The 69,184-nt window shown below is 59.8% G+C and overlaps 2 protein-coding genes across 4 annotated transcripts; one reads left to right on the top strand and one right to left on the bottom strand.

Moving 5' to 3' along the window:
- Nucleotides 1-8,511: 8,511 nt before the first annotated feature.
- LOC100087745 (cytochrome P450 2J2) lies at nt 8,512-24,034 on the top strand. Of its 2 annotated transcripts, none has more exons than XM_029046822.2 (9): nt 8,512-8,598; nt 15,624-15,789; nt 16,938-17,087; nt 18,051-18,211; nt 19,047-19,223; nt 20,326-20,467; nt 21,794-21,981; nt 22,850-22,988; nt 23,775-24,034. In XM_029046822.2, the coding sequence occupies exons 2-9, from the start codon at nt 15,669-15,671 to the stop codon at nt 23,948-23,950; spliced, it is 1,254 nt and encodes a 417-aa protein (XP_028902655.1). In that variant the 5' UTR covers nt 8,512-8,598; nt 15,624-15,668; the 3' UTR covers nt 23,951-24,034. The 2 variants fall into 2 exon arrangements, with proteins under 2 accessions (XP_028902655.1, XP_028902654.1); XM_029046821.2 differs by lacking the exon at nt 8,512-8,598 and adding an exon at nt 11,482-11,926.
- Nucleotides 24,035-28,399: 4,365 nt separating this feature from the next.
- HOOK1 (hook microtubule tethering protein 1) lies at nt 28,400-59,610 on the bottom strand. 2 transcript variants are annotated; one of them, XM_029046454.2, is made up of 21 exons: nt 59,504-59,610; nt 57,722-57,794; nt 57,278-57,328; nt 52,972-53,104; nt 50,012-50,079; nt 49,326-49,391; nt 48,416-48,499; nt 46,425-46,591; nt 45,091-45,231; nt 42,796-42,997; nt 40,696-40,806; nt 39,786-39,873; nt 39,550-39,610; nt 38,132-38,272; nt 36,278-36,371; nt 34,001-34,035; nt 32,817-32,899; nt 31,575-31,675; nt 30,964-31,065; nt 29,903-29,971; nt 28,400-28,746 (listed from the first exon to the last, which is right to left on the bottom strand). In XM_029046454.2, the coding sequence occupies exons 1-21, from the start codon at nt 59,524-59,526 to the stop codon at nt 28,573-28,575; spliced, it is 2,067 nt and encodes a 688-aa protein (XP_028902287.1). In that variant the 5' UTR covers nt 59,527-59,610; the 3' UTR covers nt 28,400-28,572. The 2 variants fall into 2 exon arrangements, with proteins under 2 accessions (XP_028902287.1, XP_039770583.1); XM_039914649.1 differs by lacking the exons at nt 52,972-53,104; nt 57,278-57,328; nt 57,722-57,794; nt 59,504-59,610 and adding an exon at nt 50,163-50,266.
- Nucleotides 59,611-69,184: the final 9,574 nt, after the last annotated feature.

A 69,184-nucleotide genomic window follows, 5' to 3' on the forward strand; every position in this document is an offset into this window, starting at 1 on the left:
TGTGCTGGGTGCCTGCTGGGTGCAGAGTGCTTTCCTGGGGGCCTGCTGAGTGCAGAGCACTGTATTTTGTGCCTGCTCTAGGCAGAGCACTGTACTGAGCCCACATGAGCGATGAATAAGATTTCATAATAATGATTATAATAGTAATTGTGATATTTGTTCAGCATTTACTGCAGGGTAATGGTATTTGCTAAATGCTTATTATGTGCCAGGCACAGTCTAAGCACTGGGGTGGATCCAAGCAAATCGGTCTGGACACAGTCCCTGTCCCGCAGATGCCTCCCAGTCTCAATCCCCATTTTCCAGATGAGGGAACTGAGGCCCAGAGAAGTGAAGTGACTTGCCCAAGTTCACACAGCAGACAAGCGGCGGAACCGGGATTAGATTTATTGAGCAACTCCGGTGTTCAGAACCCGGCGCGAAAGTGCTTGGAGGAGTTAGTAGACATGATCTTTGCCTTCCACCAGCTCGGTCTGGTGGTGGGAGACCGACACGGAACTAAAGCACAAATGCCATAAAAACGAAAACAAAACCCGAACTACTTGGCTAGCGGCTGGGGCTGGGGCTGGGGAGGGTCTAGCAGTGGCTCAAACATGATTGTTTTGGGGTCTTCACACTGTCTGCCGCCCAAGGGCCATGGGGAGGACACCCACCAGATATCTAGTTTATGGGCCTCCCAAGCCACTCCTCCAGTGGTTTGTGGGGTTGGGTGGGAAACAGGCACCTGCTACTGAGAAAAAGCACAGTCTAGCAGAAAGAGCCCCGGCCTGGGAGCCGGAGGACCTGGGTTCTAATCCCGGCTCCTCCACTTGTCTGCTATGCAGTGTGGGGCAAGTCGCTTCACTCCTCCGGGCCTCAGTTGCCTCATCTGGAAAATGGGGATCGAGACCGTGAGCCCCACAAGGGACAGGGACTGAGTCCAACCCCATTTGCTTGTATCCACCCCGGCGCTCAGTAGAGTGTCTGAGGCATAGTAAACGCTTAATAAATACCACAATTATTATTACTGTTTCTTCCAATAATAATTGGAAGCTAATCATCTAGGGTCATTCCTGAATCACATTCTTTAGGAGGGTCAGACAATCACCTGATCGGTGATACCTTTAGACTGTCAGCTTGTTCTGGGCCGGGCAAGTAGCTGTTAATTCTTTCGTACTGTATTCTTCCAAGTGCTTAGTACAGTGGTCTGCCGATAGTAAGTGCTCAATAAATGCCATCGATTGATTGACTGACTGAGCACTTACACTGTGCAGAGCACTGTACCGAACATGGGGGGAGTAAAAGAGGCAAAACCGCCACGGATGTGGATGTCCAAGTTTGTTCCCGAGACCTGATGGGCCTTGGGTGTGCGCCCAAGGTGGCTTGTCTGTGGCTGGGAGGGAGGGAAGGAGAGAGGGCGGGAGAGAGATGGAGGAAAATAGAGGGAAAGAAGGAGAGAGGGAGGAAAGGAGGAGGGAAGGAAGGAGAGGAGGAGGGAGGAAGGAAAGAAGGGAAGGAAGGAGGGAGGGAGGGAAGGAGAAGAGGAGGGAGGGAAGGAGGGAGGAATGGGGAGGGAAGGAGGGACGGAGGAAGGAAGAAGGGAGTCAAGTGCTTAGTACAGTGCTCTGCACACGGTAAGTGCTCAATAAATATGATTAAATGAAAGGGGGAAAAGGAGGGAGGGAGGGAGGAAAGGAGAAGGGAAGGAGGGAGGGAAAGATGAAGGGAGGGAGGAAAGAAGGGAAGGAGAAAAGGAGGGAGAGAGGGAGGGAAGGAAGGAGGAGAAGGGAAGGAGGGAAGGAGGGAGGAAGGGAGAGAGGGAGAGATTGCTTTTCCCTCCGTGGTGTCTGGCCTGCAGATCTAGGAAACAGGAAGCGTCAACAAAGAGTTTCCAAACAAAAGACATCAATATTATTCCAGAAAGTCTAGATTGCCTGGGGCACAATATGGTTTTCGATGAACTAAGCGGCCTGTTTTCCTGTTCCCGGGAGCGTTTCGCCTGCGGGTGGTGAGGAGGAATGGGGCGGGTGGCGGGGGGGGGGGGGGGTCCCCAGCAGCGGGGAGGGGAGCGAGTCGAGCATCGTGACACAGAATGGGGGGGGGGGGGATCCTCTGAACTCAGGGCCCGACTCTTCTCTGCCTCAGTCTACCTGTGCGGATGGTGGGCCTCTCAGCATGGAGCCACCATCGTGATTTCTGCTAGAACACCAGGGTCGAGATGGGGGGGCTCAATGGGTCAGTCAGTTGGACAGTTATTGAGCAATTACTGTGTTCAGAGCACTTAAGAGAGTACAAAACAACAGACCCATTTCCCGCCCACAACGAGCTTACAGCCTAGAGGGGCAGACCGACCTTAATAGAGATAAATAAATGGCAGATATGGACATAAGCGGTGTGGGGCCGGGAGGGGGGATGAATAAAAGGAGCGAGTCAGGGTGACGCAGAGGGGAGCTTAGGGAGGTCCTCGTGGAGGAAATGGGCCTTCATTAAGGTTTCTAAGGAGTGGGTAAGTCATTTTCTGTCGGATATGAGGAAGGAGGGCTTTCCAGGCCAGAGGCAGGACGTGGGCGAGAAGTGGGTGGCGAAATAGATGAAATCGAGGTAGAGTGAGAAGGTTAGCATTAGAGGAGCAAAGTGCGCGGGCTGGGGTGTAGCAAGAGAGCGCTTGCTCTGGGCAGAGTTCTTGAAGCGCCTCATACTTCCAGGAAAGTTAATGCGGAAACCGTTGATTTGCTGGAGACGATGGATTAGGGGGTTAAGCGGTTGTAAAACTCCACGACTGAAGATTCTCAGCACCAACTGTTACCGATCGCTCGATCGATGGCATTTATTGAGCACTCACTCTATGCCGGGCCACCGTACTAAAGCACTTGAGGGAGTAAAATAGAGATTGTAGACCCCATGTCTACCCCGAAGGAGCTTCCAGTCTACTGTGTGCCGAGAGCTATACTGAGCGCTTGGGAGTCGAGTTAATAGAGACCGTAAGCTCGTTGGGATCCGGGAAGGCTTCTCCCAACTCTGTTATACTGTCCTGTCCCGGGACAACATAGTCCAGTGCTCTTCACACAGTAAGCGCTCAATAAATACGACTGATTGATGTGATCCGTCTCCCTTCTGCGTCGCCCTGACTTCCTTCATTCATCCCCCCTCCCATTGCCACAGCGCTGAGGTCCCTATCTGTGATTTATTTCTTTCTATGAACGATTGTCTCCCCCTCTAGACTGTAAGCTCGTTGTGGGCAGGGAATGGATCTGTTACACCGTCGTATTGGCCTCTCCCAACCTCGTAAGCACTCCATAAATACCACTGAACGAATGAATGAGTGAATGAATCCCTGCCCTCGAGGAGCTTCCCGTCTCCAGTGCGCAGAGTGTCATTCCGAGCGCTTGAGAGAGTCCAGAGGAGCAAGCGGATGAGGAGCAGAAGCTCAAGACTTGTTCTCTGCCCACGAGGAGCTTCCACTCTAAGGTCCCTCTTCGCCAAGTCAACCTCCCTTCCTCATCACCTATGCAATTGGACCTGCCTAATAATGATAATAGTAATAATAATAGATCACTGCGATACTTGTGAAGCACTTACTATGTGCCAAGCACCATGCTGAGTGCTGAGGTAGGCACAAGTTAATCAGGTCGGACCCAGTCCCTGTCCCACATAGGGCTCACAGCCTTTCTCCCCATTTTCATTCATTCATTCATTCAATAGTATTTATTGAGCACTTACTATGTGCAGAGCACTGTACTAAGCGCTTGGAAGGTACAAATCAGTAACAGATAGAGATACCTACAGTCTAATCGGGGGAATTTTCCGTTTTCCAGATAAGGGAACTGAGGCACAGAAGTGACTTGCCCAGGGTCACGCAGCAGACTTGCGGCGGAGCTGGGATTAGAACCCAGGTCCTAATTGCCACCGGGTGGACTGGTAAGGGCGAACGACTCCCGCGGGGGTGCAGCGCAGTCCCACCTTCCTCCGGGAAGACGTTGCTGTGGGCAGGGAATGTGTCTGTTTATTGCTGTATTGTACGCTCCCAAGCACTTAGTACAGTGTTCTGCACAGAGAAAGCACTTAATAAATACGATCGAATGAATGAATACAGTGCTTCTCACACAGTGAGTGCTCAATAAATGCAACCGAATGAAGACTGTCCCCAGAGGCTCCTGCTCCTCCAGTCCGGCCTGATCCCTGTCGGACAGAATTCCAGCGCTGACCGGAGTCAGGATTCCCGATCCCGGAAGCCGAGGCGGACTGTGGCGGACCCCCCGCCAGGCAGGACCCCCAGGGAGGCCCGGGCCGCCCACCGATCTTTCTTACCCGCCGTTAGCTTCGATTTTAGTTGCTGGATTTTCCATCTGTCACGCCAACATTCAGTGCTGTTCGTGCTTTGATTATCCAAACCAGCCTCCGGCCGCCAGTGTTTTATTCATCTGCTCCCTCTTTCGTTCGTTCGCCGCTATATCTTATATCTAAGAGTTAAGTGCTTACTATGTGCCAGGCACTGTACTAATCGCCGGAAAGTGCGCTTTGACTTCAGGCTGGTCACTTCACTGCTCTGGGCCTCAGTTTACTTATCCATAAAGTGGGAATTAAATACCCCTCGACTCTACTCCATAGACTGCAAACCGCCAGGGCAATCAATCATCAGTCAATGCCAGTCAGTTGGTCCGTCAGTCTGTCAGTCGTATTTATTGAGCGCTTACTATGTGCAGCGCACTGTATTATGCGCTTGGGAGATGACAATTTAACAATATAACAGACACATGCCCAGTCCACAGTGAGCTTACAGTCTAGAGTTTATTATGTGCTGAGCACAGTACTAAGCTTTTGGGAGAGTCCAAGAAACAGTGTGGCCTGGTGTATAGAGTACGGGCCTGGGAGCCAGAAGGACCTGGGTTCTAATTCCGGCTCCACCACATGTCTGCTAGGTGACCTTAGGCAAGTCACTCCGCTTCTCTGGGCCTCAGTTTCCTCATCTGTAAAACGGGGATTAAGAGTGTGAGCCCCATGTGGGACAGGGCCTGTGTCCAACCTGATTAATTCGTATCTACCCTAGGGCTTAGAACAGTGCTGGGCACATTAGTAAGGGCTTAACAAGTACCATAATGATAATAATAGTAATAATAATTACAACAGAATTAGAGAACGTATTCCCCTGTGGATCAAGGACCATGAGTGATCTGACTGAATCTACCCCAGCGCTTGGGACAGCGATTGGGCTTCGCGGTACAGTAGTCGGTGCTCAAAGGACACCACAAAAAGTAGTATTATTTTTATTATCGCTGTTATTGCTGTAATCAATTCGGAGGGAACTGTCCCTTCACCTCCCTTTTGAACGGGGTCCTGTCGGGCAAATGGGGGAGATGAGGGAGAAGAGGGGTCGGAAGGACCCAGGGTGGCTTCAGTCCATACAGAACACTTGTCCCAGCTGGGGACAAGTCGCTTCTCCCCTGGTTTCTTTGTGGAAAAAAAAGGAGAGTGAAAAAAAAATAAACCCGAATCCAGGAGCGCCTGGAAAAGCAACATGTGAAAGCCATATTCTCCAGAAAGCGCAAGAGCGATGGTTTTGAGGCCCCAAACAGCTGCATGTGGGAGCCAGTGGGAATAGCGGATCTGTGTGTGAATAATTTATATGTTTGGGCTGTGTAAAAAAAAAAAAACACCCCTCATTATCAGGATGGACGGAATTTCAGTCACCCGGCTATTTGCAATACATTAGTTAATTTTATGGCCTTGTTGTGAATCTTACAATATTTCATCTTCCTAATTCGGAATACTCATTCCGAGCCGTTCCAACTTTACAAATAATTCCTGTCGGAAAATAAGAGTTTTTCCATCTGTCGGGTCCGTTTTCCATCTGTTCCTGTAATCTCGCAGCAGTGCTGATCTGGTGTCGGAGGCTTCGTTTATTAATCCTGATTTAAGAAGGAATTTCCCCCCCAGATTGATTACATTTAGGGATTTTAAAAAAAAAAATGGGATTCAGATGGCATCAGGGTGTTGGGGAGGGAAGGTTCGTGAGACCCGGTTGCAACTCGGGGTTGGGGACGTCGTCTGGGGAGGAGCTGAGGGGGTTGGGAGGAGGTCAGGGTGCCGGGGGTGGGAGGAGGCTGGAGGAGGGGAGGCTGGGGAACGAGGGAGGGGAAGTCAGGGTGTCAGAGAAAAACACGGCACGGGGTACGGGGATGAGGGGAGGTTTAGATTCTAGGTGTGGGAGGAGGCCAAGGGGAAGAGGAGGCTGGAGGGTCGGGAAGGCCGGGAGGCCGGGGACTTGAAGAATCCGAGGAGATGGAGGACCAGAGGGAGGGGAGGCCAGGGTGGCGGGGGCGGAGGGAGGCGGGGGCCCTGTCCTCTCTCCCTCCCTCCACGCTCACGTCTCCTCCTGCCTTCGGGACATCTCTACTTGGATGTCCTCCTGCCCTCTCAAACTCAACATGTCCAAGACTGAGCTCCTTATCTTCCCTCCCAACCCCTGCCCTCTCCCTGACTTTCCCGTCACCGTGGATGGCACTATCATCCTTCCCGCCTCCCAAGCCCACAACCTCGGTGTCATCCTTGATTCCGCTCTCCCATTCACCCCACACATCCAATCCGTCACCGAATCCTGCCGGTCTCGCCTTCACGGCGTCGCCAGGATCCATCCGCTTCCTTTCCTCTCCACTCAGACGGCTACCACGTTAACGCAGCCACTCATCCTATCCTGACTGGATGACGGCATCAGCCTCCTTTCTGACCTCCCAACCTCCTGCCTCTCCCCCCTTCGGTCCATACTTGGCTCTGTTGCCCAGATTATCCTTCTACAGAAGCGTTCAGGGCACGTCACCCACTCCCTCCTCAAAAATCTCCGGGGATTGCCCATCCACCTCCGTATCAAACAAAAACTCCTCACTATTGACTCCAAAGTCGTCCATCCCCTTGCCCCCTTTTACCTCACCTCCCTTCTCTCCTTCTCAGGCCGCACGCTCCGCTCCCCTGCCGCCGCTCACCTCCTCACCGGCCCTCGTTCTCGCCCGTCCCGCCGTCGACCCCTGGCCCACGTCCTACCTCTGGCCTGGAACGCCCTCCTTCCTCAAATCCACCAAACAACCACACTTCCCCCCTTCAAATCCCTACTGAAGGCTCACCTCCTCCAAGAGGCCTCCCCAGACTAAGCCATCTTTTTCCTCAGCTCCCCCTCCCTTCCGCGTCACCTCGACTCGCTCCCTTTGCTCTTCCCCCCATCCCCGCCCCACAGCACTCACGTATATATGTATATATCTATAAAACCCGTCAAAGGGCAGGCACTGTCCCTATCTGTTACCGATTTGTACATTCCAAGCGCCTAGTACAGTGTTCTGCACATAGTGAGCACTCAATAAATACTATTGAATGAATGAATTCCGTTTATTTATATTGATGCCTGTTCATTTGTTTCGCTGTCTGCCTCCCCCACTAGACTATAAGCCCACTGTGAGCGGGGATTGTCTCTCTTTATTGCTGTGTTGTACTTCCCGAGCGCTTAGTAAAGTGCTCTGCACAAAGTAAGTGCTCAATAAATGCGACTGAATGGATGAATGTTTATTTAGGTGACCTTCCAGGGTAGCCATCCAGTTCGTCTCCACGGTCACAATCGCCCGGGTGTCCCGAGACCGTGACGGTCCAGGGGCCCAGACCCCAGGCCGGTGGCTCGTCCCCGGACTGGCAAGGCTTTGGGCAGCCGGTCAGCCCCTTCCTCCGCTCCCCCGCCTCGACCTAGCAGGCCCACTGCCTGCGCTAGTCCACGGCTCACTGCCCACGGGTGGCCTAATGACCGTCACAGAGCACGCTGACCCGGTGCCAGAGACGGCGGGCTCGGAGACGGGAGCCTGTAGCCGGTGGGAAAACCCAAGGCAGTTGGGGCACCAGATTGCCGTACCGGGTTTTTGGGGTTTTTTCTGGTATTTGTTAAGCGTTTACTATGTATCGGGCACTGTGCTAAGTGCTGGGGTAGATACGAGCTAATCAAGTCGGACACGGTCCGTGTCCCACATGGCGCTCACAGTCTTCATCCCCATCTTTTACAGATGAGGGACCTGAGGCCCAGAGAAGTGATATGACTCGCCCAAGGTCACACACAGCAGGCAAGAGGGAGAGCCGGGACTAGAACCCGGGTCCTTCTGACTCGCAGGTGTGGGCTCTAGCCACCAGGCCACGTTTTTTCTCGAGTCAGGGAGTGGAAAACATCCCGGAAACGGGGGGTGCGGCGACACCGGACTCAGGCCGGGGCTCTGCACGTGGGAAGCGCTCAATAAATACCACTGACCGATCGCCGGGGGGGTCCCGGCGCGGGGTGGGGGCGCCGCCTCCAGGTCCCGACGTGACGTTTCGGGTTTGGAAGGTCGGCCGGGGCCCGGGCCCGGGCCTGCCTGGGAACACGGCGGAGTTTGGCACGGGCCGTGTTTTGCAGAGAGAGGAGAGCGTGTGGTGAATGTGAATGGAATCAGGGGTGGCTTGGTGCCCGCCGCCTGGGGAAGACTGAGCTGTGGCTTCGGCAGGCCGGGGGGTTGGGGGGCGAGGCGGGGGGACGTGGACTGGGAGGACGCAGATGAGAAGGCCGAGGCTCGGACTCAGCTTAAGGACCGTCTCCTCCCCATTTTACGGAGCGGAAAGGTGAGGTAATTATTTTTTTTTTTTGGATCCAAGATCACCTGCACGTCCAGGGCTCAGCTGGGGTGAAAAACTGGATCTTGGGGGGCTGGACCAGCTAAGTTGACCACCCCTCCCGCCTCGGATATAATTCTATTTATTTATATTGATGCCTGTTTCCTTGTATTGCTGTCTGTCTCCCCTCTTTTAGACTGTGAGCCCGTTGTGGGCAGGGATTGTCTCCCTTCGTTGCTCTGCTGTAATAATAATAATGGCATTTGTTAAGTGCTTACTATGTGCCGGACACTGTTCTAAGCGCTAGGGTAGATCCAAGCAAATCAGAGTGGACACAGTCCCTGTCCCATGTTGTGCTCACAATCTCAATCCCCGTTTTCCAGATGAGGTCACCGAGGCCCAGAGAAGTGAAGTGACTAGCCCAAGGACACACAGCAGACGAGAGGCGGGGCTGGGATTAGAACCCACAACCGTGTACTTTCCAAGCGCCTGGTACAGTGCTGTGCACGCAGCGCTCAGTAAATACGATCGAACGAGTGAATGGAGGTGATCAGTGGATCGATTGACGGATCGCCTGAAACCTGCTGCCTCCCCCTTCCCCGCCCGCCCGCCCGTTTGCTCGTCGCACAGTGCTCCGGAGGGAACACCACCGGCGGGGGCCAGGGAGTGTGAGTGATTCTGGAGGAGCCAGTAGTACTAGAATCAACTCCTCCTCAAGCTTCTCAGACTAGAAGGTTCCAGGGTGGAGGTTTGGCCTTCCTTTCTGATGGGACCTTCTCTGCTCACGTGTAGCTAACTAATAATAATATAATGTTGGTATTTGTTAAGCGCTTACTATGTGCTGAGCACTGTTCTAAGCGCTGGGGTAGATACAGGGTCATCAGGTTGTCCCACGTGAGGCTCAGTCTTCATCCCCATTTTACAGATGAGGTCACTGAGGCACCGAGAAGTCAAGTGACTTGCCCAAAGTCACACAGCTGACAGGTGGCGGGGTCGGGATTAGAACCCACAACCGCTGACTCCCAAGCCCGGCCTCTTTCCACTGAGCCACGCTGCAACTACCCCTCTCTGCGTGGGCGGCTCCCCAACGATGATAATATTGACGGAGCCCTCCGTTAAGCACTTGCTATGGGCCAGGCATTCATTCCGTCGTATTTATTGAGCGCTTACTGTGCTCAGAGCACTGTGTTAAGTGCCGGGGAGAGGGCAGTACAACAATAAAAAAAATGAGAGAACAGAGACATGGAGACATGATGTGACTTGCCCCTGGTCCCACAGCGGGAAATGGCTGAGCTGGGATTAAAACTCAGGTTTAATTTCCATCAGACCGCACCGCCTCCCGGTGTGGAAATCACCTCAGAGATAATAATAATGTTGGTATTTGTTAAGCGCTTACTATGTGCCGAGCACTGTTCTAAGCACTGGGGGAGATACGGGGTAATCAGGTTGTGCCATGTGAGACTCACGGTCTTCATCCCCATTTTCCAGATGAGGTCACTGAGGCACAGAGAAGTGAAGTGACTCGCCCACAGTCACCCAGCTGACAGGTGGCAGAGCTGGGATTTGAACCCGTGACCTCTGACTCCCAAGCCAGGGCTCTTTCCACTGAGCCGCGCTGCTTCTCTGGTAATAATAACGTTGGTATTTGTTAAGTGCTTACTATGTGCGAAGCACCGTTCTAAGTGCTGGGGTAGAAACGGGGTAATCAGGTTGTCCCATGTGAGGCTCACAGTTAATCCCCATTTGACAGATGAGGTCACTGAGGCCCAGAGAAGGGAAGTGACTCACCCACGGTCACACAGCTGCCAAGTGGCAGAGCCGGAATTTGAACCCATGACCTCTGACTCCCAAGCCCGGGTTAGCCAGGGTTCTTTCCACTGAACCAGATCAACAGCAGGCCAGCTCCCAAAACTTCGGGAAAGCAGTCATCTTTTATCTATTTTTTTATGGTATTGGCTAAGCGATTACCGTGTGCCAGGCACTGTTCTGAGTACCGGGCTATTCGTTCATTCAATAGTATTTACTGAGCGCTGACTATGTGCAGAGCACTGTACTAAGCGCTTGGAGTGTACAAATCGGTAACAAATCAGGGCTAGACTCGAGCTCATCAGGTTGGACCCGGTCCCTACCCCGCACGACGCTCACATTTTCCGGATGAGGTAACCGAGGCCCGGAGAGGTGAACTCGTCCGAGGTCATACGGCAGACAAGCGGCAGAGCCAGAAGGTTTTGTTTCGTTGTCTGTCTCCCCCTTCTCGACTGTGAGCCCGTTGTCGGGTAGGGACGGCCTCCGTCCGTTGCCGAACTGTCCATTCCAAGCGCTTAGTCCAGTGCTCTGCACGCGGTAAGCGTTCGATAAATACGATCGAATGAGTGAATGAAAGTCCTTCTGACTCCCAGGCCTGGACTTTGTCCACTAAGCGCTGATGACGGCGAGCGGGGCACGATATGGGTTGGACTTGGTCCCTGGCCCTCGACAGGCTCACGCGGAGGAGGTTGTTGTCCTCTTACAAGCGCTTAGCACAGAGCTCTGCATATATTAAGCTCTCGGTAAATACCACTGATTGATTAATCGAGGAGAGGGAGGGACTGGGAGTCAACAGACCAGGGTCTCTGTTTATATTAATGTCCGTCTCCCCCCTCTAATCTGTGAGCTCCTTGTTGGGCGGAGAATGCATTCTGTACCCTCCCAAGCACTAAGTACAGCGTTTTTCACATAGTACGCGCTCGATAAATATGACTGAATGAACGAATCTGTTCCTGGCTGGGTGAACCCGAGCGGCCTGGGTCAGAGGCGCCGCGGGGGAGGGAAGCCCGGATGATGCCGTGTTCAGAGGATTTCTGGCCACGTGCCTGGCCCCGGGGGCGAGGCCGTGTCCACGTTCTCCGGAGGGCCGATGGGCTCGCCGGTTTCTCCGGAAGAGATCGGCCCCGGGAGAGTTTTCCGGAAGCGGGCGGGCCTCGGTAGACTTTCGTGATCCCCGCTCCTTGGACTCTCGGCCTCTGGTCGGCGTTTCGCCGCTGCCCGAACCTTGCCCCTTGTTCTCCCTCCCTCCTAATCCCGTCCCTCCCGTGGCAGCGGCGAAGGCCGACGACGGGACCCGTCGCCTGTGGAGAGAGTGTCGGCGATGTCTCCCCAGCTGGGATCGTTGGCCGTCTCCCTCTGGGGGGAAGCCACTTTTCGGAGCGTCTCGGTGTTCCTGATCGTCTTCCTGCTGCTCGTGGGTCTCAGGAAGAGACGGCGGCCCGAAGGCTACCCCCCGGGGCCCTTCAGTCTGCCCTTCGTGGGCAACGCCTTAAACATGGACTTCTCGCATCCTCTGGTCCACACCGAAAAGGTACCCGGTGTGGGGGGGACAGGGCCGTCTGGGCGGGAAACACCTGCTCCCGGGCTACCAGCCTGTTTCCACCGGGCCTCAAAGGCGGTGAAAAGTCTCCCTCTGCTGGTTCTTGTCACGGGCAGATGCTCCATAAATGTTTTGGGGGGTTAATTCCGATCATAATACCATCATAATAATAATTATTATGGTTCTCGTGAAGCACTTACTCCCTGCCAAGCACCGTTCTAAGCGCTGGGGTCGATATAAGCACTGACCTAATAACAGTGCTCTCGCGCACAGCTCTTTCCAAACGCCGTCGAGTCGTTTCCGACTCACGGCGACTTTGAGACGTTTCTCCAGAACGTCCTATGCTCCGCCACAACCCGTATCCTTCCTTTATCGTTGTTCCGGTTTCTATCCGTCTAGCCGCCGGTCTGCGTCTTCCGTGTTTTCCTTGGTATTTTCCCTAGCGTCAGTGGTCTTCGCCAGAGATTTAGTCCTCCTGATGATGCGTCCGAAATACGTTCACCCAAGTCGAGTCATTTGGCCTCCTAAAGACCACCGTCGGCTTAAATTTACTCCAGAGCCCGTTGGTCCGTTTCTTTTCCGGGCGGTCCACGGTATTCACAGAAGCCTTCGCCGAAACCACATTTCAAGAGAATCGATGCTCTTTCTATCCTGTTTTTTCACTGTCCCACGTTCAGATCCGTACGGTGTCACGGGGAACACCGCAGAGTTGCCGATTTGTATTTCTGTGGCAATAGTTACCTCAGCACTTTTCACGATCTTTTTCCGGGCTCTTCCTTCATAGCAAATCCTCCCAGCATCTCTCTTCGGAGTATGTCTTGACTGCACACAGTAAGCGCTCAATAAATACGATTGAACGAAAGGCGATCGAACAAAAGTCAACCGGGTTCGACATGGTCCCTTTCCCACAAAGGGCTCACCACCTAAGTACGGTGTTCTGTTAACCAGTGAATCGATCGATCGTATTTATCGATGGCTCACTGTGTGCAGAACACTAAACTGAGCGCTTGGGAGAGTATTAGAGAAGCAGCGTGGCTCAGTGGAAAGAGCACGGGCTTTGGAGTCAGAGGTCATGGGTTCGAATCCCGGCTCTGCCACTTGTCAGCTGGGTGACTGTGGGCAAGTCACTTCACTTCTCTCAGTTGCCTCAGTTCCCTCATCTGTAAAATGGGGATTGACTGTGAGCCCCACGTGGGACAACCTGATTCCCCTGTGTCTACCCCAGCGCTTAGAACAGTGCTCTGCACATAGTAAGCGCTTAACAAATACCAACATTATTATTATTGTTACATAACAGAGTTCGTAGACACGTTGCCCGCTCACGACGAGCTTACGGTCAAGGAGGGGAGAGAGACACTGACATAAAGAAATAATTCACGGTTCCGGATATAAGCGCTGTGCGGTGGAGGGAGTGGTGAATGAAGGGAACAGATCCGAGACCAAGACAAGGCAGAAGGAAGTGGGAGAAAAGGAAATGAGGGCTTAAGATTAAACTCTATGTGCTAAGCACTCCACTGGGTGCTGGGGTAGACACAAGCTGACCCGGTCGGACACAGCGCACGAGGCTCACAGTCTTAACCCCCGTTTTTCAGATGAGGGAACTGAGTAGGAGGATAGTGACTTGCCCAGGGTCCCACAGGAGACAAGTGGCAGAGCCAGGATTAGAACCCAGGTCTTCCTGACTCTATGGCCTGAGGCCTATCCCCTGGGCCACGGGGCTTGTGCCGATACCGTCCCGAGGTCTTGCTGGCGATAGGATGGGGGAAAGAAGCCCCTCCGCTTCTCCCCTCAGTCCCTGATCCTAGGAGTGTTGGTATTTGTTACGCGCTTACTACGTGCCTAGCGCCGTTCTAAGCGCTGGGCTAGACACAGGGGAATCGGGTCGTCCCACGTGGGGCTCACGGTCTTAATCCTCATTTTCCAGATGAGGTGACTGAGGCACCGAGAAGTGAAGCGACTTGCCCAAAGTCACACGGCTGACACGTGGCCGAGCCGGGGTTCGAACCCATTACCTCTGACTCCAGAGCCCGTGCTCTTTCCACTGAGCCACGCTGCTTCCTAACTGCCGGCCGGTCTCCCGGGCGGACTCGGGGATCGCCCCTCGGCTTAGGGGACTTTGGGTCATCGTGGGCACTGGGGGAGGGAGTGGCAGGAAGTGCCGTTGGCTCCCGCTCCTCCGTCCTGCCCCGGGGCAGGATCCAAGGTCCAGCGGACGAGATGTACATGGAAGAGGACAGCAGAGAGATGACTTTGCCCTGCGGCGTGGGCAGCCGGGAGCGGGTAGGCAGAAGGCCTTGAAACCGTGACGACGTCCAGGGGAGCGGGAAACCGACAGTCACTCCGGGCCCGAATTTGGCCAGTGATTGGGCCCCAGAGGATGCTGGGAGGGCCAGTCCGATCTCGGGGCTCAGCCTTAATATTTCCCTCCACATCCCCGGATTTTTCCCTCTCACACCCCAACGGTCCTGGAACCCCAGCAAAGATTTAGGGAGAAAAGTGGCCGAGGACAGTGGCGCCGGGCAGGGCCTGCAGACCCCCGTCTCTCCTACGACCTTACGGGAACGAGATCGCCTAGCGGCCGGTGTCCGTCCGCCCCGGGTCCTGGGTCCATCTTTGGTCACAGTCTCCCCCAGGTCCCATGGGGGTCTACAATAATAATGGAATTTATTAAGCGCTTCTTACGTGCCAAGCACGGTTCTAAGCGCCGGGGGGAGATCCGAGCTCATCAGGTCGTCCCTCGTGGGGCTCACGGTCTTCATCCCCATTTTAATAATAACGTTGGCATTTGTTCAGCGCTTACTATGGGCAGAGCACCGTTCTAAGCGCTGGGGTAGATACAGGGTAATCCCACGTGAGGCTCCCAGTCTTAAACCCCCTTCTACAGATGAGGGAACCGAGGCACAGAGAAGCGAAGTGACTCGCCGAGGGTCACACGGCAGACAGGTGACAGAGCCGGGATTAGAACCCACGTCCCCTGACTCCCACGCCCGGGTTCTTTCCACTGAGCCACGCTGCTTTTCTTGCCGCCGACCCCTCACCCACATCCTGCCTTTGGCCTGAGACTCCCTCCTTCTTCACACCCAACAGACGGTCACTCTCTCCACCTTCGGCGCCTTATTAAAGACAGATCACGTTTGTTGCTGGATTATGCTTTCCAAGCGCTCGGTACAGTGCTCTGCACACAGTAAGTGCTCAGTAAAAACGATTGAATGAATGAACATCACCTCCCAGAGGCCTTCCCTGACTAAGCCGTCATCTCCTCTTTCCCCCCGCCCTTCCGTGCCGCCCTTGGACTTGGATTTGTTCCTTTTCTTCTTTTCCAGAGCGCTTATATACACATCCGTCATTCGTCTCTGTTGCTATTTATTATTTATTGCTATCGTTTTTGTCTGTCTGTCTCCCCCGATTAGACTGTAAGCCCATCAATGGGCAGGGACTGTATCTGTTGCCGATTTGTCCATTCCGAGCGCTTAGTACAGTGCTCTGCACATAGTGAGCGCTCAGTAAATACTATTGAATGAAGTGACTGAATCTCTATTAATGTCCATCTCCTCACTTGGACTGTAAGCCCTTCGTGGGCGGGGAATGGGTCCGTTTATCACTATATCGTGCCTCCCGATCGCTTAGTATAGTGTTCTGCCCACAGAGGATACAATCGATCGACTGATTGTTGCCCCTTACGTTTCAGTTCGTGAGGAAATACGGGAACCTGTTCAGCTTGGATTTAGGAACGATGCCATTCGTGCTGGTCACGGGGATGAAGCAGATCAAAGAGGTCCTCGCCCGGCAGGATGAAAACCTGGACAATCGCCCCGTGTTTCCCATTCGAACCGAGATCTTCACTCAAGAGACCGGTGAGTGACTCCGAGGCCCCTCCCTGCGGGGGCCTGGGTGGACCTGAGACTTTCCTTCTGATGACCCAGCAGGGACCGTCCCTCACCCCGACTCTCCCCGTCTCGTTGCTGCCACGTTTTAATGGCACATGTAAGCAAAACGACCTCTTTGTGGTCTGATGCTCTGGTTCTGAATATTTAAAAAAATAAATAAATAAACGGTGGTATCTGTTCAGCGCTTCCTATGTGCCAAGCGCTGTTCTAAGCGCTGGGGGATACAAGGTGATCAGGTTGTCCCACGTGGGGCTCACCGTCTTCATCTCCATTTTCCAGATGAGGGAACCGAGGCACAGAGAAGTGAAGTGACTTGCCCCCAGCTGCCGAGTGGCGGAGCCGCGATTCGAACCCATGACCTCCGACTCCCAGGCCCGGGCCCTTCCCACTGAGCCACGCTCCTTCTCTGCTTCACTTCTCCGTGTCTCAGTTACCTCATCTACCAAATGGGGATTAAGACCGGGAGCCTCACGTGGGACAGCCTGATTACCTTGTATCTACCTCAGCGCTTAGAACAGTGCTCGGCACATAGCAAGTGCTAAACAAATACCATCATCACTAGTCTCCGGGCCTCCGTTCTCCCTCCTATTTAGGCTGTGAGCTCTAGGAGTCGGGACCCGGACAGGGATTGGGTCCAACCTACCTCACTTTTATCTGTCCCCGTGTTTACGACGGTGTTCGACGCAGAGTAAGCATTTACGAATCCTCTCAGGATCACACCGGAACCGTTTCCAGCCCTTTATCAGTCTCAATCGTGGGAGGGAGAGTCAAGCAGAGGCCCGTCCGTTCCATTCCTAGCTTGGCCAGTGGCTAGCGAGTGGAAGGCCGTCCTCCACGAGTCCAAACTCCCCTGCGCTGGGTACCAGCGGGAGGGGAGAGATAGAGGGTGGAGACTCAGGTTTGCTGCGCAGAAGAGGGCGATGGTAAAACATTCCCGGATTTTTCCCGAGAAAATCCCAAGGATCCACTACCCGAACGACCGCAGATGGAAGTGGGGCATCCCGGGAGAGATGGGTCCGCGGAGTCACTGCGGGTCGGAGACGACGGCGTCGGACAAGCACTTGAGAAATACCATTTTTTAAAAAGAATCACAAATAGCGGCTCTCTCCCCACAGGGCTCCTGATGTCCAACGGCCCAGTGTGGAAACGCCACCGGCGTTTCACGCTGATGACCCTGAGGAACCTGGGTTTAGGCAAGAGGAGCCTGCAGGAGCGGATCCAGGAGGAGGCCGCGTACCTCGTCCAAACGATGGAGGAGGAGGGAGGTGAGCGCGGGTCGCGACGGGACGCCGTCGGCTCCCGTCTCCTCGGCCGGGGCTGCGGGGCCTCCCCGGGGGGCTGAGGGATGCGGGCCCACCGGTGCCCTAGAGCGGAATCAGCGGGAAGCACAAAATGGAAAGCGCCTTCCAGAAAGGGCCTTTTTCGGGGTGCTGATCCTCGTGACAATGCTCCCGATCGCGGTATTTGCTCCCTCGCTCATTCATTCTCTTCAGATCTGACATTCGGTGACTCCCCCTCACTTCAAAACCTTCCTAAAGGCCCCTCTCCTCCAAGAGGCCTTCCCTGACTAAGCCCTCCTTTCCTCTTTTCCCACTCCCTTCTGAGTCACCCTGACTCGCTCCCTTTATAATAATGTTGGTATCTGGTAAGCGCTTACTATGTGCCGAGCACTGTTCTAAGCGCCGGGGGAGATACAGGGTCATCAGGTTGTCCCACTTGGGGCTCACAGTCTTAATCCCCATTTTACAGGTGAGGGGACTGAGGCACCGAGAAGTCGAGGGACTTGCCCAAAGTCACACAGCTGACGGGTGGCGGAGCCAGGATTAGGACCCACGACCTCCGACTCCTAAACCCGTGCCCTTTCCACTAAGCCACGCTGCTTCTCTAAATGAAGCTTTCTTTATTCATCCCCACTCTCAGCCCCTCGGCATTTACGTCCACATCTGCCATTCATTCATTTCTATTAGCTTCCGTCTCCCCGTCTAGACCGTAGACTCACGGTGGGCAGGGAACGTGTCTGTCGGCGTGCTATATTGTACTCTCCCGAGGGCTTAGCACAGTGCTCTGCACAGACTGGCTGACTCTGCCGCCCAAGGCGGGACACAGGCATTCCCGTGGGGCCAGCGGAACCGCCCTCCCCTCGGGTGATTATCCGGAAGTGGGAAATCGGATCGGCTCCTCCCCGCCCGCCCACCGCGGCCCCCCGTTTCCTCTCCCCGACTCTCCAGGAGAAGCTTTCGACCCCCACTTCAAGATCAACAGCGCCGTCTCCAACATCATCTGCACCGTCACCTTCGGCGAGCGCTTCGAGTACTCCGACCCGCGCTTCCAGGAGCTGCTGCATCTGCTAGACGCCGTCATCCTCCTGGAGGCCAATACCTGGGGCCAGGTGAGCGAGGGGAGGTGGGTCCGGGGAGCCCCCCGGCCGAGGGGGAAACGGCATCCCCCGGGAGAGGGAGGGGGACGGGTCAGCGGGCCCCTGACCCGGTCGGGAGACCCCGGGGCTCGAGCCGGGAGACCCAGGTCCCGAGCCCAGCTCCGCCCTGCCGTGTGACCTCGGGCCAGTCCCTTAGCCTCTCTGGGCCTCGGTTTGCTCCCCGCCCTCCCAGTTCACCATCGTCGTCGCCGTTATCATTATTATTAATGGTGTGGAAAGCTTACTGCAGCAGAGCACTGGACTGAGCACCCGAGGGAGTCCAGCCCCCCGCGTTGGCACATTCCCCGCCCACAGTGAGACGGTCTAGAGGGGGAGACGGACGTGAATACAATAATTGATTGTATTTATTTGTATTTATAATTTGTAATCTACAATATTGAATAATTTGTAATCTACACCTCATAGAGACGTACGTATAGGCCGGGAGCCCCGAGGGGAGCGGGGACGGTGTCCGATCCGATTACCCAAGCTCAGCCCAAAGATCGACAGTTGTCGGACACCAGAATAATAGGTAACTGAGGCCCAGAGAGGTGAAGCGCCTTGCCGAAGGTCACCCGGCAGACGAGAGGCAGGACGGGGATTGGAACCCATGATCTTCTGCCTCCCGGGCTACCGGGGCTGAGTACGGTGCCTGGCAAATAGTAAGCGCTTAACAAATACCGTAACTACTACGATCACAACGCCGTCCTGGCACTCACCCTTCCACCTCCCGGGAGAGGTCCCGGGGCGCCTTCTCACCCCGGGACACGGCGCCTATTCTCTTCTCGGCGCCTCTCGTTCTCGTCAGCTGTTCAACATGTTTCCGTCCGTCATGAGGAAGCTCCCCGGGCCCCACTGGGAGATTTTCAGAAAGTGGGCCAAGCTGAAGGCGTTCACGTCGGACGCGATCCGACGGCACCGGGAGGACCGGAACCCGGACGAGCCCAGGGATTTCATCGACGCTTACCTGGACGAGATGGACAAGGTGAGGAGGGAAGGCCGCTGGGGCGGAGGGGGGCCGCTAGACCCGGGGTGGTCCCGCCTCCCTTCCCGTCCCCCGACGCCAGTCGGTCCCTCGCCAGAGCAAGCCGTGGCGTCGGCTCGTCTCCCCCGCCGCGTGCGTAACGATGCCATAGATGCTTGGGCGAGCACCACGCGGACGACAGAACACGGGCTCCCTGCCTTCGGGGAGCTCACAATCTCACCATCGCCTAACCAGGAGGAGGAGCAGCGTGGCCTAGGGGAGAGAGCCCGGGCCTGGGAGTCAAATGACCTGAGTTCTAATCCCACTCCGCCCCCGGCCCCTTGGGCAAGACACTAAACCTCTCGGGGCTCAGTTTCCTCCTCTGTAAAATGGGGATCCGTGTGCCTACCCTCCCTCTTCCTCAGAGCGGGAGCCTAGTGCCTGTTGTGAGTAGGCAACGGCGTGGCTTAGTGGAAAGAGCCCGGGCTTGGCAATCGGAGATCCTGGGTTCTAATTCCCGCTCCGGCACTTGCCTGCCGGGTGACCTTCGGCAAGTCACTTCACTTCTCTGTGCCTCAGTTCCCTCAACTGTAAAATGGGGATTAAGACTGCGAGCCCCGTGGGAGACAACCTGCTTACCTTGTATCTTCCCCAGCACTTAGAACGGTGCTTGGCACATAGCAAGCGCTCAACAAATACCATTATTATTATTATTATTATTCCACCCTCGGGGGAGGCAGGCATAAATACACGTGCAGCTCGAGGACCGTAAGCCCTTCTCTGGACCGTAAACTCACTGTGGGCAGGGAATGTGTCCGTTCCTTGTTCTATCGTCCTCTCCCAAGCGCTTAGTACGGTGCTCGGCACACAGCGAGCGCTCAGTAAATACGATCGAATGAGGAGGCGGAACTGGCGGCGGGTCTCGGTGGGCCCACGTCTCCGCCCGGGTGTCGAGGGTGGGTACGGGTGGCCGGCGGGTGGGGGGGAAGGCTGCCGGGGGGAGGTGGGCCCGCGACCGCCGGGGAGGGGACTCCCGGGCGGGGGAGGTCACAGGCACCGGGGCTCGGAGGCGGGCGAGGTGACGATGCCCGGGTTCTCCGGCCCGCCGCCCCGCCCCGTCTAGGAGAAGGACGTGGCCGGCTCCTATTTGAACGAAGACAACCTGATCAGCAGCACGATGGACCTGTTCCTGGCCGGGACCGAGACCAGTTCCACGACCCTGCGCTGGGCCTTGCTCTACATGGCGCTGAACCCCGAAATCCAAGGTAGGGCCGCGGGGACGATTCCGGGGAAGGAAGGGGGCACGGTCCGCCTCGCTCCGGGACGGGCCTCTGATCCGGCTTTCGTCCGTCGGTCCGCTCCGGCGTGGAAGCTCTTTCCGGGGGCGAGGGGAGGCGCGGCGCGGCTCCCGCTCTCCGGTCCCCGGCCAAGACCCGTGGAGCGCGGGACCCGCGAGCGGCCGACGATGCAGCCCCGTGCCAACACTGGGCCGTGCCACCCCGCCTGGGCCGACGGCCGCCTTGGTGGCCGCCACCGAGTAGGGAATCGGCCGCCGGGCCCCTCCACCACCCGGGGATGCCCCGGGCGGCTCTTGCGGGCCAAACCGTCAGGCCTGTTGGCCCGGTCTCACCCGCCGGCACCCTCCTCTTTGGCTGTTTCTCTCCCCCGACTATGGGAGGACGTCGGTCAGGCCTGGGTAGTGGGAAGGGCGTATATATATACATATATATATCTATATAAAGGATTTCCTCTCTACATATACAGATCTTGATAAGTACATGCCAATCCTCTGTGCACAAAGAAAACACCCCTGAACTTTCACCTCTGGATTCTCGTGCGGCTTGAAAGGCCAATAAGGGTCACACAGTTTCAGCCGCATTGTGCACCCCCCTGCTTCCTCCCCATTACTGTTATTATTATTATTGAATCTGTTAAACGCTTCCTTTCAATCAAGCACTGCTCTCTGCGCTGGGGCTGATGTAAATCAATCCTTCTTGGACACCCTCGGGGCTCACGTTCTTAGTAGGGGGGAGAACAGGGACCAAATCCCCATTTTACAAATGAGGAGACAGAGGCACAGAGACTTGCCCGAGGTCACCCGGCAAGCCAGGATTAGAATCCAGATCATCTCTCAGGGCCAGGCTCTTGTCACTGGGCTATGCTGCCTTTTGGGGTCTGTCTTTTACTGATGTCTGCAGGGGCTGGTGTTTTTGTTTCTTCATTCTGTGACGTTCTCCCCTAGAACCTCTGGCCCAGAAGGGCCGCTCCCTGCTCCCCCGCTAAGCTCGTTATGGGCGGGAACATTTCCGTTCATTCTGTCCCAAGCACTTAGAACAGCGCTCTGCACATAGTAAGTGCTGGAAAAATACGACCGACCGTGCTCCATCTGTAGTATCTATTGAGCACTTCCTGAGTGCGGAGAACTCAAGTGAGCGCCGGGCAGAGGGCGACTGATCGGAGTCGGCGGACACGTCGGCCCGTCCTAACCGGCGTCCTCGAATTTAAGAGCCGGAGCCAAACCGGTGACAGACGCCCCGGTCCCCCCCGGCCCGCTCCCCCCCCCCCCCCCCCGGGGACCTCTCCTCCCGCAGAGACGGCGCAGGCCGAGATCGACGGCGTCGTCGGCCGGTCGCGGCCGCCCACGATGGACGACAGGGAGAGCATGCCCTACACCTGCGCCGTCATCAACGAGGTCCTGCGGATGGGCAACATCATCCCCCTGAACGTACCCAGGGAGACCGGGGCCCACGTCACCGTGGCCGGCTACCACCTGCCCAAGGTGAGCGCCGGCGGGGGTCTACCGAGCGCTCTCCGCCCGCGCGGGACACCGTACCGAACGCCTCGGAGAGGGAGACGCGAAAGGGTCGGGAGACGTGCTTCCCTGCCCACGTAGAACTTAGTCTATACGTGAGGGCCCGTTCTCCCTCCCCTGAATCCCATGCGGGACGGGCACCGTGCCCCAACCTAATTCCCTTGTACCTTCCCGGTGCTTCCGAGTGTTGGACACATCGTATTAATGATGATGGTGCTTGTTAAGCACTTGCTACGTGCCGAGCACCGTCCTAAGCCCTGGGGAAGATACAAGGCGCTCGGATTGTCCCACTTGGGGCTCGGACTTAATCCCCGCTTTACAGCTGAGGGAACTGAGGCACCGAGAAGCGAAGCGACTTGCCCAGAGTCCCTTTAAGCAGCCCGGGAGCCCGGGCCCTCTAGACCGGAAGCTGGTCGCGAGCGGGCAACGTCTGGGTCAGTCCATCGTATTTCCCGGTCGCTTCCTGTGTGCAGAGCGCCGCACTAAGCGCTTAGGAAAGCACAGTATAAAAACGGTACAGATCCACTCCCTGCCCACGGTGAGTTGACAGTCTAGAGGACCGTGGAGTCCGCGTGTCTGCCGGCTCTCCCGAGCGCTTAGTACAGCGCCCCGCACCTAGGAAGCGCTCGGTAAGTACCATCCGACTGACCGGCGAGGCGAGGCGAGCCGGTCCCGCAGCCCCGTCTCTCAGAGGAGGAAGCCGAGGCCCAGAGAGGTGCGGTGGCTGGGCCGGGGTCGCCCGGCAGGCCCGTGGGGGGAGGACGCGGGGTTCCCGGGACTCCCCCCCCCGGCAGCCTCCGGAGACGTCCCCCGGGTTCCCGGCTTGCTTTCCCAGGGGACCGTCGTCATGACCAATCTGATGGCCCTCCACCGGGACCCGGAGGAGTGGGAGACCCCCGACAGGTTCAATCCCCGGCACTTTCTGGACAACGGCAAGCTGAAGAAGAAGGAGTCCTTCCTGCCTTTTTCCACGGGTGAGGCCCGCCACCGGCTCCGCCGTGGGGCGGGGGAGCGGACAAGGGGGCGAGGGGCCGGGTCGGGGAGGAGGGGAGCCGGCCGGAGAGGACCGCCCCGGCCGAGCCAAGGTGGCGGAGCGTTCTCGGGAGGGCGGCGGTGGTCCTCGGCGGCGCCGGAGGGCAAGGTCTGCTCTCTAGACGCCTCCGCGGGGGTCCGAACGACCATGACGGTAGTCGGTAAGCGCTTGCTGTGTGTCAGGCGCTCTTCTAAGCGCTGGGGGAGATACGTGCTAATCAAGTCGTCCCGCCCGGGGCCCCCAGTCTTCATCCCCACGCCCAGAGAAGTGAAGCGACTGGCCCGAAGTCACACAGCCGATAAGCGGCGGAGCCGGGACGACGACCCACGGCCCCTGACTCCCGAGCCCGGGCTCTTCCCGCTTCTCTGGGATGCAGGAGCAGCACCGTCTAGCGGATAGAACGGGGGCCCGGGAGTCGGAAGGTCTTGGGTTCTAATCCTAACTCCACCAGTCTGCTGGGGGGGGGGGGGGGGCCTGGGGCAGGTCACCTCTTCGTTCCTCAGCGACCTCGTCTCTAAAATAGGGGTTAAGATTACGAGCCCCGCGCGGGACAGGGACCGCGTCCAACCCCGTCTGCTCGTAATGACTCCGGCGCTCAGTACGGTGCCCGGCACACAGTAAGCGCTGAACCGACGCCGTCGTCCTTATGCCCCGGGGCGGGGGCTGGGGACCGACCGGCCCGCGAGGACGGGGCCACCCTCCCCGCCCTCACACGTCCGTTTCCCAGGAAAGCGCATGTGTCCGGGAGAGCAGCTGGCCAGGACGGAACTGTTCATCTTCTTCACCTGCCTCCTCCGCAACTTCACCTTCCGAGCCCCCGAGGGCGTGACGCTCAGCCTCCGAGCCAGAAACGGGATCACGCTCTCCCCCTACCCCTACCGCATCCGCGCCGTTCCCCGCTAGGGCCGGGCTTCCCCGCGCTCCTCGCTCCTCTAAGCGCTGTGCGCCTTGCGTCTCGTGGGCGTTCAATAAAGGGCTCCGCCCCTCCCCCGTCTCGGTGATCGCCGTCGTCGAGGGTGGGGTCCGGGCCCAGGGCGCTCGACGGGTCGACGACGTGGGGCCGGGGTGGGGACGATGGATAAAGGAGACCCGGAGGCCCGCCCGTGACGAGTTTAGGAGGCCAGCGGGGAGGACTCGGGGCAGAGAGGGAGAGGGCAGGGCGCGCGACCGATTCCGCTTCGGAGGTTGGGCCCGTCGGTCAGTCGATGGCATTCATGGAGCCCTGGCCGCGTGCAGAGCGCTGTACCGAGCGCTTGGGAGAGTACGACAGACACATCCCCCGCCACGCCGAGCTCCCGGTCGCCGGCCCCCGCGTTGGGCACGCGCCGCCGGCCGGGCCGGTGACAGGAACCGCTCGCTGTGGGCAGAGCGTTGGGCGGGCCTCTCTCGCCACTGCCCATTTCCCCTCGGGGAAGCGGCACGGCCTAGTGGAAAGAGCGCGGGTCCGGGAGTCTGAGGACCCGGGTTCTAAACCCCACCTTTGCCACTCGCCTGCTGAGTGACCTTGGGCACCTCATTTAACCTCTCTGCGCCTCAGTTACCTCACCTGCAAAATGGGGATTAAGACTGTGAACCCCAGGTCGGGAGGCCCTGCGTCCAACCTGACGACCGTGGTATTCTTAAGCGCGGACGATGTGCCAGCCACCGTACTGAGCGCTGGGGTGGATGCGGGATAAGCAGTCCCCGTCCCAGGTGGGGCTCCCGGTCTTAATCTCCATTTCACAGATGAGGAAACTGAGGCCCAGAGAAGTGAAGTGGCTTGCCCGCGGTCACACAGCAGAAAAGTGGTAGAGCAGGCATCGGAACCCAGGTCCTTCGCACTCCCGGGCCTGTGTACTCTATCCACCTGGCCGCACTGCTTCTTATGTCGTAGCCTCTCAAGCGCTCAGGACACGCTCTGCGCCCCGCAAATACAAACTGACGGATTGACCAGAAGAAGCCGGGATGGAACACACGCTCTTTGGGGCTCTGGGGTTTTTTTTCCCACTGCCCCATCTGAGGCAAGCGTCGCCTCGGGCTCGTCTTTACCGCCTTCTCACCCCTCGCTTTCCCCCTCAACCTCTCCCCCGGGGGAGGTCCCCCCCATCCTTCGGGCGGGGGACGAGAAGCGGCGTGCCCTAATGGAGAAAACACGGACCCGGGAATCGGAAGGACCTGGGTCCGAATCCCAGTTCGGCCCCTTGTCCGTCTTGGGACCTCGGACCAGCCGCTTCACTTCTCCGGGCCTCAGTTCTCTCAGCTGGAAAATGGGGATTGAGATTGCGAGCCTCACGCGGGACACAAAACGGGGCCAACCTGACCGGCTTGTATCTACCCCGGCGCTTAGTACAGTGTCCGGCACATAGTAGGCGCTTAACGAATACCATAAACAAACGACAAAAAATGAGAGCGACGCCTCCTTCCAGGGAAACGAGAGACAGGAAGAGTGACCCGACCAACAGTCCTAGTTTAAACTTTATTTGACTATCAAAGAAAGTTTCCAGAGAAGTAAAATCACATCGTTAAAAAATTAGTGCATTTTTCTCCCCTTCTCGACGACACCGCCTCGATCGTGTACCTAGAGACGACCACCGCCTCCAGAGCGACCGTCCACCGGAACCGGAGCCCGGACGCCGGCCGGCTTCCTGGAGGTCGTCACTCCAACCGCATCTGTCACTTCTGACCACGACCTAACGTCTCGGCTTAGAAAAATAAATCGGTTATTGCTCACGTTGCGTTCCGAAGAGCGTGTCCACGCGGACGTCCACCCTGGAACACAGAGGACCTTCGCCCGAAACCTCTGGCGGAAAGAGACACCTCTGCAACATTCAGGAATCGCCGCTCTGACCTAATTTTTACGAGATGTGGATTAGGAATAAAAGCGCTCAGACCAAATCTGAGAACGTAGGTCGGGGCCTCTACGTACACACTCGCCCCGGGGGAGAGACGGGGCAGGAAACACCACTTTAGCCCACTGGACCAGCGTGGCTAACGCCATTTCTAGAATCCCTTCCCGCGGATACCTAACCGCGGAGGAGCCCGCCGCGGGTTACCTTATCGGGTCGCGTTTGACCCCGAGACGGACTGGAAAAACAGAGCTCCGATCGTTCTGATAATAATAATAATAATAAATAATGTTGGTATTTGTTAAGCGCTTACTAGGTGCCGAGCACCGTTCTAAGCGCTGGGGTAGACATAGGGGAATCAGGTCGTCCCACGTGGGGCTCACAGTCTTAATCCCCATTTTACAGATGAGGGAACCGAGGCACAGAGAAGTTAAGTGACTCGCCCACAGTCACACAGCCGACAAGTGGCAGAGCTGGGATTCGAACTCATGAGCCCTGACTCCAAAGCCCGTGCTCTTGCCACTGAGCCACGCTGCTTCTCAGTGTTCTCAGTGTTCTCCCCGTGGTCTATCACTCTGAGGTGATCCGAGTTAACTACCCCCGCCGGACACGGTGAGTTCTTCCACGTACATCCTGTGGGCACGCGCCCCCGGGGCCGAGGGGAGTGTGGGTCGGTGGACCCGGAGGACCGCAAATCTTAAGGTCAAGCTACGGGGTGACAGTCGCCCCCTTGCTCACCGGGGATGGGAAGCGTCCTCACACCCGGCTCTTTAGCCGCCATTTTATCGGAAGCGTGGCCTCCCAGGACCAGGCGCTCCGACGGTCTGGCGCGAAGAGGTCTTTCCCCGTAAAATGGATGCGACCGACGGATCGGGCCCCGGCCCGTCACCTGCCGTTACGCCGAGAATTTCTCGCTCAGGGACCGCGGTCCCGGGCGGGCCTTCCGGGAGCTTCCGCGAGGGACTCACCCGTGGACGAGGCCAGCACCCGATGGCTCGGTGGCTCTGACGGGATCGCGCTCGGCGCCTCCTTCCGAGAGACGCGGGCAGTCCGGGGGGACGGAGGCCCTGAGACTGACCTCACTAGAAGGGGGTCCCGATGGCCGAGGAAATCTTCTTCGTAACCAAAACACCCCCCACCGACGCCGTCCCCTCTCTGCCTGCCGACTAGAAGATTCCGGAACACTTCGCCCTTGGGCAACGGCATTTCGAGGTTTGTGCAAATGCGCCGTTCGGTTCCGGAGGGGGCTTCAAGCGAGCCAGGTTTTTAACCGAGATAGAAAATGCCGACCGACGGTCTCGTCGCTCGGGGATATAAATGACCGAGACCTAGGAGGTAGAATCGTCTCAGAAGCTCAGAGGTGCCCTGCGGGAGAGAAGCTGACGGGACAAAAATCTCCGAAAAGGAGGCGTGCGTTTACGTGCCGTCTGGGCAACCTCAACCGGATGTCTGCTTGATTAGTACTGTCGATGGAACCCAAACTCCGGCCTCACCGATAAAGATGGGTTCTGCCTGACCGCCCTTTGGTAAACTGGCGATCTCTCAGCAATACTGGGGGTCAAGAACAGACGAGGGAAGCTATCCACGTCAAGCAGAAGACCGGCGGAAGACCCCACAGAGCCTGAGAGACGGAGAAGGCTCTGGGTGAGAATCCCATGTCAGAAAACGAGAAGGAGAAACAAGTGGATTGGGAAAAATAGGCCTTCCCGCTCGACTCGATTCACTTCCTCGGGATTTAAAAAAAAAAAAAAAAATCTACATTATCTTAAATCAAGTAGAAAGCGATTTTGCTCCTTAAAACTACACACCGATTCCCCAAAGCATACCTCCGGCTAAAGCTTAGCAACTTTCCTGTAAAGAGACCTTCGGCTCTGGGGAACCCCCCGGGCCGGCACGTCAACGCGGAAACAGAAAAAAACCTAGGTGGCTTCCAACCCCTTCCTCACCGTTACCGTGCCCGACCCGGTTTCCCCTCCCGCCGGGCCTTCGGTCTTTGGTGTCCGCCTTGGGTCCGATTAGATTTTCCCAGTTGGTTTCTCCCCAAGGGAATCTGGTCGTTTCCAACACCTAAAGACCAAATGCCTTGTCGCCCAGGGAAAGGCGGACAATGATTCCGCGGACTAAACGGGGACCGGCCGAGAATACGATTCCACGGGTGGACTGGCGGTAGAAGGTGGGGGGTCGGGGGAAGACGGGACCCGGGACTTTTTGCTCACTACGCAACTCCCGCTCAAGCCGCCGCTTGGCCTTGAAGCCGATCCCCGCCCCCCCCCCCCCGCCCCCGCTGAAAGCCCGAGGGAAGGTCAGGTGGGCGGGGGACCCAGGGGCGACGCAGGAGCGGCGCGGATTTTCACCCCAACCACGTCCACGGGGCCACCGGAACATCACCGCTGTCGCTACCCAACGGCGGAATGAGGAGGAGTCATGGAAATCTCCGCAGCCGAGCGGCGGGTCCGGAGAAGGCCCTCCGGGCGCTACCCGTCCCGCCCGGGGAGGTGTGCTTTCGGACACATTTCGACGACGGGGATTTGCTTCCTTACGGGTCCTTTACTGCGTTTTACAAAACGTCCGACCGGATTCGTTTCCTCATCTTTTCGATCCGGGAAAGGGTCGGACGTCCGGCGTCCCAACTCCCCCGGGGACCCGGAAGCTGCCAAATCCGTAAGGGCACTTGGGAATCGGGGTCGGCCCTCCGGCGGTTTAATCCGAGGTGGCCGCGGGGGCTGGGCCGGGGTGGTTCCTCCTCGTGTTGGTGATGTGGCGCTGCTGAGCTAAGAAAGAGCGGGCGGGGGGCCCCGCGCCCGAGTCCTTGCCGGGCCCGGCGCCGTGGCCGGTCAGCCGGGATTCCATGCCCAACTTTTGGATGGCGAGACTCTGGATGAGACGCACAAAACGAAGAGACGCACACGGGCCACCCCGCCGTCAACCCCGGGAAGATCGGGCGGGGTCCCGCCCCCTTCGCCCCTCGCTCCCCGTCGGGGGGGCCAGGGCAGGCCTCGCTCCTGGAGTGTCGGCCGCCACTGACAATTAATAATGATGGTACTTGTTAGGTGCCTACCGGGTGCCGGGCACTGTGCTAAGCGCTGGGGGAGATACGAGCTAATCAGGTTGGACGCGGTCCCCGTCCCACGTGGGGCTCAAACTCTCCATCCCCCTTTCACGGAGGAGGGAACCGAGGCCCAGAGAAGCGAAGCGGCTTGGCCGAGGTCACACGGCAGACACGTGGCAGAGCCGGGATTAGAACCGGGACCTTCTGACTCCCATTCCGGGCTCCGGCCACCAAGCCAGGCCGCGGACAATCCAGGCCCAAGCCGTGGCCTCTTTCCTCTCTCTCCGACTCCACACCCTCCCCTCCCGGCGGATCAACTCCCGCCGGAAATCCCCACCGGGGCCAGGGAGGCGGTGCCCGCCGCCTTTTCCGCAGACCCGGTTTCATTCTCCTCTACCCGAATCTCTCCCACCAGGGGAGCAGAGAAACAGCGTGGCCCGGGGGGGGGGTGGAGCCCCGTCCCGGGGGGTCGGAGGGCCCCCGGGTTCTAATCCCGGCTCCGCCCCGTGACTGCCGCGTGACCTGGGGTGAATCGCTTCGCTTCTCCGTCCCTCGGTTCCCTCCTCCCGGGACACGGGGACGAAGGCTGGGAGCCCCACGTTGGGACGGGGACCGCGTCCAACCTGACCGGCTTGTATCTACCCCAGCGCTCAGTACGGTGCCCGGCGCTTGGTAAGCGCCTAAATGCCACTCAACAAGGAGACGGTAATCTACTGAGAGAGGACACGATGGATTCTGCTGCCACGGCCAGAAGGAACGGCCAAGTCCAGGAGCCTGGGGCCTGGGACCAAGCTGTCATTCTGGAACATCCGGCGGGAACCGCTGATCTTAAACCTTTCGGGATCACCCTCGGGAGGAGAGGCTGCGATCGTTTCCCGAGGCCCAAAGGCGGGAATTTTCCGATCTTCGTCAAGGGGATCTTCCAGAGGGCAATCAACTCCCGATCTCCTACGATATCTAATCGCCGCGGCTTCCACCTACCTTATTATACCAGGCAGACACGATAAGTTTTTCTTCATAATCACGAAATTTTGCAACTTTACATTCACCCTGAAGAGAGACAAGGACCAGTAACAGATGTACCTCTCTCGCCCCGAATACCGTGAGCGGTGGGTGTTGTCCTGCAGTAAAGACCGTTGTTAACCAGAGGCAGGACTCATGTTCTGATAATAATCACAGTAATCGTGGTATTTGTTAAGCGCTTACTATGTGCCGGGCACCGTGCCGGAGTGGAAACAAGGCGATCGGGTTAAAAACAGTCCCTGTCCCACACAGGGCTCACGTTTTTAATCTGCATTTCCCGGATGAGGAAACTGAGGCGCAGAGCGACTCGCCCAAGGTCAGGTGGCGGGGCCGGGATCAGAACCCACGACTCATGACCCGCTGGCTCCCAGGCCCGTGCTCTACCCGCTAGCCACGCTGCTTCTAAGTACTCACTAGGCGCCAGGCACTGTACTAAGCGCTGGGGTAGGCACAAGCTGACCAGGTGGGACACCGTCCATGCCCCACATGGGGCTCACCGTCTTAATCCCTATGTTACAGGCAGAGAGGCAAAGAGAAGTGACTCAGCCAAGGTCACTCGGCAGACGAGCGGCGGAGCCGGGATTAGAGCCCAGGTCCTCCTGACTCCCGGGCCGGGGCTCCATCCCCTAGGCCACGCCGCCTCCTGAAATGTTGGCCGTGGTGGACCGCTGTACAGAGAAGCAGCGTGGCTCAGCGGAAAGAGCCCGGGCTTGGGACTCGGAGGTCGTGGGTTCTAATCCCGGCTCCGCCGCCTGTCGGCTGTGTGACTTCGGGCAAGTCACTTCTCTGGGCCTCAGTCACCTCATCTGGAAAATGGGGATGAAGCCCGGGAGCCCCACGTGGGGCAACCTGATGACCTCGCATCTACCCCGGTGCTCGGAACAGCGCTTGGCACACGGTTAAGTGCTGAACAAACACCGACTTTTTTTTTTTTTTTTTTTTTTTTTTTTTTTTTTTTTTTCTGGGCCCGATTCCCGATTCGGAAGGGGACAACCGACCGAGGGGGACCCGACCCCCACCTCCAATATTTCGATTTTTCGGTCTTTGTCGGCCAGTTGCTTCCTCAGGAGCAGGATCTCTGCCGACGCTGGGTTGAGTTTAGGGTCCAGAGCTTTGATGACCTGCGCAGAGGAAATAACAACACGACACACGGTCAGGCTGTGACCCCGCTGCCGGGTAGTAGGTGGAAGTGATCCACCACGGGTGTTTACTGAGCACTTACTAGGTGCAGGGCACTGTGCTAAGCGCTTGAGAGGATACGACAGAACGGGATCAGCAGACGTGTTCCCCGCCCACATTGGGCTCGGGGGCTTGATCTGCATTTTACGGATTGAGGCCCAGAGAAGTGAAGTGACTTGTCCAAGGTCCCACAGCAGACAAGTGACGGAGCCAGGATCAGAACCCAGGTCCTTCTGACTCCCGGGCCCGGGTTCTGTCGACTAAGCCACACCCTTTCTCTGAGAGTTGGTCCCGGTTGTGTGGGGGCGGGGGGGGTGTCGCTGTTTTGGGACGGGTTTGGCTCCCCCGGGACATCCCGGGGGGGGGGGGGCGGTTCTCGGGCCCAGCACGGTGCTCTGCTCTGAGCACCGTGGCTCGGCCCAGGGCCTCCTGAGAACGAAACCCGACTCACGTTTCTGGCTTTCTCCAGGTACATTTTGTACCTCTCCTCCATCGCTTTCATGTCCTCGTCTTTCTTCTGGAGAGCCGCTTCCAGGTCTTCGATCTTTTGGGCTTTAAAAATAAAATCGCCCGCAGAAGGCCACGGTCAACTTCGGCCAGGCGGCTGATTCAGTCATATTTATTGAGCGCTTACCGTGTGCCGAGCACTTGGGAGGGTACAAAAGAACAATAAACGGACACATTCCCTGCCCGTAAAGAGCTTAAAGTCTAGAGGGGGAGACAGACACTAATATAAAGAAATCAAATCAAAGATATCATCCATTCATTCGATCCAGACACAGGGAACGAGAAGATTTCGGAATTCGGTCCGGCTTGTTCACTGAAAGGCGGCACCGAGCAGTTTATTTAATCATCTGTCTTTTCCAATGGCATCTGTTAAGCGTTCACTACGGGGCCGGCCACCGTACTAAGTGCTGGGCCAGATTTTGGTTTTTTCTTTTTAATAGTATCTGTTAACTGCTTGCTACCTATCACTGTCCTAAGTGCTGGGGTAGGAACAGATTGGGACGGACGCCATCCCTGCCCCGCGTGAGGCGCTGCCTGACGCGGGGAGAGCCCGGGCCCGGGAGTCGGAAGGGCCCGGGTTCTAATCCCGGCTCCGCCCCTCGTCTGCCGTGTGAGCTTGGGTGAATCCCCTCACTTCTCCGGGCCTCGGTTCCCTCGTCCCTCGCAGTCTTCATCCCCGTTTTCCAGACGAGGGAACCGAGGCCCCGGGAAGCGACCTACCCAAGGTCGCCCAGCAGGCACGTGGCGGAGCGGGGATCGGAACCCAAGGCCCGTGGACTCCCAGGCCCGGGCTCTACCCGCTCAAGCCGCTTCTCTTAGATCCTAAGTCCCCAGGGGACAGGGAACGGGTCTAATTCCCAGCTGGGTCTTGTCTTCCGGCGTTTACGACGGTGCCGGGCGATCAGTAAGAGCTCGACCAACCCGACTGCCGCAATAACGTTGGTATTTAAGCGCTTACTACGTGCAGAGCCCTGCCCTAAGCACTGGGGTCATCCGGCTGTCCCACGCGAGGCTCACAGTCTTCATCCCCATTTTCCAGATGAGGTCGCTGAGGCCCGGAGAAGTGAAGTGACTTGCCCGCCGTCACCCGGCTGCACAAGGGGCAGGGCCGGGATTCGAACCCATGACCTGTGACTCCCAAGCCCGGGCTCTCGCCACTGAGCCACGCCACCACAGAGCGACTCACCGCCGTGCTGTCCTTCCGGCTGCAGATCTTCGATGAGCTCCTGCTTTTTCTGCAACTCCTCCTGGACCTCAGTCAGCTTCTCCCTAGGGAGACGAGGCCCCGGGTGTCAAAGCTCGGCCTCACGGCTCCCAGTTTTACGCAACTCCTTTAGGAGACAACGATCCCGAGCCAACGGGAGGGGTTCTTTCTGTCGCCCTGAGGATCGCCTGCTCGCCTAAAAATGTCTTTAAATTGCGGAAGACCGGCTCCTGAGTGCGAATGAACACCCCCCACCCAGCCTCCCAGCCTCATTTTTTATTTAAAGTGCTTACTATGTGCCACGCGATGATTTAAGCACTGGGGGGGGGGGGGGGGGGGGGAACAAGCAAAGCCGGGGGCAGCCTCAATCCCCATTTCCCAGACGAGGGAACCGAGGCCCAGGAAAGCGAAGTGACTCGTCCAAGGTCACCCAGCAGACGGGTGGCGGAGCCGGGATTAGAAGCCAGGGCCTTCTGACTGTCAGGCCCGGGCTCTACCCACTAGGCCGCCCCGCCTCTCTACGACCCCTTCGTTCCCATTCTATGCCTTTGCACGTTGACTGTAAGCTCGCTGTGGGGAGGGAACGAGGCTGCCAACCCCGCCTCCCAAGCGCTCAGGACAGTGCCCGGCACCTAGTGAGCACTCAACAAATAGCACTGATCGATGACCAGAAAATGGAGTCGCGTCTCACGCCCGACTGCGGTCGGTGTTTAGGAGAAGGACCCGGAGTTTCCGGTAAGAAGGTTTCGAAGATCCGCTCTCCGAGGCCCAAACTACCCGACAGATGGGTCACGTTTCCTCTCGGGGGAACGACGTAAGTATTCAAAAAGTTACGCTGACCTGATCCAAGAACAGAACGACAAGTTTTTTCAAGCCTCTAAAGCATCGAGGTCAGGGTGACCATCTTCTGACTCTTTGGGGGGGTCGGGGGGAACGAATCGGGGGAGGGACTGGGTTGGAGGGAGCTATCGATCAAGAGTCGAACCGCCCGAAGCCCTCTCTGGAGGCCTCGTTTCCAAGTCGGAAACATCCCTTCCCATCCTTTAAACTGAGCGCATCTACCATTCACGGAAACAGGGAAATTGGGGGGGTCTGTGACCGCCGACTTCAAAAACGCTTTAATCCCCTTGTCTTTCTCAAAGGAAACGTGGATGGGTTTTACTTACATGTGAGCTTCTAATTTCTGCTTTAGCTTGCTGGACTAGGAAAGGACAAAAAACTCAACATTAATTTGCAGTTCACCCAATTCAATACTGAAAAAAGCCAACTGTGTATATCCCCGTAAGCCACTGGGGATCAAAACAGGGAGATACCGTTAACCGCAGCTCTATCGCCGTCATTACCGTTACTATTACTGTGACGGTGGCGATGGATAGCGATCGTGATGATGACCAGACGGAGTCGTTTCTACTTCGATACTAATAATTCGACTGTACCGCCGTTAATAACGTCAGATTTAACGGTCTCTGTTTCAGTGAGGTTAATGATAACGAGAGGGGTTACGATACTACCGAGGACTGTGGCATTCACTCAGCGCTTACTCCGTGCTAAGCACCAGGAGAGACTCGGAGGAGTTGGAATCGACTGAAAGGACGGCACAACGACCGGTGGCTATCTTCCGGTTTCACATTCCCGAGACTACAGCGAAAGCCCCGAGGGGTTGGGTCCCCAACACAGATCTGCACCGTGTCGGCTCCTCGGAGAAATCTGGCGACGGGGGCGTAGGAACGGAGCCGCTAGGAAGCGGCAGAGAGGGCACGGGGCGGGCGATGGCAACCGGGGGACGCGGCGGCTGGCGAGTCGGGAAGGTTGGCATCGCCCGGCCGGGGCCGGGCACGTAAAGCGGGCGGCTCCGCGCGCAGTAAACGCTCAGATCCACTGATTGCCCGGCGGCTGGGAATGGGCCTCGCGGGGTAGCGAGAGGCTACTGCGGTCAGCCTCCGCTGACCGCCTCCCCCCTTCCCTCGGCCACCCGATGCCAAGCCTCCCCGGCCCCCGGCAGCCTCCCCCGCTGTGGGCGCGTGTCCAATTTACCATCCTGCCACCTTTCCCCTGGTTCGGTCTTTGGCCCAGAGCAGACACCCGGTAGATGCAATTAATTAAAGAAGCAGGCGAAGGAAAAGAAGACGACGGTAAAACCAAAGAGGAAGAGAGGGAGAGGCCAGGGAGAAAAACCGAGGCGAGAGCCGCGATCGAGAAGAGCGACGGCCGCGGGTGGAAAAATCGTTTACGATCCCACGTGCCAGCAGCCGATGGGTTTCGCGTCTCCCGGTTTGGAAAGCCGAGGCTCGGCGAAGACGCCGGGGCCCGTTGGTGGCGGGGGGAGCGGGAGAGTGACCGACGCGGCCTGGCCTCCTCCCCTGCCCCCCGCCATCCGTTCGTTCATTCCGTCGTCTTTATCGAGCACTGACGGTGCTACGCCCTTGGGAGAGGACAACAGAACAACAGGATGGACACGTTCCCTACCCACAGCGGACCGACGGTCCAGAGGGGGAGACGGGGAGGAAGATAAATAAATGACAGAGACGGAGACGAGCGCCGTGGGGCCGGGGAGGGGGGACGAATAAGGGAGCGAGTCGGGGCGACGCGCAAGGGGGTGGGAAAGCAGAGACGGGGTGAGAAAGCGCACGAGGCCAACACGCACGTACGCCGGACGGAGCCCGGGAGGAGATACGAGACGATCGGGTCCCACGTGGGGCTCCCGGTCGAAGTAGGAGGAGGGCGGGGATTGAATCCCCGTTTTGCAGATGAGGGAACCGAGGCCCAGAGGAGTGAAGTGACTCGCCCCAGGTCACACGGCAGGTACGTGGTGGAGCCGGGACTAGACCCCGGGTCCTCCGACTCCCGGGCCCGCGCCGTTTCTCTGATGCCGCTCCATCGTTAAGCGCTCGCTACGTGCCAGGCGCTGTACTGAGCGCCGGAGTGGACACAAGCAAGTCGGGTCCCCGCCCCACGTGGGGCTCACGGGCCCCGACCCCGTTTTACAGATGAGGTCACGGAGGCCCGGAGGGGTGAAGTGACTCGGCCAAGGTCACACAGCAGAGAAGTGGCGGGGGCCGGGATCAGAACCCATGACCTCCGACTCCCGGGCCGACGCGCTGACCGCCCCGCCGCGCTGCTCCTCTCTCTCCCGCACACCCGCATCCACAAACACGGAAAAGCTCACCCTTCCCTCCCCGGCCCACGTCCGCCTCTGCTGCATCGCCCTCTCCCGAGCGTCTAGTCCAGTGCCGCGGCACGCAGCGGGCGCTGCGTAAATACCACCGACGGAGCGACCGAGCCCCGCCTCACTTTCCCCGTTCCGCGGCCGGGGATGCTCTCGGACCCGGCGCCCGGCGGATGCTCTCGGACCCGGCGCCCGGCGGATGCTCTCGGACCCCGGCCCAACCCGGGGGGGGGGGGGGGGTCCCCGTGGGCAGCGGGCCCGTTTTCAAGCGACTTACGCCTTCGTTTTCGGCCTTGGCCCCCTGATCCTGCAAGGCCTTCTGGAGGTCCTCCACCTGGCGCTGGAGCTCGCCGATGTGTTCCTCGCTCAGCCTGGAAGAGACGGCTGTCATGCCTCCGGGCGGGGGGGGGGGGGGGGGCGGCGGCCCCGGGTCTCGGGCCTCACGGGAAACGACTCCCGAACCATAATCGTCAGTCCCTCCGTTAGTCCCACGGGCCCGAGCACCGGGGTCGACGCGGGACGATCGGGTCGGGCGCGGCCCCCGGCCCGCGTGGGGCTCACGGTCACTCGAGCGCTTGCGGTGGGTGTGCGGAGCGCCGGATTGAGCGGCGGGGAGAGGGAGCGTGAGGGTGGGAAAAGGTCGGTTCCCGTTGTCCCTCCTCTTTAGGCGGCGAACCCCCCGGGGGACCCCATTATCGTGTGTCCACTCCTGCGCTTAGTACAGCGCGGAGCACGCAACGGATACCACAGATATTATTTTGCGGGCGGTTGGGGCCGGCTCGGGGCCCAGCCGCTTGCACGGGCCGCCGGCTGGCAAAGGGGAACCAGTCTCCGACAGAGGGACGGATGGGAACGGAAGGCACGTTTTCTTCCGGGGGTGCGAGGCGGACGCGTCATCACGGACGACGGGCCGCAGCCCCGGGGGAGAGTCGGGGCGGGGGAGAGCCGGCGAGGGCTCTGGACGGCCCCGCGCTAAGCGCCGGGGTAGATACAGGAAAAGCGGGGTCCCACCCGGCGCTCACGGCTCGAATCCCCATTTCAGGGATGAGGTCGCCGGCCCCAGGGCACTCGGCAGACAAGTGGCGGAGTTGGGATTCGGGCCCAGGTCCTCGGCCTCTCCGGCCCGGGCTGTTGGCACTAGGCCGCGCCCCGCCCCTCTGTCTCCCGGCGGCTGGCCCCGTCCCCGCTACGGTGACATCGCCGCCTCCGTGCTCCCCCGAGGCCCGGAGCCGAGGGGAGCCCGCGGCCCTTCCCTCCGCAGCCGCGACATCGAAGAGAGAATTTCCAACGGCGACTCCCGGCCCGCTTCTTCTCCTTGCCGAGCCGCCGGCCTCCGCGAGCAGCTGGGCCCCCGAGCGGGCCCCGGCCGCCAGACGAATAGCGATAAGAACTGTGGAATCCGTTCCCGCGGCAAGAGCCCGGGCTTGGGAGTCAGGGGTCACGGGTTCTGATCCCGGCGCCGCCGCTTGGCGGCTGCGTGGCCGGTCACTTCACTTCTCCGTGCCCCGGTTCCCTCATCCGGAAGACGGGGATGAGGACCCCGAGCCCCACGTGGGACAACCTGATCGCCCCGCATCCCGCCCAGCGCTTAGAACAGCGTAGAGAAGCAGCGTGGCTCAGTGGGAAGAGCCCGGGCTTGGGAGTCAGAGGTCACGGGTTCAGGTCCCGGCTCTGCTACTTGGCAGCTGTGGGACCTGTGGGCGTGTCACTTCTCTGGGCCTCAGTGATCTCATCTGGAAAACGGGGATGAAGCCTGTGAGCCTCACGCGGGGCAACCCGATTACCCTGTATCTCCCCCAGCGCTTAGAACGGTGCTCTGCACATAGTAAGTACTTATTACCAACATTATTAACAGTGCCTTGCAGGGAGCAGGCGCTTAACCAACACCGTCGTTATCATCATCACCTGATAATCGGGCCCCACATGGGGTTGGCTAAGTAGGAGGGGCAACAGGTGCCGAATCCTCATTCTGCAGGAGGGAACCGAGGCCCAGCGAAGTGAAACGAGGATGAGAACCCGGGTCCTAGGGCCGCACCGCGTCACCCTGGGGGGGGGGGGGGGCGGCCCCAGCGAGCGCCCGCCCGGGCTCGCTCCGGTGGCCCGGGAGGGGGAGGAGGGAGGGTCCCGTCACCTCTGTTCCGTTTCCAGCCGGTTGGTGCTGCGCTGCTTTCGCTCGAGCTGTTCTTGGAGCTGGGCGATGCGCTCGTTCTCGGAGCCCTCCTGCTGCAGGCGCAGCATCTTGTTCTCGTGCTGCAGCCGGATGAACATCTCCCTGGGGAGGAGGAGGAGCGTCGGGACGCTCGGGCCGAGCTCTCTTGTTAGGACGGTAACGGCGACGGGACTGGTGGTGCGCTCACCGCGTGCCAGGCGCCGTTCTAGGCGCTGGGTGGGATACCGGGTCATCTGATCGTCCCACCCGGGGCCCGCAGGCTCGACCTCTATTTTTACGGACGGGGAGAAATGAGGCCCGGAGAAGTGAAGTGACTCGCCCAAGGCCACGCAAGCAGACGGGTGGCGCGGCCAGGATTAGGACCCGGGACCCTCTGCCTCCCGGGCCCGGGCTCCACCCACTCCGCCGGGCCGCTCCTCAGCCCATCGAGTGTCATCGGCAGCCGTCGGGTTTGCGGGGAGAGGGAGGGGTTTACACCACACGACATTTTATTTTATTTCTCTCCTTCACGGCACTTATTTCAGCCTCCAGGTACCTAATAACGATAATCGCGGTGCCCGTTAAGCACTCACTTCGTGCCAAGCACTGTCCCAAGCGCCGAGGTGGCCGTACGTTAATCAGGTTGGACGCGGTCCCCGTCCCCCGTGGGGCTCCCAGTCCCCATCCCCGTTTTACGGATGAGGGAACCGAGGCCCAGAGGAAGGGAAGTGACTTGTCCGAGGTCACACAGCGGACGGGTGGTGGAGCCGGGATTAGAAGCCCAGGTTTTCCGAGTCCCGGGCCTGTGCTCGGTCCTCGAAGCCAGGCTGCTCCTCTACCTCAACCGTTCATTCAATCGTAGCTCGTAAGAGCTTACCGCGTGCGGAGCGCTGGGCTAAGCGCTGGGGCAAGCTCAACGCAACAGGAAATAGGGACGTTTCCTGCTCTACCTGGGCAAATCCCTTCACTTCTCTGGGCGGAGGGTCCCTCGTCGGCCCTTCTCGCGGACGAGAGGCGCGGCCTAACGGACGAGAACCCGGGCAGCGGAAGACCTTGGCTTCCAATCCTGGCTTTGTCACTTTATTTTGTGAGAAGCAGCGTGGCTCAGTGGAAAGAGCCCGGGCTTGGGAGTCAGAGGTCATGGGTTCGAATTCCGGCTCCGCCACCGGGCAGCTACGTGACCGTGGGCAAGTCACTTCACTTCTCTGGGCCTCAGTGACCTCATCTGGAAAATGGGGATCAAGTGCGAGCCTCACGTGGGCCAACCCGATGGCCCTGGATCTCCCCCGGGGCTTAGAACAGTGCTCGGCGCATAGTAGGCGCTTAACAAATACCAACAGTATTACGGAACGGGGGAGACAGAGGTCAAGAGAAAGAAAGAAAATCACTGAGGATCTTACCGGCACTCCACGGGCATCATCTCGGCGGCCAGGTTCCCTTGGCTGCCCGCGGCAGACGCCCCTGAAACCGACGGCACGGTTGAAGCCCAACTGTCCATTCCCCGCGCCTAGTCCAGTGCTCTGCACGTAGTAAGCGCTCGATAAATACTACCGAACGAATGAGCGAATGAAGCCCGGAGGGCTCCGCGGAGGAGGGGGACCCCCAAGGGGTCGTCCTTCCGCCCCGGTGCCTTTACCCGCCAGGTTCAGATGATTCTGTTGCATCTGCGAACAGCGGAGCTCCTCGTTTGTCTCCTTCAGGGTGTCCCGCTGGATGATCAGCCTCTAAGGAGGGAGGGAACCAATCCATCCATTAACCGGCGGTACTTACTGAGCGCTTACTACGCGCAGAGCTTTTTTTTTCGGAACGGTATTTGAGCGCTTACTACGGGCCAGATACTCTACTGAGCACCGGGGTAGATACGAGGTAATTAGGCTGGACGAAGCCCCTGTCCCCCCCGGGGCTCCCGATAATAACAATAATAATAATGATGATGCTGGTATTTGTTATACCAACATCATCATTATCATCATTTTCCCTCTTTATTCACCCCTCCCTCAGCCCCACAGCACTGATGTCCTCATCCCTAACTTATTCTTTTAATGATAATAATGTTGGCATCTGTTAAGCGCTCACTACGTGCAGAGCACCGGTCTAAGCGCCGGGGGAGATACGGGGTCATCGGGTCGTCCCGCGTGAGGCTCCCGGTCTCAATCCCCACTTTCCGGATGAGGGGACCGAGGCACGGAGAAGCGAAGCGGCTCGCCCACGGTCACCCGGCTGACGAGTGGCGGAGCCGGGAGTCGAACCCATGACCTCTGACCCCGAGGCCCGGGCTCCTTCCACCGAGCCACGCTGCTTTCTATCTTAAAGTCCGTCTCCCCCTCTAGACGGTGAGTTGGCGGCGGGCAGAGAACGCGCCCGCCGACTCCGTTCCCCTGTACTCTCCCGATGAGCCGGTCTCGACCCCGGCTCGGCGCCCACTGAGCGCTTAACGAACGCCGTCGTTATTAACGGCTATTTACCAGAGAGGCTGGCAAATAACGTTTAAGAGATGCCACAAGAAGAAAGCATTTCGGGGCGGTGCCCGGGGTCCCGGGGCCTACCTCCCTCTCTCTGAGCAGAGCTTCGTGCTTCTCTTCGAGTCTCCTCATCTCGAACGCCAACGTGTCGGCCCTTTTGGACTCGCCGGTGAGCTTGGCGTGGAGTTCCTGGATCTTGGGGGGGAGACGGGAGGGCAGGACGGGGCCGGGCCGGGCCGTCGGGGGGAGACGGGGAAGGAGGGGGGAGGACGCCCCGCCCTGACCGCCCCCCGCTCTCCCCCGACCCCCCCCCCCCCCCCGGTACGGTGCGAGCGCTCGATGAACACCGGCGACCGACCGGCGGCCGCTCTGGGGCGCCGGGGGGTTTGTCGTCTGTAAAATGGGGATCGAGACCGTGAGCCCCACGTGGGACGGCCTGTATCCACCCCCAGGGTTTAGGACGGTGCCTGGCACGTGGTAAGCGCTTCACAGACACCCTCACGACTGTTTGAGCTCAGGCCGGGAGGGCTGCGGGCCCGGGAGTCGGGAGTCCCGGGTTCCAATCCCGGCCCCGCCGCTCGCCCGCCGGGGGACCTGGGGCAGGTCACCCCGCCTCTCGGTGCCTCGGTCATCTCGTCCGTAAAACGGGGACCCGATCCCCGTCTTCCCTCCTAATTAGACCGTGAGCCCCATATGATAATGTTGGTATTGGTTAAGCGCTCGCTACGTGCACAGCGCTGTTCTAAGCGCTGGGGGGGGACAGGGCGATCAGGTTGTCCCGCGTGGGGCTCACGGTTTTAATCCCCATTTGACAGATGAGGGAACTGAGGCACAGAGAAGTGACCTGCCCGAAGTCACACGGCTGGCAGGCGGCGGAGCCGGGATTAGAACCCGTGCGGGGCGGGGGCTGCGCCCGACTTGATCGTCTTGTATCCGCCCCGGCAGACGTTCCTTCAGTCGTGTTAACCGAGCGCTCACTGTGGGCGGAGCGCTGTACCGAGCGCCCGGGAAAGTACGACACGACAATAAACGGTGACAATCCCTGCCCACAAGGAGATTACGGTCCGGAGCGTGGGGTCTTACGGTCACTGTGCTACAGTTCGGCACTTGCCAGCGCTGGGCACAGAGTGGGCGCTTAGCAGAAATCGCTATTTATCCTCTACCTGGCCAGGCGCCCGGTACGGCGCTCTGGAAGCTCGTCGAGGGCGGGGACCTCGCCTACCGCCTCTCTCGGACCGTCCTCCGGGTCCCCTTCCCGGCTCTGCCCCTGACCGTCCGTCGCCCGATCGTATCTACCGAGCGCTCGCCGCGTGCCCGGCGCTGTGCTGAGCGCCTGGGAGAGGACAGTACGACAATGCGGCAGACAGGGTCCCCGCCCGCAGCGCGCTCCGAGTCGAGAGGGGAAGCCGGACGTTAATGGAAATAAGACGATCGATGGCGGGCCGGGCCTCGACCTCCTCACCTGCCTTCATTCATTCAGTCGCATCTGCGAGCGTTTACGGTGTGCGGAGCGCTGTGCTAAGCGCCCGGGAGAGGGCAATATGACAATAGACAGGCACGCATTCCCTGCCCGCAACCATCTGGAGGGGGGAGACTGACGGGAATATACAGAAATGACAGATGTGGACACGATAACAAGGATGACGGCATTTATTAAGCGCTTCTAAGCGCTGGGGCAGATAAAGGTCATCGGGTCGTCCCCCGTGGGGCTCACGGTCTTCATCCCCATTTTCCAGACGAGGTCACCGAGGCCCAGAGAGGCGAAGCCACTGGCCCAGAGTCAGCCGGCTGCCGAGTGGCGGGATCGGAACCCACGACCTTCCGACTCCCGAGCCCGGGCTCTTTCCACCGAGCCGCGCCGCTCCTCACGAGCGCCCAGGGGCCGGGCGGGGGTGGCGACCGACGACGCGTACGTCTCTACGATTCTATTTATCTCGACGGCACCGGCGCCTGACTCACTCGGTTTGTTTCGCTGCCTCCCCCCTTTCGGGCGGCGAGCCCGTCGTGGGGCGGGGACGGTCTCTATCCGGTGCCCAGCTCTACACTCCCAGCGCTCGGTACAGTGCTCTGCACACAATAAAGACGACCGAATGAACGAAGGGAGCGAGTCAGAGCGAAGGTCCGTCCCCGCCCCCGCCCCGGGACCGGGCCGGCGAGGGGCGGGGAGCAGAGCGGACCCCTTACCTGCCTTTTGTGCGTTTCCAGTTGCGCGCGGGCGGCGTTGGCCTTCTTCAGCTCCTCCTCCAGGCTGACCATGTTCTGCATATACAGCATGTTTGTGTCCTGCAAGGTTTTCACCTGCTGGCGCAGGTCCTGCAGATCCCGCAGCTTCTCGCGATAAACCTCCACGGTCGACTCCAGCTTGCTGGCCTTGTCCGAACTCAGTCTGGGACGGCAGGAAGACGCTCTTACAAGGGGGGGGGAGAAGGCCCGACGCCTACGTCCGCGGCCGGCGGCCGTGCACGCTCGTGTCCGCCCGCGGCGGGGCCCGGGGCCCCGGGTCGTGGAGACGCGGCTCCTCGGGCACCCCCCACTCATCCGTTCATTCGTATTTACCGAGCGCCCGCCTAAGCGCTCGGGGGGGATGCGGCGCGACAACCGACGGGCACGCTCCCCGCCCGCGACGGGCCGACGGTCTACGCCGGCTCTTTCGGCGTGGTCCGCTCGGCCCGCCTGGCACCCGGACGAGGGCCGCCGCCCAAAAGCGCAGCGCGGGAGACGGATCGCTCGCCGCCACCGACGGAGGGCTCGCTGGGTCCGGAGCGCCGGACCGAGCGCCCGGGAGGGCACGAGCCGACGGCCTCGGTAGACGCGATCCCCGGGCGCGAGGAGCTTCCGGTCCGGAGGGGGAGACGGACGTTCAAATGAAGGACGGCGAGGGGAGAGGGCAGAGGGTGAGGATACGGGGGGCACGAGAGCCGTGGGGACGAAGGGGGGGGGGGGGGGCGACCGTCCAAGCGCTTCAGGGGTACGCGGGGGGAGATGGGGGCTTCGTCGGGGAAGGCCTCGTGGAGGACAGTGGATCTGGGAGGGCTCTGACGGTGGGGAGGGGAAGCGGTGGCGACTGTTTCATTTCTCTGTGCCTCGGTTCCCTCCTCTGCAAAATGGGGACGAAGACCGTGGGCCCCACGTCGGACAACCGGATTACTTTCATTCATCCCAAAGTACCGATCGAGCGCTCACTGTGTGCGGAACCCTGTGCTAAGCGCTCGGAATGGATCACTCGGCAACGGAGACCGGCCCTGCCCCTCGACGGGCTCACGGTCTAATCGGGGGAGACGGACAAAAACGAGACGACGGCATCACGGGAAATAGAATCAAGGGGATGGACGCTCATTAATAAAACGATGAGGAGCACAGCGCTGAGGAGACGGGGAGGAGCAGAGGGAAAGGGGGCTCAGCTGAGGGGAGGTGAAGGGGGAAGCTTAAAAGAGCGCTCGGCGCGTAGCGCGCGCTTAACCAATACCACCGCTGCTTTACTAGTTTTTATCTGACGGGACGGGAGAGGGGATCCCAGGCCAGCGGGAGGACGCGGGCGAGGGGCCGGCGGCGGGAAAGACGAGGTCGAGGTCCGGGGGGAAGGCCGGCAAGACCCACCTTGCGAGATCCGGGGCCTCGGGTCTCCCGAAAGCCCATTTCCAACCGCTTATCAGGCCCCTCGGTGACCTAACTGCGGATCTTAAAAAAAAGCCGCTCTCGGCAGGGCCGAGATCACGAGGGAGAAGAGCCCCGGGCTGGGAGCGGGCAGGGTACGTATCTGCTGACTGCGCTCTCTTGGACTCTCCCAAGGACCCGGTACGGAGCACCGCGCGCGGTACGTGTTCACTAAATACCACCGATGGACCCAAGGACTCGAGTGACGAGATGAAGCTTATCGCATTTACGGGAGATGGCTCAAAATGCAAACACGCCACCCGAAAGCTCGGTCGATCTTGTCCGGGCCCCCTCGCTAGCAGCGGAGAGAGCCCGGGTCTGGGAGCCGAGGGACCTGGGTTCCGATCCCGACTCCGCCACCGGCCTCCCGGGTGGCCTCGGGCCCCTCATCTGTGAAACGGGGACCGTGAGCCCCACGGGGGACGGGGCCGGCGTCCGACCCGATTCGCCTGTGCCCGCCCCAGCGCTTAGGACAGCGCCCGGCACCGAGTAAGGGCTTAACGGATGCCGTTCCTATCCTCCGGACCTCAGTCTCCTCCTCCGTGAAACGGGGGGGTTCGATACCCGTCGTAACCTCCCTCTGAGCCCGGAGGTCCCGTGTGGAACGCGGACCGCGTCGGTCTGATTATCAGGTGGCGCGCCCGGTGCTCAGTGGAGCGTCTGGCTCACAGTAAGCGCTTACAGAGTATCTCGGTTATCGTTCGGGACACGGACCGGGGAGAGATGGAGCGGGCGGGACCAAGTTAGCTCAGCGGGCCCCTGAAAAAGGACCCACCTCTCCTGAGAAGGGTCCCGCCCCGGGGCGACGAGACCACCGCGCCATACCTGAGAACGTCGATCTCATCCCTCAGGGCCCTCGTTTCCTCGGCGAAGCCGGTCAGTTCGTCATTCCGATGCTGAAACTCGATCAGCTGTTTCTCGAGATCTTCGCAGTGGAGACGATAGTCATCCTTGGCGGCTTCCAGTCTACCCTCCCCCCAAGAAACGGTGGAACCCTAAATTAGTTCGGCCCTGCCCGTTTTCGCTTCTGCGCCATTTAGGCGCTTAACAGCGCACGCCTTTCAGATTTACCTATTTTGACGGTACTGACGCCTGTCTACCCGTCTCGTTTTGCCGTCTCCCCCTTTTAGACGGCGAGCCCGTCGTTGGGCAGGGATGGGCTCTATCTGTTGCCCAACTGTACATTCCAAGCGCTTAGTACAGTGCTCTGCACAGAGTAAGCGCTCAATAAATACGATCGAATGAATGAATCGAACGAATAAGCCACCTCGAAACCAAAGATCAGAACCGAACCCGAAGACCTGCCTTGCAGCTCAGCTCCGACGCCCAGCGAGTGCTGGGACTCTAGGCTTTCCCGCCGGATCCCGGGGTAGTTTTGCTCTCTTTTGGAAATTCCCCTTTCAGGGCATCTGTTCGGTTTAATAACCGCCCCCCCCCCGTCCTAGGAATTTGGGATTTCGATCCGAATCTCCCAATTCCACCGAACCTGATTCTCAGACTCTGTGCCTTGGGGGGACGGGGGGACGGGGGGACGGGGACGGGGACTGCGTCCGACCTGATGACCGCCCCCCGCCGCCTATCCCAGCGCTCGGCATGGAGTCGGCACTTGATTCTCTAACTATTCTTGATTACTACTTATTGTCATCATCGGATTCGGTCGCGTTCATAAGCGACCGGACGGATCCATTTTCTCCAGATGGCCCTATCTTCTGTCACAACCCGTAATCTTGCTGACGGTTCTCCCGTTCTATCCATCTGGCTGCCGGTCCGCCTCCTCCACGTCTTCCCTGGCCTTTTCCTCCAACTGCTGTACTTCCCAAGTGCCGAATACAGTGCTCTGCACACAGTAAGCGCTCAATAACTACGACTGAATGAATGAATGAACGAATGAATGGTGTCCCCTCCAGAGAATCAGTCCTCCGGACGGTGTGTCCACAATAATCTATTAGTCACAATATATTACTCTAAGATATTCATCTTTGAGTCATTTAAGACCACGCTGGTTTAATTTGCTCCCGAACCCATTACTCCGGCCCCCAAAATGGAGGCTTTTGAAAAGGAAGAAATGTCTGAAGGCAAACCATGAGAATAAGGTGAAAACGTCCTCTTTCAGCGGGCGCCCGGGAAGAACCGACACAAACCTCGCGGGATTTTCATACCTGAAGTTCTCTTCTTGTAACTGCTCTACCTGCAACTGAGCGTGGAAGTATTTCTTGGCCACCACCGTGCCTGGATCATCAAAGGAGTTGTCCAGCTGATCGAGTCTTTCGTTCATCAGCTCGTTCTCAGACAGCAGCGTGTTCTTTTCGTCTTGGAGCGCGGCCACCTGGAAAACCAACACGTCGACGGGATCGCGGGCCGTCAGCGGCTGCGTGGCCCTGAGCGAGTCACTTGGCCTCTCTGGGCCTCCGCGACCTCATCTGGCAAATGGGGATGAAGACCGAGCCCCCCCCCCCCCCGCCCGGGGACAACGTGATGACCCTGTATCCACCCCGGCGCTCAGAACAGTGCTCGGCACATAGTAGGCGCTTAACGAGCCCCATCATCACTATGATGATTGTAACAATAGTATAATAATAATATTTCTATGGGCAGCACAGCGACCGGCGTGGCCCGACAGCAGACCAACGAGAGAGCAATCTAGCATCGCACTCGACGTTCGGGCTCCCGGGGTGAGGTTTTCCGATGTGATTTTCAGATGTGAGGCCCACGTGACCAGAACGTCGCCTGGAGAACGCTAACAGTCGTACGACGGGCGAGGAAGAGGAGGGCAGGATTTACAAGCTGGGGGTTGTTCAGCTCGCATTTATGCCACATCGAAAAAGACACTGGAGCACACAGCGCGCTGGCTGAGTTAGACTGGAGAGAGGCAGAATAAGCTCTCTCGGGCACAGTTCCCCGAATCGAAAATGAAACCGCCCTTTCTGACGTTCTTGGAAAATATCCATCTGCGCCCCTGATTCGCCCCCGCAGCACTTAGGCCTACGTCTGTCATTTATTTCTTTATATCAATGCCCGCGCTGACTGGCGCAGTGGCTAGAGCCCGGGCCTGGGAGTCAGAGGGTCATGGGTTCTAATCCCGGCTCCTCCGTTCATCTGCTGCGCGACCTTAGGCAAGTCACTTCGGTCCCTCATCTGTAAAATGGAGAATAAGACCGTGAGCCCCATGTGGGACGGGGACTGTGCCCAACCTGATTCGCCTGTATCCACCCCAGCGCTTAGTACGGTCCCCGGCACACAGGAAGCGCTTAACAAGCACCTTAATTATTATTATTATTATTATTATTATTATTGATAAGATCCTCGGGGGCAGGGAATGCATCTACCAATTCTGTTGTATTGTTCTCTCCCAAGCGCACAGTATGAGAAGCAGCAAGCCTCGGTGGAAGAGCACGGGCCCGCGAGTCAGAGGACCCGGGTTCCGCTCCCGGCTCCACCACCCGTCTGCCGCGTGACCGTGGGCAAGTCATTTCGCCTCCCTGGGCCTCAGTCGCCTCATCTGGGAAACGGCGATTGAGACCGGGAGCCCAATCTGGGACAGGGACTGTGTCCAACCCGATCAATCTGCATGTACCCCGGCGCTTAGTACGGTGCCCGGCAGCAGTGAGCGCTTAACAAACATCACAATTATTATTCCGGTTACCGATCACTCGATCGGTTTCCTCCAAGCGGCCTTCCCCAGCGAAGCCCTCCTTTCCCCTGCTCCCTCCCCGTTCTGTGCCATCCGCGCACCTGGATCTGTGACCTTCGGGCACTTCATTCGATCGCACTCACTGAGGGCCCGCTATTTGCAGAGCACCGTACTAAGCGCCTGGGAGAGGCCAACACGACGACAGGCACGTCCCCCGCCCGCAACAGGCTCAACCCCGTAACGCTTACGTCCATATCTTGGGATTTTACGGGACGGATTACTTATATTTATGCCCGTCTCCCCCTTTGGACCGTAGGCCCGCTGAGGCGGGGGAACACGTCCGCCAACTCTGCTCCACCGGGCGCTCCCGAGCGCTCAGTACAGCGCTCTGCAAATAGCGAGCGCTCCACAGACACCGGCGGACGACGGTCGGTGGGGGCGTCGTATTGGGAGAGTCCGATACAAGAGAGTCGGGAGGCTCCGTCCCTTGCCCGCCGTGGGCAAGAAGTGGCTCTTCACCTGCACATCCAGCTCCTGGCATCTCTGCTTCAGTTCTTCTTTTTCGGCCAGGGCCTCCTGAAGGTTTTCCAAAGCCATCCGGAGCTGAAAGGCGGCATTCCGTGAGCGGTTGAAAGCGCCCTCCGCCCGCACCCCGTCCCTTCCCCCTCCGCCCGAAGCCCTTGAAGAGACATTTCGGCCCGCGGAAACGCCACCTCCACCAGAAAGGCCGGGCTGTGAGACTCAACGACCCTCATCTCGTTCCCGGCATCCCCCTCGCGCTCGGGGCCGGCGACGCCCTCAATTTCACCCCGAGGGGCGGAGCGGCCCGCGACCGCCGGGGAGTGGTGAGCCGCTCCCGTCAAGAGAAACGGCGCGCCTCGGGGAGAAGAGGCCGGGCCCGGAGGTCGGGGGGCCCGGGTTCGAATCCCAGCCCCGCCACCTGTCCGCTGCGTGACCTCGAGCAAGTCACTTCTCCGGGCCCGTTCCCTCATCTGTAAAACGGGGGTCAAGAGCGCGAGCCTCATGCCGCTCCCGGGCCGAGTCCAACCCGATCACCTCGTAGCCATCCCGGCGCCTAGTCCGGCGCCCGGCACCCAGGAAGCACTCAGCAAATAGCGGAAGACAGAAACGGAGAGCGCGCCGCGTTCGGCCAGGTCAAAGTGAGAGGCCGGGGCTTCCTGGCCCAACTCTCAGTGGCCCGCGGACCTCTGAAGAGAGTTGACAGGGTTGGGAGAGGGGCCGGTGACCTAGAATATCCCCCTGTTGTACCGGACTCTCCTAACCGCTTAGCGCAGTGCTCCGCACACGGTAAGCGCTCCGCAAATACCGCAGATCGATCCCCTCCGTGGGCGGGAAGGCCGTACGCCACGTGGAATGGCATCCCCTCCCTGCCTCGCCCCCGGCCCGGGGTTCGGCCCGTCCCGTTCACCTGTTGCTCCAAATCTCCGGCGCCGTGAGCGGGGGCCGCGGAGCCCGGCGTTTCTTTCCTCATCAGCTGCGAAACAGAATTTTCGCGACTTGAATCACCCCGGAGAATGAAAAATCAGTCACTTCAACGATACGGAAACCGTGGCCTGAAAGCTACCCTGCTGTGCTCTTTGCGCGGTAAGAAATCCCAGACCGTCAACTCGACGAGACCCTCGCCCTTCCCCGGCCCGAGCCACCGCCGGCTCCTCGAGCCCGTGCACTCGAGCCGGACTCGGCTTCCCCCATCGCAACGCCGTTATAAACCGGGGGAGGAGGAGGACGGCTCCTAAGCCACGGCCAGACGGCCCCATTTCGGCCAAAAGAGACTGAGGCAGCTTGAGAAGCGGCGCGGGCCCGGGGGTCAGGGGGTCTTGAGTTCTACTCCCGGCTCTGCCACGCGCCCGCCGGGTGACCTCGGGCGGGTCACTTCTCGGTGCCCGTTACCTCCTCTGGAAAATGGGGGTTGAGACCCCGAGCCCCACGGGGGACGGGAACTGTGTCCGACCCGATTAATCTGTATCTGGCCCAGCGCTCAAGTGCAGCGCCTGACACAGCGCTTGACAAGCACCGTTTTTTAAAAATCCACATTTCTCTGCACTCCTAACCAATGACACCGTAGGCCGCACTTCAACTAGGGTCTCGGGTTACCTCCTGTATGGCCGTCATGATGACGTGTTGAACGGACTCCTCGAAGGTCATTATGTTTTGAATGTGTTCTGGGACCAAAGAAACATAAAAGCGGTTACATTCCAAACCCTTCTCGCGACCTCCCTGAGGCCTTAACTTCATTCCCACCCACCTCACAACGTCCAGTACGCAGCTCGGAGAGCGTCGAAGGGTTCTCTTCACCGCGCTCCTCAAAATGGGTCCAACGCTCTTGGGATGAAGACGGCTTTGAGGAGGGAGGGAACGCCCCCGTGAAATTAATTAAGCTCACACGAAGTCAGTCGGTCGTATTTACTGAGCGCTTACTGGGCGCAGAGCGCTGTACTACACGCTTGGGAGACCACAACGTGAAAATATAACTTCCTTCGGGGAGGAGGAGGGAACTGCTAATTCTCCAAACGGGCTCCCGGAGGCCGCAATCCCGGCCGCTGAACCCGCGAGGGGATTTCCCGCCCCCGCGCCCTGGAAGCTTCTCCCGAACGTCCCGCGCCCGGACGTGCAACCCGCCCACCCCGACCGTGCCCGAAGCCCGGTCTTCTAGCTCGGCCCACCTCCTCCGGGCGCCGAGGGGACGACGTACGGACCCCGCGGCCTCTTCTCCGGGAGGGAAACTCTCTAGCTTTTAAAATTCCAGCGGGGAGGCCGTGAGAACTAAAGAGAGGGTCTCCGGGGAGCCGCCCGCCGCACCTCTCCTCGGGGCCACTCCCGGCGTCCGTCTCCGGCGGTCCGAGGCCACCCGGCACCTGTTCCGAGGTACCGTTTCACACCGTGGCGTTGCACAACTTGCCCGGGCGGGGACCTGACGGACCCATCGGATCCAACATATATATATATATATATATATGGATCCGATCTTGGATATTTTCATGTCTGCGACTTATTTATCTATCGGGATATATCTGCAATTTTTTACGTATTTGATATTAAAGTCCGTCTCCCCGACAAGACCGTGAACTGGTTGTGGGCAGGAATGTGTCTGTCTGTGGTTACACTGTCCTCTCCCAAGTGCTCGGTACACTGCTTTGCACACGGTGAGCGCTCGATAAATACGACCGAACGAAGGGATGAATCCAACGGGCAGAGGCGCCGGCTCCTAGTGACGATAATAACGATAATCATAACTCTGGTACTCGCTGAGCGCTTAGCATGGGCACTGCTCTAAACGCTGGGGTAGATAATAATGATAATAATAATTCCGGTACTTGCTGAGCACTCAATGCGGGCACTGCTCTAAACGCCGGGGTAGACGACTATAATAATAATAATGCCGGTATTCGTTAAGCGCTCACTATGTGCCAAGCACTGTTCTGAGCCCAAGGTCATCAGGTTGGACACAGTCCCTGTCCCACACGGGGCTCAGGCTCTCATCCCCATTTTCCAAATGAGGTGGCTGAGGCCCAGAGAAGCGAAGTGACTTGCCCGAGGTCACACGGCAGACGGGCGGCGGAGCCGGGATTGGAACCCAGGTCCCGACTCCCGGGCCCGAGCTCCAACCTCTGAACCAGGCTGTTTCTGACCACCCCCCCCCAAAATGACAGAGACAGATTCTAATTTGAGCGTGTCCCCAAGCCAATGCGTCCACCCGGCTTGAGTGGCTTCTAGCCCAGCGCTCAGAACGGCGCTTGGCACAGTGTAAGCACTTAACAAGCACCAGAATCATTCTTCTAGACTGCGACAGTTGGGTAGGGATCGTCTCCGTCGCTGAACTGTGCTTTCCAAGCACTTAGTACGGTGCTCTGCGCATGGTAGGCGCTCAGTAAATGTGACTGAATGAACCGAATGAATGAGTAATAATAGTTATCATCCTTATTATTACCAACCCAAAATTCCCTCTCCCAGCCCGATGGGCACGGCCCAAGTTTCCGGCACACTCCGAAGGCCACCGACGGCACCACCGGGTCGTGACCGGATCCCGCGGACCCCGAAGCGATAAAGGGGAAACGGCGTGGGCTCAGTCGACGGAGGCCGGGCCGAGGGATTCTAATCCCGGCCCCGCCACCCGTCTGCTAGGTGACCTTGGGCAAGTCACGTCACTTCTCCGGGTCTCGGTCCCCTCAGCTGGAAAATGGGGATGAAGAGTGGGAGCCCCCGGGGGGGGGGGGGGGGGGGGGGGACGGGACAGGGACTGTGTCCGACCCGATTGGCTTGTATCCGCCCCAGCACTTTGTACAGTGCTTGTCACATAGTAAGTGCTTAACAAATACCATAATTGTCAATATTATTATTATTATTATTATTAATGAACACTCTTTGGCCTCACATCCGTGACCAATCCAGGAGGGGCCAGCTGAGAAGCTCTAGTACTAATTATCATCACGGCATTTGTTAAGCGCTTACTATGTGCAGAGCACTGTTCTAAGCGCTGGGGGGGAGGGGGGGGATACGAGGTCATCGGGGTGGTTCCCCGCGGGGCTCCCGGTCTTCATCCCCATTCGACAGACGAGGGAACCGAGGCACGGAGAAGTGACCGGCCCCAAATCGGCGGAGCCGGGATTAGAACCCGTGACCTCCGACTCCCCAGCCCGGGTCCTTTCCCCCGAGCCACGCTGCCGCTCAAGTTCAGGTTCTGCTGGCCGGGTGGCGCCTCGGACGTCCCCGCGTCGGCTGGGGGGCCTGTCCCTCTGTCGCGAGGAACGGCCTCTCCAGCAAAGACCGGGGACCCCCGGCCGGAATCCTGCCTCGGGCCCCGGCGTCCGATCCCCCGCGGGCCCGGGGCGACCGCGCGGGAGGGGGATCCCGCCATCCATCGCTCCCACGCGCCTCAGGGCTCCCGCCTTTCCCTGGGGGTGGCCACTGCCCCGGGACACCGGGGGAAGCCAAACTCCCGGAGGGGAAGCGGAAGAATTCACATTTTGCGTCCATCCGCCCTGGGGCCGGCCTTCCGTTGACCTTCAGAAGGAGGGCGGGAGGGTCGTTTCCGGTCCCGGGCGGCTTCGCCTCACCTTGTTTCTTTTCACAGTGGACCGCGCAGCCCAGGATAAGCTGCAGTAGCCGGCCTAGCTCCGTCGGATCGGAATCCTCGGTAATCCGGCTCAAATCGGGAACGAGCTCTTCCGAGATCCGCTGACCCAAACCCTGGAAGGACCAGAGGGAGTCCCGGTCAGGTTTTCCGGATTTTGAAACGGGGCGCGGGAACCGACCAGGTTTGCCACTCGGCCCAGCCCGCGGCCCGAGGGAAACGGTTTCGGGGTGACGCCTCAGTCGGGCAGCGCGGCTCGGTGGAAAGAGCCCGGGCCTGGGACGCAGAGGCCGCGGGTTCGACTCCCGGCTCTGCCACTCGTCGGCTGTGGGACCGTGGGCGAGTCGCTTCGCTTCTCGGGGCCTCAGTGCCCTCATCTGTAAAATGGGGATTGAAAACTGGGAGCCCCAGGTGGGGCGACCTGATCGCCCTGTATCTCCCCCGGCGCTTAGAGCAGTGCTCTGCACACGGTAAGCGCTTAACAGAGACCAACATTATTATTAGTAGTATTACTGGGGCGGGGCTAGACAAGCAATGTAATAATAACCACGACGGTATTTCTTAAGCGCCAGGTGCCAAGCACTGTTCTAAGCGCTGTGGAGTCTGTGAATACCTCAGCGCTTAGTACAGTACACGGCACCTAGTCAGCGCCGAAGGAACACCATTGAAAAAAAAAAAAAAAAGGAATCAGAACTTAAATTCTAGGTAGCTGTAGTTTTTTTTCGATCTTCAAATGGTCCCGGTGACCCCACTTACTACGCGCCCGCCCACACTGTACTAAACGCTGGGGTGGGTCCGGGTTAATCAAGTCGGACGCAGTCCCTGTGCCCCGTGGGGCTCCCACGCTTCATCCCCATTTTACAGACGAGGGAACCGAGGCCCGCAGAAGTGAAGTGACTCACCCGGGGTCCCACAGCGGACAGGTGGGGGAGCCGGGATTAGAACCCAGGCCCGCCCGACTCCCGGGCCCGGGCTCTACCCACTGGGCCCCGCCGCTTCTCCAGGTGTGTCGAGGAGGTCGAGTTAAAAAGGGTAAGACGCGGAACAGGCACACGCGCATGCACGCGCGCACCCATTTTTACAGCAACGCTCACCGCGCATTTCACGCGGTGGTCGTTTTCGGAGGTCCCGGTTTCCAGGGCGACGCTGTGCCCGGCCCCGCCCCTCGCAGGCCGGGGGGGAACCTCAGCGCTCAGTACAGTGCCCGGCACGGAGTAGGCGCTTAAATACCATCATTATTATTATTACTATTACCGACTCCGTTGGTTGTCCTCTCCTTAGCACATAATATCGTGTTCTGCCCACCGAAAGGGCTCCATAAATATCACCGAGTGATCGATCGATCGACCGAGAAGCAGCGCGGCCCAGGAGAAGCGGCGCAGCCTCGGCGACGGAGCGCGGGCCCGGAAGCCCCGGGGCCCCGGGTTCCGAGCCCGGCCTCACCACTCGTGTGACCTCAGGCGGGTCATTTCCCTTCTCGGGGCCTCAGTTTCCTCATCCGCGAAACGGGGGCGGAGACGGGGAGCCCCACGTGGGACGGGGACCGTGTCCGACCCCACCTGCTCGTATCCACCCCGGTGTTCGGGACGGGGCCTGGCACCACGGTAAGCGCGCGACAGATGCCGCGATCGTTATCCTGTCCCAAACGGGGTGCTCCGGGCCCCGATCTCCTTAACCAGAACTTCGGGGAGCAGCCCGGCCCCGAAGAGCCCGGGCCTGGGGGGCAGAGGACCTGGGTCCTCATCCCGGCTCCGCCGCTTGCCCGCTGCGTGACCTCGGGCGAGTCACCCCGCTTCTCCGGGCCCCGGTTCCCTCGTCTGGAAAATGGGGATTCAACTGGGGCTGCGTCCCACCTGTTCGTCCCGCATCTGCCCCGGCGGTCAGCGCGCTCCCCGGCACGTAATAAGTGCCGAACAAATACCCCCCCGAAAAAGGACCACTTTTCTACAGTGGCGTAGACCACTGCATCCCACCCGATGATCCTGTGCCTGACACGGTGTTTAGCACATAGTAAATGCTTCGCGGACACCCCGGAACTGGTTGTTGTTTGTTTCGGGGGCCTTTTTAGCGGTCCTCGTTACGCGCTTACTACGTGCCGGGCACCGTACCGGGCACCGGGGTCGATAACGGGTCGGACGCCGTCCCCGTCCCACGTGGGTGTCACCGTCTTAATCCCCATCTGACGGACGAGAGAACCGAGGCCCCAGAAGTGAGAAGCAGCGCGGCTCGGTGGCAAGAGCCCGGGCTGGGGAGTCGGAGGCCGTGGGTTCGAATCCCGGCTCTGCCACCTGGCAGCTGGGTGACCGCCGGCGAGTCACTTCACTTCTCTGGGCCTCAATTCCCTCATCTATAAAACGGGGATAATAATAATAATAATAATAATAATGTTGGTATTTGTTAAGCGCTTACTATGTGCAGAGCGCTGGGGTAGACACAGGGGAATCAGGTTGTCCCCCGTGGGGCTCGCGGTCTTAATCCCCATCCTACAGATGAGGGAACTGAGCCACAGGGGCTGAAGACCGTGAGCCTCACGGGGGACGACCCGATGACCCCGTATCTCCCCCAGCGCTTAGGACGGTGCTCTGCACGTAGGAAGCGCTCAACAAATACCAACGTTAAGCGAAGCGACTCCCCCCAAGGTCACCCAGCAGACGAGCGGCGGAGCCGCACCGGAACCCGGGTCCTTCGGGGTGCCGGGCCCGGGCTCCCGACGCTGGGCCTCGCCGCTCTCTTCCCAGAGGGGAGAGTGGAAAAACCGAAACAGGAGGGCACGGGGAAAGAGATCACCCCCGACGCCGCCCGGCAGGCCGCCCCGGCCCCGCGTATTCTCAAACGGGACAGACCGGTGGCGAGGCGGACTCCGGCGGAACCCCGCCCCGCCGGGGGATCCCGATCCCGCCAACCCTTCGGTTGCGCTCCGGGAAGCTTAATCGTTGCCGGTCCGGCGTCGTGCGCCCAGCCGCGCCCCCGAATCCCTCGACTTCCCCGTCCACACCCTACATCCCCCTCCCCGGGAGCCGCCCCTCCCGGCGCTCCCCGTGGAATCCGGACCCAAGTCCTCCGCTCCGACGGGGGAGAGGCTGGCCTCTCTCGGGGAAAACGAGGGCCATCGGCCCGGTGACGCCGTTTGCTTCAGATAACCGAGGGAGCCGGCCACCGCTCGGTGCGTCAGAGATCCGGATACCCTCCCCTTTAGAAAGCAATAAACAGAGGGGATTCGTGAAGCGCCTTCCGTGTGTCCAGCGCCGTTTGGAACGCTGGGCCGGAGAGAGTCCCCCGATTACAGTCGAATCCCCCGATTGGCCCGCGAGCCCGTCGACGGGCGGGGACCGTCCCTACCCGTTGCCCAACTGTCCATTCCAGGCGCTTAGTCCGGCGCTCTGCCCACAGTAAGCGCTCAATAAATACGACTGAATGAACGGATGAGAGTCCCCGGCCCACGGTCTAAGTAAAATCCCTAAGGATATTCTGTATATCGTGAGCCCCGTGTGGGACAGGGACCGCGTCCAACCTGATTAACCTGGCGGCGCTTAGAAGAGCGCTCGGCACAGAGCAAGCGCTTAACGAGCACCACGATTATCACGATTGTAAGGCCATCCTCCGCGGCGCGGCTGAGCGGAAAGAGCCCGCGCTTGGGAGTCAGAGGCGGTGGGTTCTGATCCCGGCTCCGCCGCGGCGTGGCTCGGTGGAAAGAGCCCGGGCCTGGGAGGCCGGCGGTCACGGGGTCGAGTCCCGGCTCTCCCGCTTGTCAGCCGTGGGCCCGTGGGCGAGTCGCTTCGCTTCTCTGGGCCTCAGTGACCTCATCTGGAAAATGGGGATCAACCGTGGGCCTCACGTGGGGGGCGACCCGATGACCCCGGATCTCCCCCAGCGCTTGGAACAGTGCTCTGCACGTGGTAAGCGCTTAACAATTACCGACGTTATTACTATTATAACAGCCGAAACTAAAGGCCGATAATCACGGCCTACGTTTCGGTGCGAACGGAAGGTATTTTGGTTTGACCTTTTCTTTCTGGTAAGCCGGGGTGAAGCCGGAGCGAACGGGGTCGAAATGGAGAAGCGAATAGCGGAGACGGAAATCCACGGGGGAGGAGGGTTCGCCTGTCACGTCTTTGAACGGGACCCCGTGGCATCTAAATCAGTGACCGACAACAAACGAACTGCAAATACCCCATTTCCCGGATGAGGGAGGAGCGACCTCGGGGGCGTCTTCAACACCCCGGGTCCCCGACAACCCACAGACACCAAGCCCGATCCCGTCGGCCCGCCGGCGTTCAACTTTCCCGTACCTCGTGGTAGTAACTCATGATTTGTTGCAGGATCTTCTTCAGATTGCTGGCCTAAAACGAAAGAGAGAGACGACAGCTGAAACCGAGGCCGCGCGTCACCGCCCGGGGTTTTAACGTGAACCGAAGGTCTTTTGGTGGGATTTTTTTTCTCTCTAGTGAGAGATCTTCTTCTCTCTAGGGAGACGGGGTGAGAGCACCTCGAAACGGACCGAAATAGAGTCGCAGATACGGGAAAGGGAAACCCAACGGGCGGGAGAGCCCGTCCGCCACGTCTCCGAACGGGACCCGGCGGCGTCTGGCTCCGTGACCGACAATAAATGAACCTCAGATATCAGGTTTCAAAATGAACGTGGACGTCTCCGTCGTCTCGGCGCGTCCCGGTTCTCGGAACCGAGGTTCGGGCCCGTAAATCCCCCCCGGCTGAGAAAGGTCCCTCGCGGATACCTTTATTCTCCAATTGTCGCCGACGTCTTCTCTGATTCGGGCTAACCAGGGCTCATCAAACCAAGCCGCATCTCTAGAAGGGAAAACGGACCCGCGCGAGCCAATCGTTAGAAGAGTCCGGTCGACGGGACCCAGTGCCGCCGGAGGAAAAAAGCCCCCTTTGCTGTCGGTCGGATTTATCGAGCGCTCACTGTGTGCAGAGCACCGTACCAGGCCCCCGGGAGGGTACGGTGCGACACATTAGGAGGGTAGCGTGTAACAGTCGGTAGAGACGCTCCCTGCCCCTAACGAGCTCTCGGTCTAGACGGGGAGACGGCCGTTAATGTAATTTGTTATTTGGCTACCGTGTGGTGCCGCGAGAGGCAGCGTGGCCCGGTGGAGGGAGCCCGGGCTTGGGAGTCGGAGGTCGTGGGTTCTAATCCCCACTCCGCCGCCTGTGTGCTGCGTGACCCTGGGCAAGTCACTTCGCTTCTCCGGGCCTCAGCGACCTCAACGGGAAAACGGAGAGTAAGACCGTGCTGACAACCCTGTGTCTACCCCGGCGCTTAGAACGGTGCTCGACACACAGCGTTGTTACTAATATTATTAACAAATGCCACAACTATTATCACCACTGGGTGCGGAACCCCGAACGAAGCACTTGGGAGGGGACTTTATCACGGGCGCGGTCCCCGCCCGCGACAAACTTACCGTCTAGAATACATCCCCTTGATTCTATCTATCGTGATGACGTCGTCTTGTTTTTGTCCGTCCGTCTCCCCCGATTAGACCGCGAGCCCGGCATGGGGCAGGGATCGTCTCTATCCGTTGCCGGACTGTCCGCTCCAAGCGCTCAGGACAGTGCTCCGCACCTGGTGAGCGCTGGATAAATACTACCGAATGAACGGAGAGAGATTCGAACCTGCTCGCTTCCCCCGCGAGCCACTCGCAAGCTCAACGCGGAAAGGCCCTGGGGCCGGCCGGGACGGGATATTCAGCGGCTCGCCTGCGTCTTAGCCGGGGATATTTACAGAAACGCGGCCCGATTCCCCCGGCCGCCCCTCATCCCGTGCCCACCCCGGCAACCGGGTCGGGCTCCTTCTCTGGAGCCGGCCGAGCCCCCGTGGGGGCGTCGGGGGGGGGGGAAGGGGGTAATGATAATACTTATGCTTTTTTTTTTTTTTTTTTTCTTAAGCGCCCACCACGTGCCGGGCGCTCGTTCTAAACGCCGGCGTAGATACAGCGCGATCGGGTCGTCCCACGTGGGGCTCCCGGTCTCAACCCTCATTTTAAAGAGGCCCAAGAGAAGCGAAGTGACCGGCCCAAGGTCACACGGCAGAAAAGCGGCGGGAGCCGGGAGGGGAGGCTGTGGCTCGTCCGCCGTCGGCAGCCGATCGCCCGCCCAATCGAAGGTATTTATCGAGGCCTCGCCGCACGCAGAGCAATGTGCTAAGCGATGGGGAGCGGAGAGGGAACGGGTCCGGGAGTCAGGTCACGGGTTCCGATCCCGGCTCCGCTGCGTCAGCCCGGGGAAGCCGCTTGACTTCTCCGGGCCTCGGTTCCCTCTCCGGTCCAACGGGGATTGAGACCGTGAATCATCCCTCCCCGCGGGACAGGGACCGGGTCCACCTCCGTCTGCTCGGATCCACCGCGGCGCTCAGGACGGCGCCCGGCACCCGGGAGGTCCTTAACCCGCGCCGTCGTCATTACGCCGCGAACGCGAGGTCGCGCGTCATCTCGGCCCCCCGGAGCCGGCACCGGAGAAGAGGGACGGGGCGCGGTCCGCGGAAAACGACCACTCACATCTGATGGAGAACTTGGGCCATGGCGACGCCGTTAGTCAACTCCTGGACGTCTCTACAAGGCGCCGCGGTGTTAAACGTCTGCAACTGAGGAGGTGGGACGCAATTAACGCAACGGTTTTTCTTCTCCGGATACCACCGACCTCCCCGGTCGTCCCAACGCTCGGCCCTTGACGTCCACGACCCACCGACGTACGGGAAAAATCAGTCGGTCGATCCTCGACGGTATTTCCGGAGCGCTTATTATCTGCAGGGCACCGTAATGAGCGCTTGGGAGAGCACACGACAACGGCAGGGACTCCGAAGAAGCCCCTCCGAAGGAAATGAGGCCGCGGCCCAGTGGCTACAGCCTGGCCCCGGGAGTCGGAGGGCGTGGGTTCGAATCCCGGCTCCGCTCCTGGTCTGCCGGGTGACCTCGGGCGGGTCGTTTCACTTCTCTGGGCCTCGGCGACCTCATCCGGAAAATGGGGATTAAGACCGTGAGCCCCACGCGGGACCGGGACCTTGTCCAACCCGATTAGCGTGGATCTACCCCGGCGCTCAGAACGGTGCCCGGCACTCAGTGAGCGCCTAACGGATACCGTTTGAAATGAAAAGATGGCCAGCCGGACTTCAACGTTAAGCCCTAAGGGAACCCGATTCGGGCTTCGCCACTAACCACCTTCAGCGAGTCCCGGGATCTGGGAGGCAAAACTCCGAAAGGTCCAGAGATTGTTTTCCAAACTTGGGCACCTTATTTGGCGCTTAGCGTTGGTTCGGCCAGTCGTACTTATTGAGCGCTTACAGCGTGCAGAGCAGCCGTACTCAAAGGGAAGCAGCGTGGCTCAGCGGAGAGGGCCCGGGCTCTGGAGTCGGGGATCGTGGGTTCGGATCCCGGCTCGGCCACGTGTCAGCCGTGTGACTTCGGGCAAGTCACTTAACTTCTCGGTGCCTCGGTTCCCTCATCTGTAAAATGAGGATTAAGACCGTGAGCCCCACGTGGGGCGACCCGATTCCCCTGGGTCTCCCCCAGCGCTTAGAACGGTGCTCGGCGCATAGTAAGCGCTTAACTAGCACCAACGCGATTATTGCCCGGGTGACCTCGGGCAAGCCACTTCCCTTCTCTGGGCCTCAGCGACCTCATCCGTCAATCGGGGATGGAGACCGGGAGCCCCACGGGGGACAGGGACTGGGCCCAACCCGATTTACTCCTATCCACCCCAACGCTTGGGACAGTAGCTGGCACGCAGTTAAGCGCCCGAACAGATACCGTCATTATTACTGTGTGCCAAGCGCCGTTCTAAGCACCGGGCTAGATACGAGGTCAGCAGGTTGGACACAATCCCTGTCCCCCGTGGGGCTCAGAGCTTCACTCCCCACTTTACGGATGAGGGAACCGAGGCCCAGAGAGGCGAAGGGACCTCCCCGGGGCGACGCGGCGGAGAAGGGGCGGGGGCGGGATCAGAACCCACGTCCTCTGACTCCCGGGCCTCTTTTAAGCGCCGGACGTTAGTGCCGGAAGTGGGGCAAGGAGCAAATCAAAGCGCTCCAAGGCTTTAGACCCAAAGGGTGGAAACAGAGAACAGCGGAGCGCCGTTCTAAGCGCCGGGGGGGAGATACAGGGTAACCAGGTCGTCCCACGTGAGGCTCTCAGTTAATCCCCGTCTTCCAGATGAGGGAACTGAGGCCCAGCGAAGCGAAGCGACTCGCCCGCCGTCACCCAGCGGACGAGTGGCAGAGGCGGCATCCGAACCCATGACCTCCGACTCCCAAGCCCGGGCTCTTTCCACTGGGCCGCGCCGCTTGTCCCACGTGGGGCTCGAGCTTTAATGCCCGTTTTACAGACGAGGTCACCGAGGCCCAGAAAAGTGACTTGCCCCGTGTCCACACCCGTAATCTATCTATTCTCATTAATGTCCGTCTCCCCCTCTAGAAGGTCAGCTCGTCGCGGGCAGGGAAAGTGTCTGTTATACTGTTATACTGAACTCTCCCAGGCGCTCGATACAGTGCTCCGCACACTGTAATAACGCTAAAAATGATAAAAAAAAAAATAACGGTATTTGGTAAGCGCTTAGTATGTGCCAAGCACTGCTCTAAGCTCTGGGAGGGGGGAGACAGAGTCATCAGGTTGTCCCACCCGGGGCTCACGGTCCTGAGCCCCATTTTACGAAGGAGGTCACCGAGGCACCGAGAAGTTAGGCGCCTGCCCAAGTTCACACAGCTGACAGGCGGCGTCTGCCCGTCTCCCCCGATCAGACCGTGAGCCCGTCGAAGGGCCAGGGACCGGCTCTATCGGTGGCCGCCTTGTTCATTCCAGGCGCTCAGTCCAGTGCTCTGCGCCTAGTAAGCGCTCGATAAATACTACTGGATGAATGAATGAAAGGCGGCGGAGCCGGGATCAGAACCCACGACCCCCGACTCCCGAGCCCGGACTCCGCTGACGGTGAGCGCTCAGAAAGAGTGAGCGTTTGAAGGCGGGGGGGGGGGGGGGGGTCATGGGGGGGAAGAGGAACATTTGAGGGGAAGGGGGTGGGGGGATCTGAGGCCGAGCCCCGCGGGGTCCCGTCTAATCATCTCCATTCCGCCGGCGCTCGGAACGGCGGCCGGCACCCGGGAAGGGCTTAACAGAGACCTTAAATAAAATAACGACACAACTCGGATCGGCCGACGGGAGGCCAACGACGGGGCGGGGGGCGCCTCGAAGCCCAAGGCGGGGCCGCTTTCCGTTGGGTGGTATTTACCGAGCGCTCACGCCGTGCGGGACGACGTCCCGACCCGGGAAAAGGGCGGACGGAGGGGAAGGGCTGAGGTTACCGGCCTCGCCGACTTAGGGATCTGAGCCGGCGCACGACGAGCCGGCGCGGTGACGGCGCCGCGATTAAACCGGGCCACGTTATGCCCAGGCGGCCCGATTAGCCAGATGAGATCTCCGTCCCTAATGACCCGTTCGGAAAAAGCGGTCGAACCCCGGGGGATCCTTCGCCTCGCCGGCGTGTCGGTTTCCTCTCCGCCTAAAAGGAGACGCGAGGATCCCGGTCGAACCGGATTTCCCCGCCCCCGGGAAGCTCCCGCGGCCACGGCGGTCGGACGTCACCGCCTGGGCCCCGGGGGGGGGGGGGGGCGGGAGGACCCGGGTTCCGATCCACCTGTCTGCTGCGGGACCTAGGGCGAGTCGCTTCGCTTCTCAGTGATTATCATTGATTTAATGTTGGTATCTGTTAAGCGCTCACCGTGTGGCAGGAGCACCTTCCACGCGCTGGGGTAGAGACGGGGTCATCGGGTGGTCCCGCGTGGGGCTCACGGTCTTCATCCCCATTTTCCGGATGAGGGAACCGAGGCACAGAGAAGTGAAGCGACTCGCCCACGGTCACACAGCTGACAAATGGCGGAGCCGGCATTCGAACCCATGACCTCCGGCTCCCAGGCCCGGGCTCTTTCCACTGAGCCACGCCATTATTAAGCACTCGGCAAACACCGTCATCCTCCCCCGGCTGAACCAGCACTCGGCTCTCTCACCCTAGTGACAGAGGCGGTAATGATAATTTCGGTTATTTGTTAAGCGCTTACTACGTGCCAGGCACCGTTCTAAGCGCTGGGGTAGGCACGCGCTACTCGGGTTGGACCGTCCCCTGTCCCACCCGGGGCTCGGTGGCAGGAGCCCGGGCTTGGGAGTCGGAGGTCCTGGGTTCGAATCCCGGCTCTGCCACCCGGCAGCTGCGCGACCGTGGGCGGGTCGCTTCACCCCTCTGGGCCTCGGTGACCTCATCCGGAAAATGGGGACGAGGACCGGGAGCCCCACGCGGGACGACCCGATTGATTCCCCCGTGTCTACCCCGGCGCTCCCGACGGCGCTCGGCACCGAGTAAGCGCTTAACGGATACCAACGTTATCATCATCGTCGTCATCCTCCCCTGGCTGAACAAGCACTCGGCTCTTTCACCCTAGAAACAGCCCGGGCTTCGGAGTCGGAGGTCACGGGTTCGAGTCCCGGCTCTGCCCCTCGTCGGCCGGGTGACCGCGGGCGAGTCGCTTAACTTCCCTGGGCCTCGGCTCCCTCATCCGGAAAACGGGGATGAAGACCGGGAGCCTCACGCGGGACGACCCGAAGCCCCCGTATCTCCCCCGGCGCTCAGAACGGTGCTCGGCACCCAGTAAGCGCTTAACAGATACCAACGTTATCGTTACTACCGTTCTGAGCGCCGGGGTAGGTACGAGCCAATCGGGTCGGACGGTCCCCGGGCCACGTGGGCTCACGGTCCCATTGGACAGATGGGGGAACCGAGGCCCAGAGAAGTGAAGCGACTCGCCCGAGGTCACCCGGCGGACAAGCGGCGGAGCCGGAGCTTTTCCGAACGCCCGTCCCGCCCGGAGGGAGGTTCCACGACCTCGCCGGAGGGTTTAGGTGAGGCCGCCACACTCCGCTGGAGACGCATTTGCGGACCTAGTTCACCGTGGGCACGGAAGGTCTCCGTCATGTTGCCATACTCCGCTCTCCCAAGCGCTTAGCGCCGTGCTCCGCGCGGCAAGAGCCCGGGCTCGGGAGTCAGAGGTCGCGGGTTCGAATCCCGGCTCCGCCACCCGTCGGGCTCCGGCCGCTCCGCTTCTCTGTGCCTCGGTTCCCTCACCCGTAAACCGGAGTCTGGGATCCCCTTTATCGTGACGATATCGATGCCCGACTACTTGTCTTGTCGTCTCCCCCGGGTAGACGGCGGGTCCGTCGCTGGGCAGGGATGGGCTCTACCCGTTGCCCCACCGTCCGTTCCGAGCGCTCGGTACAGCGCTCCGCACGGTGCGAGCGCTCGATAAATACGATCGAATGAATGAACGGGGGGGGGGGGGGGGGGGGCGCGAAGACCGCGAGCCCCACGTGGGACAACCCGATGACCCTGGATCCGCCTCGGCGCTCAGAACGGTGCTCGGCGCGGAGCGAGCGCTTAACGAATACCGTCGCTTTTCTCATTCATTCATTCATTCATTCACTCAATAGGATTTATTGAGCACCTACTACGTGCAGGGCACTGTACTGAGCGCTTGGAAAGGACAAATCGGTAACAGACAGAGACGGTCCCCGCCCTTATTGATACCGAGACTTCCGGGTGATCTGCGCGGGCACAAAATGAGGGCGTCTGATCCAGTCTGCTTACATTCCTCCGGGCGCCGAACCCGACGACGCACCCGGAAGCGGGACCCGGGCGGGGCGGAGCGCTCAGTCCCCTCGCCCCTCTCCTTCCCCCGGCCCGGCCCGCGCGCTCCGCTCCTCCTCCGATAGTGACGGTGTTTGTGGAGCGCTCACTACGTGCAAGCCGACGAGGCCGTCCCACGCGGGGCTCTCAATCGCCACGTCGCAGATGAGGTCACCGTGGCCCAGAGAAGTGAAGCGACTCGCCTGGGGTCCCACGGCTGGGCGGCGGAGCCGGGATTCGAACCCACGGCCTCTGACCCCCCCAAGCCCGGGCTCTTGCCACTGAGCCGTGGAGAAGCAGCGTGGCTCGGTGGAAAGGGCCCGGGCTCGGGAGCCGGGAGGCGGTGGGTTCGAATCCCGGCTCGGCCACGCGTCGCTTCACTTCTCTGGGCCTCGGTTCCCTCATCTGTAAAATGGGGATTAACCGCGAGCCTCACGTGGGACGACCTGATGACCCTCTATCCACCCCGGCGCTTAGAACGGTGCTCGGCACGTAGTGAGCGCTTAACGGATAGCGACATTATTACAGTGTCCGCCATCGCTCTTGTCCTCCCCTAAGCGCTCAGGACGGCGCGCCGCCCGCTGTGGGCCGTCAGCTCCTAGAGAGCAGGGACCGTGCGAGCTAACTCTAATTTACTCTCCCAAGGGTCCAGTACAGTGCTCCGCAGACAGTGAGCGCTCAAGAAACGTGACCGGACGAACGAACGAGGCCCGGGCCCGGGAGTCAAAAGGTCCTGGGTTCTAATCCCGGCTCCTGGGTGACCCTGGGCAAGTCCCTTCGCTTCTCTGGGCCTCAGTTTCCTCATCTGGAAAATGGGGTTGAAGACCGGGAGCCCCCCGGGGGACAGGGACCGGGTCCAGCTCGATCAACTCAAACCCCAGCACGGAAGCGGCGTGGCTCAGCGGCCGGAGCGCGAGCTCGGGAGTCAGAGGTCGTGGGTTCTGATCCCGGCTCCGCCCGCCTGTCAGCTGCGAGACCTTGGGCAAGTCGCTTCACTTCGCCGGGCCTCAGTTCCCTCATCTGTCAACTGGGAATGAAAACCGTGAGCCCACGGGGGATAGGGACCGCGTCTGCTCGTATCCACCCCGGCGCGGAAGCCGCGTCGCTCAGCGGAGAGAGCCCGGGCCGGGGAGTCAGAGGTCGTGGGTTCGAACCCCGGCTCTGCCGCTTGTCGGCTGCGTGACCTTGGGCGAGTCACCTCTCTGGCCCTCAGGGATCTCATCTGTCAAACGGGGATGAAGACCGGGAGCCCCGGGGGGGACCACCTGATGACCCTGTAGCTACTCCAGCGCTTAGAACAGTGCCCTGCACAGAGTAAGCGCTTAACAAACACCATCATTAACATTATCATTATTACTGCAGCGCCTGGCACCTAGTAAGCGCCGAACAAACGGCACCGGGACGATTCTTCCTCTTGCCGGCGGGGTGACCTTGGGCGAGTCACCTCTCTGGGCCTCAGGGATGGCATCTGTCAAACGGGGATGAAGACCGGGAGCCCCAGGGGGGACCACCTGATGACCCTGTAGCTACTCCAGCGCTTAGAACAGTGCCCTGCACATAGTAAGCGCTTAACAAATACCAGCATCGTTATTACTGCAGCGCCTGGCACCTAGTAAGCGCCGAACAAACGGCACCGGGACGATTCTTCCTCTTGCCGGCGGGGTGACCTTGGGCGAGTCACCTCTCTGGGCCTCAGGGATGTCATCTGTCAAACGGGGATGAAGACCGGGAGCCCCAGGGGGGACCACCTGATGACCCTGTAGCTACCCCAGCGCTTAGAACAGTGCCCTGCACATAGTAAGCGCTTAACAAATACCAGCATCATTATTATTGCAGCGCCTGGCAGCGGGACGATTCTTCCTCTTGCCGGCGGGGTGACCTTGGGCGAGTCACTTCTCTGGGTCTCAGGGATGTCATCTGTCAAATGGGGGCGAGTCCGGGGGGCGGGGGGGGCACCGGATGCCCTCGCCTCTAGCCCAGCGCTTAGGGCAGCGCTGCGCGCTTCAGGGGCGCCAAACGCACCCCGCCCTCCCCCATTACCCTGCCCGGGCGCCGAGCGCTGCTCTGAGCGCTGCGCCGAGGCCGGGGCGTGGGGGTCCAGCCCGCCGTGTTTCTGGGGGGCTTAGGGGCGGGGTGAGAGGTCACGACCTTTGCCCCCGGGGCCCCGGCCGGCCGCACTCACCCAGAGAGGAGGCTGTCGCAAGAGCAGCTCGCCGCCGTCCGTTGCCCGTCCATGGCCCGGCAGCGCGGGGGCGCGCGGGGCACGGGGGGCGAGACGCACCTGAGCCCCGCCCGCTCGTCCGCGCTGATTGGACGCCGCTGCCCGGGGCCGGCCAATCGGGAGAGGGGGAGGCGGGGCGGAGGTCTGTGACGTCAACAGGTGCTGGGAGAAGAGGGGGGAAGGTGAGGAGCGGCCCGGGCCGTGGGAGAGGGGCGCGCGCTGATTGGACGCCGCTGCCCGGGACGGCCAATCGGAAGAAGGGGAGGCGGGGCGCGGTCTGTGACGTCAACAGGGTGCTGGGAGAAGAGGGGGGAAGGTGAGGAGCGGCCCGGGCCGTGGGGAGAGGGGCGCGCGCTGATTGGACGCCGCTGCCCGGGGCCGGCCAATCGGGAGAGGGGGAGGCGGGGCGGCGGTCTGTGACGTCAACAGGTGCGGGGGGAAGAGGGGGGAAGGTGAGGAGCGGCCCGGGCCGTGGGGAGAGGGGCGCGCGCTGATTGGACGCCGCTGCCCGGGGACGGCCATCGGGAGAGGGGGAGGCGGGCGCGGTCTGTGACGTCAACAGGTTGCTGGAGAAGAGGGGGGAAGGTGAGGAGCGGCCCGGGCCGTGGGGAGAGGGGCGCGCGCTGATTGGACGCCGCTGCCCGGGGCGGCCAATCGGGAGAGGGGGGAGGGGAGGCGGGCGCGGTCTGTGACCTCAGCAGAAGAGGGGGGAAGGTGAGAAGCGGCCCGGATGGTGGGGAGAGGGCGCAAGGTACATCGCCTTGATTCTATTTAGTTGCCATTGTTTTTTACGAGATGTTCTTCCCCTTGATCTATTTATTGCCATTGTTCTCGTCTGCCCGTCTCCCCCGATCAGACCGTGCGCCCGTCAAACGGCGGGGACTGTCTCTATCTGTTGCCGACTTGCTCATTCCAAGCGCTTAGTACAGTGCTCTGCACAGAGTAAGCGCTCAACAAATACTATTGAATGAATGATTGAATGAATGAATGGGGCGTCCCTGTCCGGGGCCGGCCAATCGGAAGAAGGGAGGCGGGGCGGAGGTCTGTGACGTCATCAGGTGCTGGGAAGGTGAGAAGGGGCCCGGGCGGTGGGTCGTAGGCTCCCAGCGACCGGCAGGGGGCCGCCCCGCCTGCCCTCGCGCTCATTGCCGACCCCAGGTGGCGGCGTCCAATCGGCGACGTCCCCGCGGCTCGCGCCCGGAGCGGTGGGGGGGAGGGGCCCGCTGAGGCGCCGGCCACGTGACCGCCCGACCAGGCGACGCCAACGGTCGCTCCCAGAAGCCCCCGCGGGGGCGGCCCTGACCAGAGTCCCGTCATCCTCCTCGTCGCCATGGTACTTAATAATAATAATTCTTATTATCATTATGGTATTTGTTAAGGGCTTAACTAAGTGCCAGACGCTGTTCTAAGCGCTGGGGGAGATCCAAGTCAAGTTGGACACCGCCCCTGCCCCCCCCCAGGGGCTCCCAATCTTCCCATTGGACAGATGAGGAAACTGAGGGCCCAGGAAGTGAAGTGACTTGCCCAAGGTCACCCAGCAGCCATGAGGGTTGGAGGAGGATTAGAACCCAGGTCCTCCGAGTCCCAGGCCTGGGCTGTAGCCGCACTGCGTCGCATATTATCATTTCCTGAGCGCCCTCAGGGAGCAAGCAATAATAATAATAACGTTGGTATCTGTTAAGCGCTTACTATGTGCCGAGCACCGTTCTAAGCGCTGGGGTAGACAGAGGGGAATCGGGTCGTCCCACGTGGGGCTCCCAGTCTTCATCCCCATTTGACAGATGAGGGAACTGAGGCCCAGAGAAGTGAAGTGACTGGCCCACAGTCACCCAGCCGACAAGTGGCAGAGCTGGGATTCGAACCCATGAGCCCTGTCTCCAAAGCCCGTGCTCTTTCCACTGAGCCACGCTGCTTCTCTACAGTGGCAAGCAGGTCACTGTATTGCACGCTTGAGCCAGAGGCACAGTCTCCATCCCCATCCATTCATTCCATCGCATTTATCGAGCGCTTAGTGTGTGCAGAGCACTGCGCTAAGCGCTTGGGATGGCCAATTCGCCAACAGAGACCGTCCCTGCCCAACAGCGGGCCCGCTGTCGAGAAGGGGGAGACAGACAACAGAACGAGTTCATCCGGCATCAATGCCACCAAGATAAATAGAATCGTAGATATACACACCTAATAATCAGGTCGGCATTTGTTAAGCGCTTACTATGTGCAAAACACTGTTCTGAGCGCTGGGGGGGGGGGGTACAAGGTGATCAGGTTGTCCCCCGTGGGGCTCAGAGTCTTCATCCCCATT

Source organism: Ornithorhynchus anatinus, chromosome 18 (assembly GCF_004115215.2).
Source record: "Ornithorhynchus anatinus isolate Pmale09 chromosome 18, mOrnAna1.pri.v4, whole genome shotgun sequence".
NCBI classification, from domain to species: domain Eukaryota; kingdom Metazoa; phylum Chordata; class Mammalia; order Monotremata; family Ornithorhynchidae; genus Ornithorhynchus; species Ornithorhynchus anatinus.

Coding starts and splice junctions, on each gene's coding strand:
- LOC100087745 (XM_029046821.2), top strand. CDS start 11,717: ATGTCTCCCCAGCTGGGATCGTTGGCCGTCTCCCTCTGGGGGGAAGCC. Junction 18,212..19,046: donor AGGCCAATACCTGGGGCCAG/GTGAGCGAGGGG, acceptor CGTTCTCGTCAG/CTGTTCAACATGTTTCCGTC. Junction 22,989..23,774: donor CTTCCTGCCTTTTTCCACGG/GTGAGGCCCGCC, acceptor TCCGTTTCCCAG/GAAAGCGCATGTGTCCGGGA.
- HOOK1 (XM_029046454.2), bottom strand. CDS start 59,526: ATGGCCCAAGTTCTCCATCAGAT. Junction 57,795..59,503: donor GCCCAAGTTCTCCATCAGAT/GTGAGTGGTCGT, acceptor TTTCCCTTCTAG/AGATGCGGCTTGGTTTGATG. Junction 39,611..39,785: donor GAATCATCTGAACCTGGCGG/GTAAAGGCACCG, acceptor CGTCGGTTTCAG/GGGCGTCTGCCGCGGGCAGC.